The sequence below is a fragment of the Rutidosis leptorrhynchoides genome, chromosome 9, assembly GCF_046630445.1.
Source record: "Rutidosis leptorrhynchoides isolate AG116_Rl617_1_P2 chromosome 9, CSIRO_AGI_Rlap_v1, whole genome shotgun sequence".
Lineage (NCBI taxonomy): Eukaryota > Viridiplantae > Streptophyta > Magnoliopsida > Asterales > Asteraceae > Rutidosis > Rutidosis leptorrhynchoides.
Window position 1 is genome coordinate 40,290,835 of NC_092341.1, and position 72,089 is coordinate 40,362,923.

At 32.7% G+C, this 72,089-nt stretch overlaps 3 protein-coding genes and 2 long non-coding RNA genes across 5 annotated transcripts; 1 reads left to right on the forward strand and 4 right to left on the reverse strand.

The window, feature by feature from the left end:
• The first annotated feature begins 14,159 nt into the window (after window positions 1-14,159).
• LOC139866024 (UDP-arabinopyranose mutase 1-like) lies at window positions 14,160-16,774 on the forward strand. The gene is made up of 3 exons (XM_071854155.1): window positions 14,160-14,589; window positions 15,353-15,603; window positions 16,059-16,774. The coding sequence occupies exons 1-3, from the start codon at window positions 14,266-14,268 to the stop codon at window positions 16,588-16,590; spliced, it is 1,107 nt and encodes a 368-aa protein (XP_071710256.1). The 5' UTR covers window positions 14,160-14,265; the 3' UTR covers window positions 16,591-16,774.
• Window positions 16,775-17,148: 374 nt separating this feature from the next.
• On the reverse strand, window positions 17,149-18,311 carry LOC139867062 (uncharacterized). Its single transcript, XR_011765738.1, has 3 exons — window positions 18,206-18,311; window positions 18,009-18,113; window positions 17,149-17,534 (listed from the first exon to the last, which is right to left on the reverse strand). It is a non-coding gene; the product is annotated as an uncharacterized lncRNA (long non-coding RNA).
• Window positions 18,312-18,369: 58 nt separating this feature from the next.
• On the reverse strand, window positions 18,370-23,576 carry LOC139867967 (uncharacterized). The gene is made up of 5 exons (XM_071856309.1): window positions 22,426-23,576; window positions 21,984-22,349; window positions 21,239-21,587; window positions 18,820-18,870; window positions 18,370-18,468 (listed from the first exon to the last, which is right to left on the reverse strand). Exons 1-5 carry the CDS (start codon window positions 23,574-23,576, stop codon window positions 18,370-18,372), a joined length of 2,016 nt encoding a protein of 671 aa, XP_071712410.1.
• Window positions 23,577-24,944: 1,368 nt separating this feature from the next.
• Window positions 24,945-25,244, reverse strand: LOC139867063 (uncharacterized). The gene is made up of 2 exons (XR_011765739.1): window positions 25,156-25,244; window positions 24,945-25,061 (listed from the first exon to the last, which is right to left on the reverse strand). It is a non-coding gene; the product is annotated as an uncharacterized lncRNA (long non-coding RNA).
• A 2,233-nt stretch (window positions 25,245-27,477) lies between these two features.
• LOC139867968 (gamma carbonic anhydrase-like 2, mitochondrial) lies at window positions 27,478-32,073 on the reverse strand. Its single transcript, XM_071856310.1, has 2 exons — window positions 31,992-32,073; window positions 27,478-27,854 (listed from the first exon to the last, which is right to left on the reverse strand). Exons 1-2 carry the CDS (start codon window positions 32,071-32,073, stop codon window positions 27,478-27,480), a joined length of 459 nt encoding a protein of 152 aa, XP_071712411.1.
• Window positions 32,074-72,089: the final 40,016 nt, after the last annotated feature.

A 72,089-nucleotide genomic window follows, 5' to 3' on the forward strand; every position in this document is an offset into this window, starting at 1 on the left:
AATATATATAAATATATTTTTAACTTAGTCATAAAACGTCCTAATTTAAAATAATATATTTTGATAAACAACGAGTCACTGATTTATAGAAGCAAATGACCACAACGCTCATATTTTATAAGTTACATTTTTATAAGGTAATTTATTGATAAATAAGTCAAATTATTAATAAGGGTACATGTCGCGTAACGTAAAAGGCTAGTTTTCTAAACGTACGAAAGTGCGTTCGAAAAACCGAAAGTGGTACATGAGTCGAGTGACAACGTACGAGTCATTTAAACAAAAATTACATTTTTACTACGCACGTAAATATAATATAATATTTAATTAATTCTAAAAATTAAATATAATATATATTAAATAATATATAAATATAATATATATTAAATAATATATAATCTATGTATCATGTGTAATGTAAGAGTGTCGGCAGAGGAGTTTGTGCATATGAGCTGTCATGAGCTACCATGTGATCGCATGGAAACTAGCTCTCCAAACCATGCGATCGCATGGCTATGTGGGAAGTGTTCAAAGCTTTAAAAACTCGTTCGTTCTCTTTTCTGATTCATTTCATCCAACACACGCACACATACACTTACATATTATTATTATTTATATTATTATTATTATTATTATTAATATTAAGATTATGAATAATAATCTTATTATTATTAGTATTAGTATTATTAGGAGCAATATTATTAGTATTATACATAAAATACTACGACGAGGTTCTGCCAGCGTGTTTTCAAAAATGAGTTTCCAAGTAGGATAGAGCTAAGGAAATTATGGGTTATAGCTATGGAGATTATGGGTATGGTTCATGGGTATGCTCGTAAGGTCAATTTAGTGTTTATCGTCTTCGTTGCGTCTACGTACCTTTCCTGCAATATTGAATCTCAATATTGATACGTGAATACTCATAATTTAATTTTTTACATACTAATAGTGTATTCCTGACTAGTACTCGAGAATATAGGATTATGCATGCTTGTACTTTTGATATTGCCATTAGATAGGATATGTTGAATCCTGAATTAGTTACATATGCGGTTGAGATAATGTATAAGATATGCATGTCGTTGGAAAGATAGCGAAAAATTAAGAACTTTTCATTTAGATATCGAATGGTTTCGATGAACGGATTTGAAGTTATAGTCAATCGAATTTTTGTATTATTATTAAAAATGATTATTATTATTATCGTCGTTATTATCGTCATTCTAGTTTTATCTTATTATTATTATTATTATCTTTATCAATAAAAGGAATTATCATTAAAAATTGTTATTTTTATTACTAACGTTATTATCGTTAAAGTTATAATTAGTATTATTATTATTATTATTATTATTATTATTATTATTATTATTATTATTATTATTATTATTATTATCATTATTAATATATATATATATATATATATATATATATCATTATTTAAAAATGATTATTGTTATTGTTATTGTTATTGTTATTGTTATTATTATTATTATTATATTATCATTAAAATAATTATTAGTATTATCGTTAATAATGTCATAGTAATTATCATTATTAGTATTAATGTAATTAAAACTAATATTAGTAACACCTAATTATATTGATTACTATTATTATCATTATTATGAACACGATATAAAAGTTGATTAAAAGCTATTAAACGAAACGATTAGGAAATAATGAGTATGAGTATCATGATGAAATTAAAATATTATAAGATATTGATTTAGATAAAATTATCGTTCTTATTATTTTTATCATTTCTATTATTATTAAAAGTATAGTTAGTATTAAAACTATCATTTTAACAAAAATTATCATTTTAATAGAAATGTCATTGTTATTATAAAATATCACTATTATTATCATTTTAAATAGAATTATTATTTTAAAGATAATATTAAAAAGTGTCGTAAACATTAAAGTTATCATAATTAGAATTATCATTTTATCATAATGTCATCTTAGTAATTATAAATATTGATATTTTTATTAATAAAATAATAATAATTATTATTACAAAATAATACAACTTTTACTTACTATTATTATAGTTATTATTTTATCAAATAAATATGTGATACAAACATATTTTACTACGTGTAATGAAAATTTCTTTAATAATACCTATCATATTATCTTTATGATATTAAATGAACTCTATAAATTTTATTACTTAATATATATAAAAGTATATTTTATTATATAAATTTTAATATAAAATTTTATTTATTAATAAATGAATTATATTATTTACCCTAATAATTTTTTTTAAATATTTAAAAATATAAAATGACGATATTTAAACTATATATTAATCATGTATAGATTTTGGAAATCATTTTGAGTCAAATTGACTTTTGTTGACTTTTGCATATTAGTCTCGAGCATTAGGATTGTGATACACTATGACCTGACCAAAATTACTATACAAATATTGACCAACATATAATATATATATATATATATATATATATATATATATATATATATATATATATATATATATATATATATATATATATATATATATATATACTTAATTTAGGTTCGTTGAATCCGAGGCCAACCTTGCACTTGTTCAATGACGTTATATGTATTTTTACTACGAAATACAATAGGTGAGTTTCATTTGCCTTTTTACCCTTTATATTTTTGGGCTAAGAATACATGCGAAATTTTTATAAATGTTTTACGAAATAGACACAAGTAATTGAAACTACATTATATGGGTGAATGATCGAAGCCGAATATGCCCCTTTTGCTTGGTAACCTAAGAATTAGTTAACCGATCTACTAATTGACGCGAATCCTAAAGATAGATCTATTGGGCCTAACGAACCCCATCCAAAGTACCGGATGCTTTAGTACTTCGAATTCATTTTAATCATGTCCGAAGGATTTCCCGGAATGATAGGAGATATTCTTATATGCATCTTGTTAATGTCGGTTACCAGGTGTTCACCATATGAATGATTTTTGTCTCTATGCATGGGACGTATATTTATGAGAACTGGAAATGAAATTCTTGTGGTCTATTAAAATGATGAAAATGAATGATTATGATAAACTAATGAACTCACCAACCTTTTGGTTGACACTTTAAAGAATGTTTATTCTCAGGATTGAAAGAAATCGTCCGCTGTGCGTTTGCTCATTTTCAAGATATTACTTGGAGTCTTTCATGGCATATTTCGAAGAACGTTGCATTCGAGTCATTGAGTTCATCAAAGATTATTATTAAGTCAATTTATAGTTGGTTAATGGATATTATGAAATGGTATGCATGCCTGTCAATTTTCGATGTAAAGAAAGTTTGTCTTTTAAAAACGAATGCAATGTTTGTAAAATGTATCATATAGAGGTCAAATACCTCGAGATGTAATCAACTATTATGAATCGTTTATAATGTATATGAACGGGTCCTTTCAAATTATCTCGGAGTCGGTTACGCTGCATATTATTCCTACCCCATACATGATTAATAAAATGACTTTTGATCAAAGGAGAAGCTTTTTTTCTTTTAACACGAACACGAGCAACCGCGGTATGAGCTGGAATAGAAGTCACGACACATTTTTTTCGTATGAACTAGGATCACCCACGTCTCTTTCGTCTGAGCCCAAGCTCGGCCCATTTGAAGAGTAATTGTCCATATTAAAGTCAGAGGTACAATCTGGCCTAAATGTTTGATCCGGCCCAACATGTTTTTAAAAATTCCGTGGAGAATTCAACGAACCAGCATCACGCGTGTTGTTATTTTCATCGAGACCAGCGCCATTCATCTTGGAAAATGAAAAATCCCTCGGCCTTTGAACAGCATCTGACATCGGACCGTCGATTATTTCTGGTGTGGATACCGGTGCTGGAGAATCAACGGACGGAGCCCAACAATTCTTGTTTTCAGGTGGCACAAACTCACCATCTTCTACCTCATCGATTCCTTCTGCAGGTATACAATTACCATGTTCTTCAACAGGTTTCCCTTTGTTTTCTTCATCATAGGAACGATTGATCTCACCCATGTTTGGTGATTCCTTATTCTCACTAACTGATTTATTACTCTCACCTGACAATTCATTATCACCTTCTGATTTATCTTTGGCCGATTGAAAATCTTCATCTGCGACGTCGACCTTAAGCTTGATCACTTCAACCAGAGACCAGAATAATCGATCCTTGTTGAAACTAAAATCAAGATTGTGGTTGTTCACCGAATCAGGAAGATCGAATATTATCCATTTACCCCCGAATTTTATCTCGATGTGATTAGAGAAAGGAATCTGGGATACTTTTGGGTTATGTTTAATCGATTCTGCGAAGCTTTTGCCTTCCCATCTTGAAGGTTTTGACGATCCCTTATTCCAGGGAGCAGGAGGGAAGTCTTCATACCCCTCAACATTCAATTTGAAATCACGAACCTTACTCGATGACTGTTTATCTATGCTCCTCACCAAAGCCTTGTAAGCACGAACCCATTTCCCGTTAACTTGTATGGTGTTTAATATTCTGGCAAAAGAGTCAGTATCCGTGATGCCTTCAAAACGGACATACCCGAAACGTTGACCGCTCGACAATCTCTTACGTGCAAAGTACACGTCTTTGAGATTCCCGTATTCCTCAAAAACTCTTCGGCAATCATCACGAGACCATGTATCCTGAAAATTGAAGATCATGAACGAAGTTACTCGACTATCACTCGACTTTGTAAACGAAAAGCCGTTTGACTTCGACATTGAGATTACATCATCGTCCGCCAGAAGATTGACCTGAGGAGATGATAATTGGATCGTCGGAGAAGAACAACTGGTGGGTTTAGTGAGTTTGTTAATCACTGTATGTGTATAATTATTTATTTATGATTTATGTATGTATGAAAATCTTAAACAATGAATGGAAGTGATGTTATTATTTTTATTCACTGTAAGTTGAAACTTATTCGTTGTAAGTTTTAACTTCAAACTATGTTAAAGCAATTCGAGGTACTTTTACTTGATTATTGTAGCGAATTTGCTTGTTTTTTTTTGGTTATACGTTTATATATTCACTCTATATGTCACATAATTATAATTTAGTTGGATATTATAAGGATAATGGAGTATATTTGAAATTATCTTTGTAGGTGACAAAGAGTTGATTGATGTGTATATATGAATTTTTTTCGAGTTTGATTTTGTATTAATTCATAGCTTCACTTAAATATAATTATGTGTAGGTGGGATTTAATTTTATTAGTTAGCTTCACTGGTCTTCCAATCGGGGCAAATTTGAAAAAGCATAACAATTGGACACCCATTTTCGACAAATTCAAAAAACGCCTTTCCGATTGGAAGGCCAAAACTATCTCTTATGGCGGACGACTAACTCTCATCAAAGCAGTGCTAAGTAGCCTACCACAATATTATTTCTCCCTTTTCAAAGCCCCGGTAAGTGTTATAAAAGAATTGGAAAAAATGCGTCGAGTATTCTTTTGGGGCGGGTCATGTGAAGAGAATAAAATGGCTTGGGTCAAATGGGAAAAAATCCTTTTACCTTATGAATTTGGTGGTTTAAGTGTCAACTCTTTAAAGCTAAAAAATCTTTCCTTGTTAGCAAAATGGTGGTGGCACTTCTTATCAAATAAAAACTCTTTTTGGGTCCGTGTAATTAAAAGTATTTACGGGGAAAATGGAGGGTTGGGTTGTATATCTCCGCTACCCGCCAATAAATTGAAAAAATTCTCGGGTCGAACTTGGTTTGATATTATCAATATCGAGCAAACCCTAAACAAGTTAGGGTGTAATATTGCTAATGCGTTTGTTAAGGATGTAGGAAATGGAGCTGACACCTTTTTCTGGAAGGATAAATGGATTGGAGATAAGCCGCTCTGTGATATTTTCCCGAGACTCTATAGGTTGGAGGTAGATAAAGATACGTTTGTAGCTGACCGAGTGCTTATTACCGAACCTGGCAATGTTCTCAATTGGAATTGGGCCTCACAGCCCAAATGGCGAGCCGCTGATGAGCTTGTTACTCTCACCGATTTGCTTAATCGACACCATATCTCCCCTAGTTCGCCCTCCACATGGTCTTGGAAATTTAACCCAAATGGTATCTTTTCTACAGACTCCTTAATGCATCTCTTGAACAAATTGGCGGCGGCTACTCAACCTTCGCGAATCCCTACTGACCTCAACCCACTCATTCCCCAAAAAAACGGTATCTTCATTTGGAGGGCAAAACAAAACAAATTACCCGTCCGATCCGAATTAGATAAAAAGGGCATAGATCTTCACTCCGTTAGGTGCCCGGTTTGTGATGACGACATTGAAACACTTCTTCACTCACTTTTAAAATGTTCGAATTCCATGGACATTTGGAATAGAATTCAAAAATGGTGGAGTTTAGACCACTTATACCTTTCGTGCATCAATGATCTTGCCAAGGGTTCGAATCCGCAACTGATTTCAAATTTAGGGTCCTCTCTGCGGCAAGCGGTGGTATGACTACTACTTATTACATTTGGATCCACCGTAATGATCGTGTTTTTAGTGATAAAAATCGTAGCTCTTCAAAAATAGTGTCTGAAATACAATCAAAGTGCTTTGAATGGATTAATTGTCGTTGAAAAAAAGGTAATCTAGACTGGCTAAAATGGATCACCAATCCGAGATGGTTCGATGCTAACCAAGCAAAAGTAGGCATTGGTTAATGTGCAGGTTTTTATGCCGGATTCATCCAATTCTCTACCTTCGCCGAGACTAAGAGGGGAAGGGTCAATTTGCTTTGTCGCTGCATAATGCAGTACTGTAAGTTGGCTCCTTTCCCTGCCTGTAATTATAAGTTGTTCTTAGCCTAGTTGGAAATCGTGGAAGAAGGCTTTTTCCTGCTCGCGAAAAATTAACCTTCGTGTCTCTGCCTATAGATACTTGTATAGTCTTTGCTTCGTTTTCTCGTTTGTTTCTTGTCGTGTTTAGCTCTTTTAAATCTTGGTTAGGGTCGATTATCGAGTCTTTGTTTATGTAATTCTTTGTATTGGTTCTTTCTTAATAAAGTTGTTTGGCTTTCAAAAAAAAAAAAAAAAAAGCTTATTTCAGTAGATAATCATCCTTATAATAAGCTAATTTTTTTTTTAATGATTATTGCACTTTTGTCATCTATTATTAAATAGTTGTTGATAATTTAAATAAATTTGGGAGAATTCATGAGTTAGTTGAAGATTTTTGGAAACTCTTGGTGAGAATTAGGGGTAGGTTTGAGAACATGAGCAAGGTATATATATTTGAGATAAAAATTTTATGAAACTGAGAAGATATTCTGACTCCTTGGAGATATTATAAAAAATGTGCATATGGTCTAAATTTAATACAAGCAGCAATTTCTCCAATTTACTATATAAGAAAATGCCCTTTTGTTTTCTTCAAATTTTGAATTTCTTTTTGGTATTGATCCGTTTTGATTACTTTACTAAATGTTAATATGTTATGTTATTAGCTTAGCTTAAATTATTGTCAGAGACTGCTATTAGACTATTAGTTGATATAATAATAATACTCTGTACCTAATTGTTACCTTGCCAACGAGTTTAGTTTTGTATGATGTTTTACTGTTTTAGGAAGTCACAAACTTAGGGCCTAAGCTCTACTCACTACTCAACTACAATACCTAATTCTCTAATTGATATTCAAAAGGGGGTGATATATCCACCATCATTTTTACTTCATCCACCATAAATCATGCATTAACATGTTGTACTGTATAACCGATTAATGCACAGTTGTGGTGGATGAAGTAAAAAAAATGTTGGATTTATCAATGCCCTTCCATATTCAAAGGGTATACCTTTGTCCCATCTTCTTTGCCTTCTCGAGATAGTAAAAATGGGTGAGTTGAGTCAATTTAGGTAAAACTGTAATTTATATCTAATTATGCAATTATTATAATTAAATTATAATTGATTGATATGACTGAATACATAAATTTTTGTATGTATAGATATGGTTGACTATGAATGTGAATGAAAGTACAAAATGATTACATGAACGCAATAAATTTGATTCAAAATATGAATCTAAATTGGGTATGTTTGGTACACAAGTTTCTTGGAGCTTATGAGAGCTTAAGCTTATTATTTTCATAAGCTCCAGCTTTTAACCTTGTTTGGCAGACAAATATTTCAGAGCTTATGAAAAAAATAAGCTCTGTAAAAATAAGCTACTAGAAGTAGCTTTTGAAAATAAGTCAGGGAGTTTATGAAGGTAAAATTACATTACTAGCCCTTAAATCATTATTTAAAATTAATTTTTTGATACATTCATGTCATTTTACATACATAAGCTCCAGCTACTTTATCAAACACTTATAAAACATAAGCTCCAGCTTCTAGCTTAAAAAATAAGCTTCAGCTTCCAACTCTAGCTACTAAGAGTTGTCAATGGATAAGTTAGTGAGTGATCTAGTCTTACAAAGTATTTAGGAAAACTTTTACCTTTAATTTTTTATGTTGACTTTTTTTATTTGAGGATGATTAATAAATGTGATGTTTTATCTCAAGCAAAATGTACGGTATCAATTTAACCTTTCTCTTTTATGAAATACATGCCGAATTAATATATATAATTGTTTAAATTTTTCCTTGATAATACTATTTAACAAAACTACTTACTTTTAAATTTTAGTTCTAAATATAGATATTTATATAGATGTATTTACTTTAAGAACTTTATCACTAAAACGATTTGTAATATTGTTTAACATATATTTAGATCTTAGAGACAATCTAAACTCTATCTTAAGGCGGAAATCAAAGGAAAAAGTTTTAATCGAATAAATTTAACATTTGGAATCGATTGAGTCAAACCTAGATGAGAATACTAGATTAGATCGACACGTTGAAGCTTTTATTCAGTGGGTAAATGGTCCCCTGACGACAGCAATTCGACAATACGGACTTAGGATTGTATATGGTGTGTAACATGACAAAGTAATCCTAAGCCCGTATATATACTGTCTGCAGTGACAGTCGCTCGGCTGACTCTGTCAGTCAGTCGACTGTTTCATATAGTCGATCGATGATCAACTTACACCGACCTACACCAATCTACCGATGTTGTCCTCATTCGATCGACTGACTGTCCCAGTTAGTCTGTCGACTGTGAGGTCAGTTTAACTATTGATTTTAACATTTACGATTATCAACCAACATTCAATAGTCAACGTACATTATTAGAAGTTCGACATTACATGAGTGAAATAAGCATATAAATATAGAATAAAGGATTACAAATATGCACTAACATATATTATAATGTAAATTTTCTCGCTAAATATGTAAATATATGGGTCACTAAACTAAGTAAATATTAAAAGGAAGTTATAGATAGCTAGGAAGTTGAGTTAAGTCTAACTTAACATTGCAAATGAAAATACCATAAAACCACTTGTAGTGGTTGGGACGTGGGTTGGGGGCGTGAGTTGTTTTTTAATGACTAGGACGTGTGAGTTGTTTTTGTGGAGTAGTGGTTGTGTGGGTTTTTGGTGTTGTTTGGAAGTATTGTGATGATGTGTTAAAATATAATTGGGTTAAGTATTAAAAAGTGAAATAAAATAATATTTTAAATTAATAAAAAATTAATTTAAATTGAACCACGGTGTGGGTTGTTGCGTTGCAGGGCCACGTCCAAGCTCTTTTTTACCATCAGCCACGCATTGATACTTCAAAAGGGGTGGCGTTTCCCCTTGCCATGTCATCCCCACGCCGTCCCAACATGACCGATACAACAAGTCTAAAAGTTATAGTGAGCCTGAACCACCTTTATCATTCACATGCACCATGTTATTAATTTGCGCTAACCCCAGCAAAACTAGTAACTCCTTCCTTAATTGATTTCCTTCGTTTATATTTATTACGTACGTAACCCTTACGCCATTACTTCATCCATACCTCCTTGAAACTTGCATTCATCTAATTTTAAATACTACACTATTTTTATAGATTTACTTTCAATCGAATTCCTCAATTATATGTCACGTTGCTTAATAAAACTATAAAGACCACATTCAAATTAATGAGTAAATTTCGAGGTTTTAAAAGTTGCTGTCCAATCTAAAAATTATAAGGACGTAACTAGTTGGTCTAGACGGAAATTAATCGGCCGTTAACTAACATAGATCAATTCGGACTAATTTTGATTTAATAACACCGACTCTTGATCAATTTCGACCCTTTGACTGGCGTTAATTGATATGTTTGAATGATTTGAGCATATTCAAGCAATCGGGCCAAGTTATCTTCGAATCCGACTAGGCGGGATTGGTAAGCCAAATCCATCTAGTTTACAACACTTACTAAGGACATATTTACTTTTCACTTAATGATCTGTACAGCTCTTAATTTAATAAGTAAATTTTTTTTTTGAAAAGCAAGATTATTTATCATTAATAAAAATGGAGTTACAAGGCCCTATACATATCTATACATTGATGAAACGGAATTACAAAAAGGAGGCTAAAAAATCGCGGGTAACCAACGAAAACCACTAAAACTAAAGAGGGAATAAGAACTTGAAAGAAACAAGCCGGACTAGAGAGGATAACAGTGACGATCTAGCGCCTACAAAGTTACACAAACTAGCCCGATTAATCAAACCCTCAATAGAAGAAATGGAATCCGTGGGTTACACGTAAGTGTTATTAGAAGTTTAGCCAATCCCAACACGGTGGGGAGAATCTGCAACAAAGAAAGAAGGATTTATGAGCCACTGATGCCACTCGATTAGTTTCTTTTTACGTGATCTTTTAGAAATCCAACAATAACTTTGGGTTTGTATTTCGGATAGAATCGAACCAGGGGACCACGTTTTTTTGGAGAAAACTTTCTGGTTCCTATGTTTCCAAATTATGTAGCAAGATATCTATTTGGTTGCTTGCCATAGTGAAGAGCCGAAATTGTTGAGAGCGAACGGTTGATTATTGATAATGGCGTCGTTAAGGTTGGAGATTAAAGAGACATCTTGGGCCCACCAATCAAGAATAAGTTTCCATATGAGTGCTGTTTTGGGGCAAGAAATGAGGATATGTTCGGTGGTTTCAATATCCAATTCACATAAAGGGCATAAAGTGGAATCGAGATCAATGCCCCTTTTGTCAATTTCGAATCGAACCGGGATCTTTTTTTGAATGGCTCGCCAGATGAAGATATATACTTTTTGCGGAAGGAGTTTGTTACGGGGAATCGATAAACTTAAAGCGTTACTCCCTAACTTTAGAGAGTTGATCACAAGTGTCAAAGATTTGGTGGTGAAAATTCCCGTGGGGTCTAGATTATATTTCCAGGAGTCTTGCCTGTCGGATAAAGTTACAGAAGATATAATGTTGTTTAGTTCCATGAGGTCGTTTGTAGCTCGACCAGTAGGAGGCCTTGACCAACACCAATTACCAAATGGGGATCCATTGCAATGTGTAATTCTTTCAGCGATTGAAGCATCTTTATTTGTCTCAAGCATGTATAATCTGTGAAAAAGTGTGCTAAATCGTTCCGAACCGAACCATGCGTCATTCCAAAAATTGATGGAGGCGCCATTCCCGAGACATTTTGTGATGGATGAGGAGAATGAAGCGCCTGTGCTGTTCGCAATTTTTCCAGCTTTAATAATTTCTTTCCAAACCGTGCGACCTGAAATATTCCTGCAAGAAACGTTAGATTCCAACCCCCCCCCCCCCAATCCCCCCCGTAGATACTGGTAATAATTTTTACCCAAAGTGCGTGTTTCTCATTTTTGAAGCGCCACCACCATTTACATAGTAGTGAGATGTTTTTACTAAAAAGAGAGCCTACATTTAAACCACCTTTGTCGTAGGGTAATAGAATTTGATCCCATTTTATCCAATTAATTTTATTTTCAGTTGATGACCCACCCCAAAAAAATTTGCGCCTTTTAGATTCAAGGAGGCTAAGGATGGAGGGGGGGAGCGTGAAAGAGGGAGAAATAAAAAGGTGGTATGCTGCTTAGGATAGATTTAATGAGTGTTAGTCGACCTCCGAAAGAGATCGATTTAGCCACCCAGTCAGAAAGTCTTTTGTCGAATTTTTCGACAATAGGTTGCCAGGACGAAGGGTGAGATGAAGGCACACCAATGGAAAGACCAAGGTAAGTGAAGGGAAAGGTGCCAGAAGAACAACTAATATAATTGGCCATATCTTCGATCTCTTGGGGAGAGATACCGACACCGTATAGTTTGCTTTTTTGGAAGTTAACTTTGAGACCAGAGATTTTCTCGAAGCATTTGAGGACTTTGGTAACTTTGAGACCAGAGATTTTCTCGAAGCATTTGAGGAGTTTGGAAATGTGTTTAGCATTTCTTTTACTCCATTCCCCGAAAAAAAATTGTGTCATCAGCGTACTGAAGGTGAGTGACAGAGATATTGTCATTGCCAACATTGATACCACGAAGATGATCACTTGATAAGGCCCGTTTAGTGAGGATGTTAAGGCCTTCGGCGACGATGATGAAAAGAAAAGGCGAGATTGGGTCACCTTGGCGAATACCTCTTTCGGGGTAGAATTCGTCAGTGGGAGAGCCATTGATTAAAACGGAGATAGATGAGGAAGAGAGACAAGCACGAATGAAGCTAAATCCATTTATTGCCAAACCCCATGTAGTGCATAGTGTTAAATAGAAAGTCCCATTCGATACAGTCAAAAGCTTTTTCGAAGTCGACTTTGAAAATGAGACCTTTACGTTTTTTTCGTTTAAGTTCGTCTATGATTTCGTTTGCGATTAGCACGCTATCTAGGATGTTGCGACCTTTGAGGAAGGCTGATTGTTCAGCCCCAATGACCTTGTGGATGACTTTGGCAAGACGGTTAGAGAGAATTTTGGTAAGAATTTTATAATAGCTTCCAATTAGACATATAGGGCGATATTCGTTCAAGCCAATAGGGTTAGGTTTTTTGGGGATGAGGGTGAAGAAAGATGCGTTACAACCTTTGGAAATTTCAGAGTTGGACCAGAACCAATCTAGTGCTTTAATAAGTAAAATTGATGTATCTTTGTCACTTAATCTGAAAATTGGTATGTTAAAAGACATAGAATTAGACATTTTTTTCATTAAGAAGCAAATCGAAACACTACTTAATAGAAAAAAAGAAACAACTCCTAAATTGGTTAGCATTACAGTAGAAAGTAGATTCTGTTTCATCATATTTTTAAAGTAACTAAATGTTTAAGCAAGTGTACATAGATATACTACAAAGTCAAACAAATCAGAATATTGGAAGCTTTAAAAAATGAAAAGCTACTGATTTTTCTTCCTTAACCGACAATTCAATGGCTTGTGAGTTTGATTGAAAAAATTTAATAATTAACTTTTTTCTTTTCAAGTTATAAATTACTCAAAGCATGGATTTTACTTTCATTATTACACTCAAAATAACAATCTAAAGATTCAATTGATCTATCTTGTGAAGTGTAACACATGATTTGTACAATTTCTTTTATTGGTAATATGCGTATTTGTTGATTTTATCGTGTGTCACAAATACTTTTTTTTTTTTTTTCGATTTTTCTCTTTAAAACGTACTCTACTTATATTTTGGCGTGAATATTTTGACCAATTTAATCAAAATGTAATAAAAAAAATGCATTTTGCTATATCAAAAAATCAACTAACAAGTGTAACATCTGATTACATATATATTCTTTACAGTAATATCTTAGAATTTTACTAACACTAGTAATTAAAAATGTTGTTAACATGTTGTTTTAATGTATTGTACACACTAATTACTTGCTAATTTTAAAATGACACTGTCAAATTGTACAATCTAAAGCATTCTATAGACAATCCTTGTGACTTTCGATAGCAAAATTTATTAATTTTTTAGATTAATCGATCGAAATTAAACATAATTTGAAAGGATACACATTCACATAATTCACATCTCAACTGCTCTGTCTTTTCACTATATATTAAAAAAAATAAAAAATTCACTTTATTTTATTCGACAGCTGTTTAATTTCTATTTCTAATAATTCTAAAAATAGTAAAAATAAAAAAATAATAATAATAAAAAGTACTCGTAAAAGACCTTTCTTTCATAACGTGTTTTCACCATCTCACCCATGTGACTTCATTTCTACCTTACCTTCCTTATATATAACCCCCCCCTTCTTTTATCACTTAACAAACCTCAGTATTAATTAAAATAAAAATAATTTAATTATTTATTATTTTATTATTATCACAAAATCTTCACTACCACCACCACAAGCAGCACCACCATGTCTGTGCCGGCGACCGTCGTGAAACCACCGTTGACCGATGAGTTGGACATCGTGATCCCAACCATAAGAAACCTTGATTTTTTAGAGCAGTGGAGATCCTTTTTTCAACCATACCATTTGATCATTGTTCAAGATGGAGATCCGACTAAAACTATCCGGGTACCCGAAGGATTCGATTACGAACTGTATAACCGTAACGATATTAATCGGATCCTAGGTCCGAAAGCTAGCTGTATTTCTTTTAAGGATTCTGCTTGTCGTTGCTTTGGTTTCCTTGTTTCCAAAAAGAAGTATATCTTCACCATTGATGATGACTGCTTTGTAAGTTCTCTATTTTCTTTAAATCTTTATTTATTTATTTATTTAAATGTTTCCTGCAGTTAACTTAGGGATCATAATTGTACTGCATGTAATAATTTATATGAGCCTTATTTCATTAAATATTATAGTACTCGTTAATATTTTGAAATTAAAGTTATAACTTTTTATTACCTTAATCATTTATTTATTACTATCTTGAATTTATAGAAAAAACAGATAATTATCAGATATATTTTGAATTTTTTAATAAAATGTAAGTAATGATTTTATTGAGAATCGATGCTTTTAAACGTTTGACTACAAAATCTATGTCCCTAATTGTTAGGGATTCAACATATAATAGAAATTCTATCTAATTTGCAATAGACCATAGACCATAATAATACAAGAAAAAAATATTAAATGTCTTTTATGTATGTTATATACAAAAATGATAATGCGTGTATTTCAGGTATAGTATACACATTCGGTGGCTTTTAGTACTAGTAATAAGTTCAGTACGGATCTATATATTTTAGGTGGGACTCAACCTCTGTTTTTATGATATTTGGTGGAATTTACTAATTTTAGATAAAAGCTAAGCTATACGTATTGTAATATTGTTTAATTGTTTGATAAACTGCAACTTATTACTAGTACAAACACATAGTTCTAGATTTGGAAAAATATTAAAAAAATTTATACTTGTGGGGACAGAATGTTCATATTTTAAGAAGTTGTTAATTTGTTTAAAAATAATAATAATAATTGTTGGAATGTGAAGGTGGCTAAGGATCCATCTGGACAAGAGATCAATGCATTGGCACAGCATATTAACAACCTGTTGACACCATCAACACCTTTCTTTTTCAACACATTGTATGATCCGTACAGAGAAGGTGCCGATTTCGTTCGAGGTTACCCTTTTAGTTTAAGGGAAGGTGTTACGACTGCGATATCTCATGGTCTTTGGCTTAACATCCCTGACTACGATGCACCGACTCAGCTAGTTAAGCCCCTCGAGCGTAACACAAGGTTTTCATTATTCATTTATTTATTTAAATTAATTAACATACATGAAGTCACATTGTCGATCGATAGAATAGTACTGATAGCAAGGTTGAAGACTCCCTACTCGCTGAGTACTCGGTCTAGACTTTGGCGGGAGTAATCGTTTAATCAGATTGGACTTTTGATACATTTAAATGATAAATTTCAAAATTATATCTGTATTTACAGAAGAAAACCATAAACTTTAACATAATTGTCTAAAAACATAATAATGATCATTTATCTGTTCAGAAACTCTAAAATTCTAGTTTAAATTCATTTTACCAAAACTTGACTTTGACCAACAATTCTGATTTTGACCTATAACTAACATTTGCCGATTATTAAACGGATTTTGGAAAATAGAATTGGTTTGTTCTTAAAAAGGAATGATTGGGATTAATCGGGCAACAATAACGGATAGTTAATGATTGATGCAGGTATGTAGATGCTGTTTTGACCATCCCCAAAGGAACTTTGTTCCCAATGTGTGGGATGAACCTTGGTTTCCATAGGGAATTGATCGGGCCGGCTATGTACTTTGGGCTCATGGGTGATGGTCAGCCCATTGGTCGATACGACGATATGTGGGCTGGATGGTGTGCTAAGGTGATTTGTGACCATTTGGGACTTGGGGTGAAAACGGGTTTACCGTATCTTTGGCATAGCAAAGCGAGCAACCCGTTTGTGAACTTAAAAAAAGAGTACAAGGGTATCTACTGGCAAGAAGAGATCATCCCATTTTTTCAATCTGCTGTTTTATCGAAAGACTGCACAACCCCACAAAAATGCTACGTTGAACTCTCAAAGCTTGTGAAAGAGAAGCTTGGACCAATTGATCCGTATTTCGTTAAGCTTGCAGATGAGATGGTTACGTGGATCGATTGCTGGAACGAACTCAACCCATCGACTGATGGAACTGAAGTCGCTCCAGCCAAGAAGGCTGATGCTGCTGCACCTAAAAAGAAGTAAAGTTGGACAATTTTGGTTGCTATAAGTTGACCAATTTTGGTTGCTATAAGTTGACCAATTTTTAGTGTTTACTATAATTATGATTATGATTATGATTATGATTATTGTTGGAATAATGTTTCTGTAGAAACTGTTTCGTCGAGGCATTTTGTTTATCTTTTGAGGATGTTAAAGAGTTAACTTATTTTACTTTGTACTTCCCTTATAAAATTAATAAATATAGTGTTATACTTTCAACAAGATTAGTTGCTATAGATCCAACTAAATAACTAGAGTATATCAACGTGAGAGTAAAGAACCTTGAAAAGAACCTTGCTCTAGTTGCAAGTGAGCAACAACTAATGTATTGCGTATAATGATGTTGTATTGTGTAATACCTTTGAATTCTAGAGCTGTTTAATTTAAATTATTATATATCTGTAATTTCTTTGATGGTTTACAGGAGAATTTTGTTTTTCAAGGTGTGGTTAGGTTATGTTTAGAATTGATTATTAGTGTTATGAATGTTGATCGAGATGTTCATCGAAACAATAGTGATGTAGCACAAACTAGGTCTAGTACTATCAATTTATAACGTTGCGAATTCAAAATCTGCATACGACGCTTTGCTTAGTGTACAAGTCATGTGCAAGAGTTTAAGAAACAATTAAATTATCAAGAAGCATTACAAGTTAACAGCATAATGATACTCAAATTTAGTTCTCATCAAACCATGGGACCAATAAAAGTAAGATTCCCTAAGCACGGGTTACTTAGATCTAACAATTCACGTTACACATTTCAGCTAATTTCTAAAGTTAACACACACCTGACCTTTGGATGATCAACCCTCAAATTTAAGATGTAGTAGATATGTCTTCAATGACACCCTTCCCATCCACCGAGTCGAAAAAGAAGAAATTTTTTAGGGGGTCACCTTTGCCTGATATCGCTTTTATTACTTCCTGTAGGTTCATATCAAATCAATGTCAATAATAGAGAACATAAAGATAGAAACACAGCAGAAATTTGTTGTTGTTGTTGATAAAGATAGAAACAAAACAGATAAAAAAAAATCACTAACACGTAAAATGTATAATAATCACAGCTGTATAAGTCACCCGAGTCACCCAACACGTCGGTTTCGACTCGCCCTTTAACACCTTAAAAGTCAGGATAAAGTCAGGTTGAGTCGGCCAAGTCGGGTCTGATCAAAGTCGGTCAAAGTCAAAATTAGGTCAAAAATTTTATATGGAGTATTATTTAAGATGAGATTTTGTGTCATATATCTATGTTTGAAATATTTATGTGTAATATATATGTTTAATGTATTTATTAATACTAAAGTCAATGTTGATCAACGCCCAACGCGTCCCTCATCGCAACCAACACGTCCCCGACATGCGACTTTTACAAACTTAATAATAATATAACTTTACCTGACCGAGGATTCCCCCAAGTATAGCAGAAACGGGAGGGAACTCTTGGGTTGAAACAACCAATCTCTCTAGAAGACTGTCTGGAATCTGTGATTCATTAAGCGACTGCAACGCCAACAAATAATAACATGTATAAGAAAAGTGAAGTTAAATTGATTTAGTTTAACGAGGAATTAAGTCAGATTAATGTATTGTACATGTGCTAGGCAAAGTTCATTTCGCAGCTTCAAGACATTAGGCAGGTCTTCAATTGAAGTCTCCCCCGGTTTGCGCCTTTCCACCTCCTCAAACCTTTCTACGACTACAATTTTTTTTTTTTAAAAAAAATAATAATAATAATGAAATAATCATGCCAAAACAATTAAAAAAAGAAGTCTGAACAGTTTGGAGTACCTCTCATAGCAAAATATAGCTTTGCTACTCGCTTAGGAAGAGACCTCCAGGGTATTGCAATTGCTTCCTGTAAAATAAATAATCATATAAGACGTTCTTTCTATATACTTGACCACATGCAATTATTAACTAAACAAATCACACATAATTTAAATGTCACAAATTTTACCATTTCATATACTAAAACATGTATGTAGAAAATAGAAGAGCTTGTTTGGTCTAAAAACAGATGTATGAAGAAAAGTACATGTTTGTTGATGAGTGAATGATTGTTAAGGATTCAAACAACCAAACAATACTTAGTTAAACTAATGCATTGTATCTGTTTTTAAACAAGTATATTTCACGCAGAACAACATGAACCATCATTCTGATCCCAACAAAACCACGCCCTGACCCCTATTTGATCAAGGCATACCTCAAATGATGGATACTGCAACAAGCATTCAACCGTCTCGTCAACCTTTTTCTACATAAGATTAAAATCAACAAGATAATTAAATAACAAACGCATGAAAAATCGAACTAGTCTCCAGAAGCTAATTTACGGTAAGGACCATTACGTTACAGTGTTGCTAATAAAACAACTACAGTCTATAGTCTATAGGAATGCAATTTCTGATCTTCAAATGGAAACCTAACTGATTTTGCTAGTGTTTAAATTTACAAAAAATAGAATTAGCTATAAGAAGTATCAAGTTCTGGTACAGAAAATCAGTATAACATGAGCATTTAATTTTTCTTATCCATAAGTTTGGGTCCAGACACAATACGCATACAACAACAACAACAACAATACCCAATCCCGCGCCTGCGAGGTATGGGGGAGGTAAGGTGTAGACAATCCTTCCTCTACCCTAAACTAGAAGAGAAGTCGTTTCTGTTACCACGAGTCGAGAGAATTCTCCACCCACGGTAAAGGAAATTCATCCCCCTCTCTACTCCAGGGTAGAGAGATTGCTTCCGTGAGGACCTCCGGCTAAAAAAAAGACTCTTTTTTTTTTTTTTTAGAACTAGAAAATAGAAATTAAAAAATAAATTAAAACATACAAAGATAAATAAAAAATAATAATAAAAATAATAATAATAATAATAATAATAATAATAATAATAAAATATAGGGGGGACGCCATGAAAATGGTAGAATCAGATTTTCATGGGGTTTAAAGCATGCCTAAGAATCAATTTAGGCTCTGAGCGGCAGTCAAGACGCCACTAAAACGACGCTTGTCGTTGCGTCAATAAATAGAGCCAAAAGACCTTGTGGACAGCAACTCGAGGGCATGCCGGGTGGAAGTTGTTGCGCAAGCAAAGAGCCAACCACCCTTAGCAAACCAAAAACCACTCATGCACCTTTACGGTAGACACCCCCGAAACCACCCAACTAAGAGGAACCAACCAAGTTCTAGAGCAAGGGAAGTCGTCCTCAGCCATAATGGTCCCAAGATGCACCGAGCGATGCGAATCACTTGATCATACATACATGCATACATACGTACATACATACACACATACCTAAACCTACATACACACCAGACATACCTACGTAAATACATGAGACATACCTACGTACAAGTATGAAACATACCTACGTACATACATACATGCATAAAGCCACACATACAACCATACATACATAGCATAAACACCCAGTCCTACATAAACCTATTAGCAAAACATACATACATGAGTGAATATACCACACCTGCAGACAAGTAGAAAACAAGCATACATACATACCTACCTACAAATATACATACATAAAAAACAAACTCACATATAAAAACGTGTGTAACTGCATCACACCTTCATTACAAAACCTACATGCATGCATACGTACATACAAACATACAAGAACCTACGTGCATACGTACAAACAACCAAGCAAGCATGCATACATCCAAAACCAAAGATACCAAAAACATACTCATTTAATACTATTAGTAACAATACATAAAACTAATAAAAACGATAGTAATAGTAATACAAATAATAGTAATAATAATAGTTCATATAAATATTAATAGTAATAAATATTTGTAATACAAATACTAATACACTAATAATTAATAATAGTGATACAAAAAATAATAATAATAACAATAACAATACTAATAATTGTAATAGTAAGAATAATAACAGTAATAGCAGTAATAGCAGTAATAACAGTAATAACAGTAATAACAATAACAATAACAATAACAATAATAATAATAAAAGTAGCCCTACTCAACTATTCTTATTCTAGCTCTCCACGCATCCCTATCAGAAGTCATGTCCTCGGTCAACGAAAGCTCCCTCATGTCGAGTCTTAGTCTATCCATCCACCTACGAGTAGGTCTACCCCTTCTCCTTACACCATCTACCGTGAGTGCCTCAACTCTCCTAACCGGGGCAATACGTGGTCGTCTCATCACATGCCCAAACCAACGAAGTCGTTCTTCTCTTAGCTTGTCGATGATGCTACTGACTCCAAGTTTTTCCCTAAACACACCATTTGGTATCATATCTAGCATGGTTTTACCACACGTCCACCTAAGCATCCTCATTTCTACCACCTCCATCCTTCTCTCTTGGGCCTTCGTCATTGGCCAACATTCTGATCCGTACAACATGGCAGGTCTGATTGCCACCTTGAGGAATTTTCCTTTCAATTTGAGTGGTATCTTCTTGTCGCACAAAACCCCTTTCGCTGCTCTCCACTTCAACCAACCTACCTTAATACGATGAGTCACGTCCTCATCTATCCTCCCTGATTTGTGGAGGACCGAGCCTAGATATCTAAACGACTCTTGTGGGTGCAAGATCTGGTCCCCAATGCTGATGTTCCCTCCAACATTAAGTTCATCATCAGTCCTACCGAATTCGCAACTAAGATATTCCGTCTTTTGTCTACTGATCCGTAGCCCATTTTGTTCTAGGGCTTCCCTCCATTGTTCTAGCCTTCTATTAAGCTCATCCTTTGTTTCCGATACAAGCACGATATCATCGGCAAAAATCAGACACCAAGGGATGTTCTCTTGTATTCCTCGATACAGCTCGTCGAGGATCAAAGCAAAAAGGAAAGGACTAAGGGTCGATCCCTGGTGCAACCCTACTTCTATCGGGAAATACTCTGTGTTTCCCACAGGCGTCCGAACGCAGGCCTTCGCCCCATCGTACATATCCATAATAGCTCTAATATATCTACTTGGGATACCCCTAACGTTAAGGGTCTTCCAAATCAACTTTCGCGGTACGCAATCATAGGCCTTTTCCAAGTCTAAGAAGACCATCTCTAGACCCTTTTGTTTCTCCCTATACTTCTCCATAACGCTTCTTAAAATATGAATTGCCTCCATCGAAGAGCGCCCTGGCATGAAACCAAATTGGTTTTCGGAAACCGTAGTTTCGCGTCGGAGTCTAGTCTCAATCACTCTCTCCCAAAGCTTCATAGTATGACTAAGTAATTTTATGCCTCTATAATTACCACAGATTTGGGCATCCCCTTTATTTTTGTAAATGGGGATAATCTCGCTGAGTCTCCATTCCGTAGGCATTTTATAACTTCTAAGCGTCTTATTGTAAAGACACGTCAACCACCTGGCACCATCCTCGCCTAGGCACCGCCACGCCTCTATTGGGATCTGGTCTGGTCCAACAGCTTTGTTTCTACCCATCTTTCGTAGTGCCGATCTTACTTCTTCCTGACTGATTCTCCTACAGAAATTGTTGTTCTGGAAATGTCCTATTCCCAAGTCCTGCGGGTCCTCTTGGCGCCCGGGTCCTTCACCCACGAAAAGAGATTGGAAATACCCTTCCCATCTTTTCCTAATTTCGTCTTCCTTTACTATGGTTTGACCGGCTTCATCCTTGATGAACTTGATGTTATCTATATCCCTCCTCCTACGCTCCCTAGCTTTAGCAATCCTGTAAATATCATTTGCTCCTTCTTTGGAGTCTAGTTTCCTATACAAAACTTCATACGCTTTATCTTTTTGCACGGGCAACGGCCTTCTTAGCTTCTCTTTTAGCTTCTTTATACCTTTCTTCTGCCCTAGTTCTGTCATCACGTGTCCCGTCCCGACATGTAACGAGCTCCCTAAACCTCAGTTGCTTAAGTGCGACTTTGGTTTGAACCTCATCACTAATCCACCATGATTCTCTACAAGACTTGTGTCCTCTCGATGTCCCTACTGCCACACCTAAGGTTTCCTTGGCGACATCTCTAATAGTTGATGCGAAACTATTCCACATCTGATCTGCATCCCCATGAGTAACAGTATCCATTACTGCCTCTACTCTTTCCAAAACAGATGCTTTGAAAGTTTCGGCTTTCTCTTCATTCAGATTCTTCCAAAGGATCCTAGGTTGGGTGGGTCTCCCTCTCCTAGTAACCCGTCTCTGCGGAACCAAGTCCATGACCAAAAGTCTGTGTTGAGTGGAACAGGTCCAGGTAGTCAGGGCTTTACAGTCTCTGCAGGTCCTAAGGTCCCCTTTGCGAAGCAGCAAATAATCAATCTGAGTACTATGACCTCCACTGTGGAAGGTTGCTAGATGAGCTTCCGTCTTCCTAAAGAAAGAGTTTGCAACAACCAAATCGTGGGCAACAGCGAATTCGAGAATGGAGCGTCCTTCTTCATTTCGAACTCCGTACCCAAAGCCCCCATGGACACCCGCATATCCGTCTGAAATCGTTCCTATATGTCCATTAAGGTCTCCCCCAATAAGTAATCGATGATCAGCGGGGCAACTCCTCACAACTTCATCTAACGATTCCCAAAAGCGACTTTTTTCTTCTTCGCCTAAACCAGCATGAGGTGCGTAAGCGCAAATAACCATGTAAGACTCCTCCTGGATAACTAACCTAACCGACATAATCCTATCGCTACACCTACCCACACCCACAATATTATCCTTATGACGGGGCCCTATAAAGATCCCTACCCCGTTTCTAGCTACTCTGGAACCCGAAAACCACAACTTGTAGTCACCAATGTCAACCGCCTCTTCACCCTTCCATCTGGTCTCTTGAACACACAATATGTCCACTTTACTCTTAAGTAACGTCTCTACAAGTTCACGGGATTTGCTCGTCAAACTTCCTACATTCCAACTACCTACTCTAATCCTAACACGAAAATCTCTACCCCTTCTAGACCTAGCCGCCCCTAAGCTCGAAGGACATGACCTCATGTGACCATCACTACGACTAGAGTCTATCTTACCCTATATAATAAACAAAAGGGAAAAGGCAGAAGTGGCAATATAATATAAAAATAAAAATATAATATAATAATAACAATAATAATAATAATAATAATAATAATAATAATAATAATAATAATAATAATAATAGTCAAGGATATAATTAATAAACACAACTTTGAAAACCTCAAGGATATGAATACGCAAATACAGCGAAAAAGTAAAGCAGAAATATCACAGAGTATGGACTTAAGGAAAAGGGATCAGAGAGCCAAACACAGCCTTGTAAAGACAAGGAGTTTCCGGCAGGAGAGATTTCCGGCAGCAGTGATTTCCGGCAGCTCCAAGGCAGCAGACGGCGAAAATGGCGAGGTTTCTCGTTTACTACAAACCCTCGCTAGTAGATCCGTTATGTTACCTTCAGATCTGAGAATTTTGTGCCCTAATTGAAAAGGTATTGACAAGTAATTGATCGGATCCAAATTGATAAGTGGTGAAATTGTGGGTGCGTAGATCAGACGTTATGATAAATGAATAATGTGCTCCAAAAAAGGAAAGTGACAGAATATTTAAGTAACTGAGTAAAGCAAATTTGTTGTCAGCTTCCACCGGATTTGCAACAACAGTTGATTCGTCTTCCAGTTGTGGCTAATAAGGCAGATTTATACCAATTTCTTACTTGTATAAAGATAAACTTGAGAAGACAGCTTTTCAATGTAAGCTTGCTGTGGCTAATAATGAAATTGAGGTGAGTATATATTGATCGAATATCTAATTAATATAATATATTTGATTTAAAATTAATAATTAATTTTAGTATAACAGTTAGAGAATTTAATATCAGGGAAGCAAGTGCAGCACTAATATTGATAGCAAAGTGAGCATACCACAAAAATTAATGGCAATAAGTAATAATATGAACGTAGTGTAGATAATTAATCTGTGAATTAGAAAGAGGTAAAAAGGGAGTAGAAATAACCCAGTCGAGAAAACAAGTTTTCAGATGTTCTGAGAGCCAGACACAATACGCATGTATCACATATATTGATTATTATTTGACATCAGTCTGATTAATTAATTAATAATTAATTAATCATGCAAATTAACAGATGTAATCAAATCACACCAGTTAACAATAACTGCAACAACCTGTCATATGAGAAATCAGGTCTAACTGAGAAATAGTCCATAGGCCAAACTTTTTATGTCATTGATATAAGAATATGTTTTAGTTTTAACGCTAGGCTGAGGCTCAAAAGTATAAAGTTAGCGACATTATGTTCATCAATGAATGAGATCATGAGAATAACCAGAAATTTACTCAAGTAAATAAAATAATGAACCAATATGAATCACCTTGGCATAAGTATACTTCTGCAAATCCACAAATATTTCACCACACGAGTCTCTACAATCCACAGTGTAAAATGCAACTCGTTTCGACAGCTTGCGGCATTTCTCATTCACTGATTTCTGCATCATAAGAATGAGATTAGTTCGTATAGATCCAACTAAATAACTATATTAACTTGACAATTTTGAAAGCAACTGTAGAAAAGAACCATACTTTAGCTGCAAGTGAGCAAGAACTAATAACAACGATATCAAACTTCTCAAAGAATTCAACATCAAAGCTGGCCAAATCACCTGTACAACCAATTATCACAAGCTGATTATAGCATATAGACAATTAGGATTAAACACTTGTAATTAATGAGACAAAATGCCATACCTTTTTCAACAGATACATGAACCATAGGATTAAAGTCCTTCAACGAATCACAACAAAGCTCCCCGAGCGAACCTCCACCGCCCATGTTTTCGTCAAACGGAATCAAAAAGTTAGCAGCAAGTGCTTCATCTGTGACCGGATTATCATCGTTCAATGTCAAACTTCCTACTCCTGCTAGTACAATATTCTTGCAGAACTGCATACATATAAACCCTAAGCCAATTTAAAACCCTAGAATTTACTTTTCAATATCCCCAAAAATAAAAACATCACACAGCTCAAAATCATCCATTCAACACACTATGCAATTATCATGTTATTTATATTTCAAATTTTAAATACATAAACTGGAACAAATTGAACCTCTACAGCTGTGCCTTTGAGTCCACTAACAAACACGTGAGATTTGCTGAGCCTAAAACGAATTAAACAATTACATTTTAATATTTAACAATAAATAATTATAATCTAGAAATAAACTATATAAATTGTATTTAAGAAGTGATTATGTGAGTACCTTCTTTGGGCGTCAACGCCCCAAACCCTAATTTGACGATCATACAAAGCGGTTTCCTGTTCGGTCAACTCTTCGCCGTTCATCTCGGAGATAAGTCAAACAGGCACTAAACGAAGGAAGAAAATGTAATTTTATTGCGAATCAAAAGCAAAAAAAAAAAAAAAAAAAAAAAAAAAAAAAAAACTTAAAGTTTAGAATCTATGGCGGAAACCGTAGATATGGCGACTGGATTCGACAAAATGAAAAAGGGTGCACTTTCAAAAACTTGGAAATGTTTGGGCTTTTGGATCAGGCAATATTTTTAAGGCCCAACATATAAAAACTTTTGGATATGTTTTGGTATTGGATATTAACCAAAATGCAAATTTATTAATTAAACAAAATAAGACATTATGCCCTAAAAAATTATTGCAAAAACGCTCTTTCAAATCGTAAGTCTTGTGGGGTCTTGTGGCCTTGAAAAATTGCGAACGACTGGTCGCAAGGTGATCTTGCTACCTTGTGAATGGCCTAAACCGGAAATTACTGAAATTTTTCTAGATCATGAACTCAAAACTTAAAAACATCATGTGTTTGGATCCGTAGCTTCGATTTAGGCACCATTTTATCCAAAATATGACGTGGAACACTTTTATTTGCATGCTTCTTGTTGCCAAATACTTGTGTCTGATAGCATTTGTGTATGTCAACCAATTTTCGGACGCAAACGTTTTCACACATTATGATTTTATAAGCACTACATGTCCACTCGCGTGTCGCTTAGCTGTGTACCTTGTTTTGTCTATTTTGATTGGCATAATCGGGAGGTTTTCTATAAGCATCTAGTGTGTAATTGCTGAACAAATTCTGACATTTTCGAATGTCATACTTCAAATCATATCTTACATACGTACATGTCGTATGAGACGTGCTTTTAAGTTCAACATCACCTAACAAAAGTGGCATATTCCAAATTATGACATTATTTTCGGTCTTAGTTTCAAAGTCACTCTTCTCTTCATCTACTTTTTTCTCATCTGAATCCTTAAAATCAACAAAGACATGTATGAATTAATCATCTAATTATCCGGATTTAACTACATTTTATTTGCCATAATGGTCCAGATCAAACTCAATCGTGTTTGGCAAGGGTATGTTTGTTGATTTAGTGAAAGTTGACTCAATGGGTGTAATTGCTTAGCTTTGGTATGGGTTTTGGGTTTGTTGTAGTTAATGTATTGATGGCTGAATAAAATGGTATATTTTGGAAGGGTTATTACCATACAAAGTACTCAATGTGTTACTACCGATACCAGAATGTTGATGACGTGGTACAGTTAACAGTTTGGGAACCTCTTGGTTTTCAGGTGTAGATATATTTAGTTGAGTTATAGATAAAAAAAAATATATACATTAACTGTTATAAATATATTAATAAAATAATAACACCTGAGAACTAGTTCATAATTGCATCAACGGGGTTGTAAACAACAAATACAAACACACTGTGAAGTTTGATATCACAGGGAGCCGGAAATCAGTTCCCTCGCTGGCCTATATAATCAAGATACAAAACAAGCAAACTCATTTAAAAGAATCCCCTTAAATACTTTCTTATTTCTTCCTTTTTAAAACACACTTGATACAAACAAGAGTTGTTTTCAAATCGAAATCCCATGAGACTTCATCATCTTCTCGACCTCCAAATATATGGTTGAGTAAGGCAAGTACTCGTTAAAATATTCTTTACTCAGGTCATTAATGGCAACTGCAAGTTTAGGAATTTCTAGGGTTTCTTCATGAGTCAGTTTCCTAACAAACTTTGCTGGATTACCCGCCCATAATTCTCCAGATGGAATTCGCCTTCCAGGTGGCAAAACGGATCCAGCTTCGAGTATAGAGTGGGTCTCAACTAATGACCCTTCCATTAGTATTGAATGTTGCCCAATTATACACTCTGGCTCAATTGTGCATGACCTTAATAGGCAGTAGGCTCCAACTCTCACAAACCTTTCGATCATAGTCTCAGCTGGTAAACCTGTAAACCGAACCACATATTAACATTAGAAATAGTTCCATGTTTTAGTAACATGCAACACATTTGTGATAAATAGTTTGTTATCAGTCATCACTATCAGTGGCGTATTTAGGATTTAAAATGGTTGGTGTCACAATATTTAGCGAAATATATCGAGTTACAAAATTTTAATCAAAAGACTAGGATTAAGTGGAAACATACGCTGTATTCTCGAGTTTATTTTTAAGCGGAAAGGAGTTGAAAAGAAAGGGGATGGGAGTGTTTTACTATCCTTCCTAATCCGCCCAAATATGGGCGGAGAGTGTTGTTAACAAATTATAACTGTACTATCCCCTCTAATCCTCTACTCTCTTCTTGTAACGATCGCTCCAAATCCATATGGACGAACACGTCATTCATTGATTTCATTGCGAGGTATTTGACCTCTATATGATACGTTTTGTAAACATTGCATTCTTTTGAAAAGGCACACCATAAATGTATATTTAAAACAAAGGTTTTCGACATCTGATGATTTCTACACATAGACAATCACCGTATATAATAGTTTACAATAGTGCTTTCGTTGACAATGCAGTCAAAATAAGGTACATGGTGATGAATTGGTGAATGCAACGTTTTCTTGAAAAATATGCCATGTAAGACTCCATGCACATAGCTTGTCTATCATATAAGCAAACAGCGGAAGACTTCTAGGGAACCTGAGAAAAAACATGCTAACAAGTGTCAACACAAAGGTTGGTGAGTTCATAGTTTGTATGTTTCGCATAATTTGTATATAAAGATGGATCACAAGATTTCAATTGTTTCATCCATAAACGTTTATCAAAATGTTCTACAAGAATGAGCACCCTGGTAACCAAGCCTTAACGTCTATAATAAGTACCCCTCGTTTAACATGCAACCAACATGTACAATACACGCAATCCAACGTGTACTAACTTCAAATAGCATACGTCTGTTTTATAGTTCAGGCTAGAGTTTCTTTCTATACCTGGAACAGACGGGGATGTCAAACCCTATGGATCCATATATAACTACTCGCGCCCACCAGTTCTTATAACTGGCAGTTACTAGTTACCAAAGCTAAGGGATTTTCGGTTCAAACTCGGTGTAGAATTTAGTATGTACTTGTATCCATTGCGTTTAAAATAAATTGAATGTATTCTCAGCCCAAAAATATATATTGCAAAAGCAATTAAAAAGAGAGCAAATGAAACTCACCTTAGCAGCACATAAAGTTGTTCATCGTATTGTGACCGAAACTTGGTATATCAAATAATCGTAGGTCTCAACCTAGAGAACATATGTTGGTCAATAAATGTCTATCAAGCTAGGTCTGGTCATAGTGTATCACAATCCTAATGCTCGAGATCGACATACAAAAGTTATCCAATTTCGTTTCAAAAGGTCAATTTTGACAACAGTTTAACAAAACGAGACGTACCGTATATAAGGATTTATTTACACGGTTAGTAATATTTAAAAATCCATTTTACTAATCTCGTAAACCATTTGTTTAAATCTTAATTGCAGGTTCAAAAGCAATTTCAATTAACGTCAATCATAATTCAGTTGACCATATCTTTTAATCCGTTCATCGAAATTATTCGATATCTAAATGAAAAGTTATTGATTTTTCGCCAGCTTTCCGAAAACATGTATATCATATACCTTTTACCAGTAATATGTATTTAATTCGTGATTCAATATAACTGTTTAACGACGAAATTAAGCATACAAGCATGTCTAAATATATATACTCGAGCACTAGACATGGATACACAATTAATATATAAAAGATAAAATATAAGTGCTTACGTATCAATATTGAGATTCAATATTGTAGGAAAGTACGTAGACGTAACGGAGATGATAAACACTAGGTTTGACTCGCGAATATACCCCCGAACATTTCCCATAACCGCCTTGGAAATAACCCATAATTTCCTTAACTCTATCCCGCTTGAAAACCATTTTAAAAGTGACACGCTCATGACTTCGTCGTAGTATTTTATGTATAATACTAATTAATAATACTAATAATAATAAGATTAATAATAATAATAATCTTAATAATAATAATAATAATAATAATAATAATAATAATAACAATAATAATAATAATAATAATAATAATAATAATAATAATAATAATAATAATAAATATTTATGGAGTAAAATGAATATATAAGTGTGTAAAACTGAGCTGAAATCGATCGAATTTATAGAGAGTGCCTGACCCAGACTGCCATGCGATCGCATGGCCTTCATGACCATTTCCCATGCGATCGCATGGGAAGATTCTCCAGCTCACAACTTGTTTGTAATCTAGTTCGTCGACATAATAAAATATAAATATAATATATATAATTTAAATAATTAATTATATAATATATTATATTTACGTGTATAATTAACTTGTAATTTTATCTATATTACTCAATGATAATAAAACTCTATTTATCGACTCATATTCGTCATGAGAACATTTTTATTGTTAGCCATGACCACCTTACTCAAATTTCGGGACGAAATTTCTTTAACGGGTAGGTACTGTGACGACCCGGAAATTTCCGACTAAATTTAAACTTAATCTTTATATGATTTCGATACGATAAGCAAAGTATGTAATGGTTGAGTCTAAAAAAAAAAAAAAAAATTGAAACGATGTTCATATATTCAAATGACCTTCGACTGTTCTCGACGATTCACGAACAATTAATTGTAAATAGATATGTGTGTATGTATATATAAATAATAATTCAAAATATAATTTGAAGTATTATATGTTGTTGTTATTAAAAATTAATAAGATATAAATAGGATATTATAATAATTTATTTAAAATATATCTCTATATATAAATTAAGTATATTAAAAATAAATATTAAATGATTGTAATGCTCGTTTGATGTTCCGATTGATATTAAGTAAGTTAAATTCAAACTTATATGATTTTAAAATAAACGGTGATTCGAAAATGAGTTCTATAAATTTTAGACTTACTAAAAATGTATTTAGGATCTAGTTATTTAATTTTAAAACTTTTTATATTTTACTTGAGATTGGGAGTGGATAATTAATATAATTTTTATTTAATAGTTAATGACTGAATTTTATACCATAATGACCAAAATAAATAAATATAGTTAATTTAAAAATATGGAATTTTTAGGAACACTTTTATATACTAACTGTTTAGCAACGGACTACGAAATATCATTCCGTGAATTCATGTCGGTAGTGTAAGGACAATCAATATGGCTGCAAACTTTTATTACACGTTTTTATTTTTTATTTAGTATATATTATAATTATTATTGTTAGTTTATTTTATTATTATTATATACATACATGCACTTAGTGGGATGACAAACCACATCTCCCTTTCTGCATTATAACTTGTCATATTATGTGATTGGTCAATAATTTTCTTTCTCTTGTGAACCCATGCAAACACACTACATATCAAGATTCGTTTAATAATAAACCCATGTGGTAATAAGCCAATAAGTGATTTTTATATTCAAATTGTCCCATGTCTTCTTTTGACGAAAACGTCCAAGTAGAGCAAACAAACCCCACATACACATACAAGTTGTTGAATATTTTATGTCAACATGTTCACAATTAATTTCACATGCTCCATCCACCTAATCACTCGTCCATCATTCGCATCTCAGATCAACACGAAATTTTAATTTAATACTAATTATAATTTTAATTTATTTCAAATACGGCTGCTAAATTTATGATTGATTATTTGATTGATATCTTTTTTGCTTTTCATCATATAATTATAAAATAGGTACATTGCACGTTTATGATTAAATTAAAACTAACCCATTCTATATATATACATAATGCCTTACATATATATTACAACTACCCAAACATTTTGATTCTATTTTGGATCAAGACCCAACCACCATCATCTTCTTGCTCGAATTGTAGCTAACCACTACTACTGATGCCGGGTTTATGTTACCAAAACCAAACCCGCCACCCTACGACACACCATGTACGACCACTTGCAACACCATATCACGACCACCACCTTATACTCCTCCCCCAACTTTCACGACAACCACCACCTTTTACAAACCCACCATCACCAAACCTTTGAACAATCACCATGAACACCCGAAATCACCTCCATCACCTCGGTTAGTGCTGCAATATTCTGTCCAAATGACTGCAACCATCTCTTATTCATCTCAACTTCTCACCACCTAAACCACCACCGAAGGCCACCCCACTGCCACTCGTGATTATTTTTTTTTTCAAAGAAAACAACGAAGATGATGATCACGTGCAAACTGCTGTGTTTTATGTGACTGTTTGTAGTTCTGTGATGATTGTAATGCTATTATAATCTTGGTGAGAGGTTACAACGTTTATGATAAAGATGATGATCAAAGTGTTGATGATGAATGATGTTGATTGATTGCTACGATGATTGAAGCCTTTATGCATTTGTCTAACTGTACCAAAACCCAGCGACATGTTGTGACGATCGCTCCAAATCCATTTGGCCGAATACGTCATTCATTGATTTCATTGCGAGGTATTTGACCTCTATATGATACGTTTTATAAACATTGCATTCTTTTGAAAAGGCACACCATAAATGAATATTAATCAAAGGTTTTCGACATCTGATGATTTCTACATATAAACAATCACCTTATATAATAGTTTACAACAGTACTTCCGTTGACAATGCAGTCTAAATAAGGTACATGGTGATGAATTGGTGAATGCAACGTTTTCTTGAAAAATATGCCATGTAAGACTCCATGGACATAGCTTGTCTATCATATAAGCAAACAGCGGAAGACTTCTAGGGAACCTGAGAATAAACATGCTAACAAGTGTCAACACAAAGGTTGGTGAGTTCATAGTTTTAGTGTTTCGCATAATCTGCATATAAAAGTGGATAACAAGATTTCAGTTGTTTCATCCAGAAACGTTTATCAAAATATTCTACGAAATTGAGCACCCTGGTAACTAAACTTAACGTATTTATAATTTGTACCCTTTGTATAATCATCTTAATAATACACGCAAACCAACGTGTACGCTTATCAAATAGCATACGTCCGTTAAAAGGCTAGCGCTCTAGCTCGGACGGGGATATCAAGCCCTATGGATCTATATACTACTACTCGCGCCCACCAGTTCTTATAACTGGCAGTTAACAGTTACCAAAGCTAAGGGATTTTCGGTTCAAACTCAGCGTAGAATTTAGTATGTACTTGTATCCATTGCGTTTAAAATAAATTGCATGTATTCTCAGCCCAAAAATATATATTGCAAAAGCAATTAAAAAAAGGGATCAATGAAACTCACCTTAGCAGCATATAAAGTCGTTCACCAAAATGTGATCGAAACTCGGATTACCAAATAACCATAGATCTCAACCTAGAGAACATATGTTGGTCAATAAATGTCTATCAAGCTAGGTCAGGTCATAGTGTATAACAATCCTAATGCTCGAGATCGACATACAAAAGTTATCCAAAGTCGTTTCAAAAAGTCAATTTTGACAATAATTCAACAAAACGAGACGTGCCTTATATATGGACTCATTTACTTGCCTGGTAATATTCAAAAATCCAATTTATCATTCTTACAAACAAGTTTCAAAAGTAATTTCAATCAATGTCAATCATAATTCAGTTGATCATATCTTTTAATTCGTTCACCGAAATTACGCGATTTCTAAATGAAAAGTTATTGATTTTTCGCCAGCTTTCCAAAAACATGCATATCATATACCTTTTATCAGTAACATATGTATTTAATTGGTGATTCATCATAAACTGTTTAACGACGAAATTTAGAATACAAGTATGTATAAATATATATACTCGAGCACTAGACATGGATACACAATTAATATATAAAAGTTAAATATGAGTGCTTACGTATCAATATTGAGATTTAATATTGTAGGAAAGTACGTAGACGCAACGGAGATGATAAACACTAGGTTTGATTCACAAATATACCCCCGAACATTACCCATAACCTCCTTGGCAATAACCCATAATTTTCTTAGCTCTATCCCGCTTGAAAACCATTTTGAAAGTGACACGCTCATGACCTCGTCGTAGTATTTTAAGTGATATAATTAGTAATAATAATAATACTACTAATAATAATAAAATAAATAATAATAATAATCTTAATAATAATAATAATAATAATAATATTAATAATATTAATATAAATAATAAATAATAATAATAATATTACAGAGGGAGTAATATAGGTGTAAATATAACTCGAGCAGAAACTGGCATTTTATAGGCAACTTTTTGGAATCTGATGCCCATGCGATCGCATGAGTTTTATGCCTATTTGCCATGCGATCGCATGGCCGTCAGATCCAGCTCACATATTTTTTGTAATTTTGTTTGTCGACATAATTTAATATAATATATATAATATATTTAATTTAAATAATTAATTATATATTATATTAAATTCATGTGCATAGTTGACTTGTAATTTTCGTTCCGATGACTCGTACGTTGTCACTCGACTTATGTCCCGGTTCCGGTTTCTCGAACGCATTTTTGTACGCTTAGAAAACTCGCAATTTACGTTTTGTGACTCGTACCTTTGTCAAAATATAGTCTTAAATTATCAATAAACTATATCATTCAAAGTGTATCTTAAACTTTCGAGTGTTTTGGTCATTTACTTCTATAAATCATTGTCTTGCTATTTGTTAATATATATATATTAACAAATCATTTTATGACCAAGTTAGTATATATTTTCAACATTCATAAACACGTTTTAAATATACGTCGCAAGTTATTCATATAATTAATATTCCAACTTATCATATATATTCAAATAAATATTTAAACCAATAAGTTTAATGTACTTTATCAAACAATTAATACATTGCGACGTTTTCAAGTTATAGTAATAACCGAAAGGTATTTGAATATATGAAAGTAGTTCAAAAATTTTGAGATTCAGTTTTACAGACTTTGCTTATCGTGTCGGAAATGTTAATCATACAAAGATTAAGTTTAAATTTGGTCAGAAATTTCCGGGTCATCACAGTACCTACCCGTTAAAGAAATTTCGTCCCGAAATTTGAGTGAGGTCGTCATGACTAACAATAAAAATGTTTTCATGACGTATATGTGTTGATAAATAGAGTTTTATCACCGTTGAATAATATGGATAAAACAATCCGATTATTTGAAGCGTATGAGAGAAGTTATCATAAAAGAGTGAAATGAAGAATAGAGATTCGTCTTAACTCTTGACGTATTAACGATTGATTTATGTAATTTAAGGAATAGAAAATCTTCATAATCTAAATAAGATTTGATTCTTCGAAAATTAAGGAGATTAAGATCTTCTTTAATTAAATGCGTAATCTGCCTCGATTGCTATGTCTGATATTTTACTATAAATTGACCTCTTCCGTTTCATTTATTTTCACCACTCCTATAAGCTTCTTCCTTATTTCATACTTCCTAATAGATTTTGAAAATGCTTAATCCAGTTCTGGTTCTTGATATTTTCTTGGCTATCGTATCCTTCATTCTTCTTTTTCATCTGCCACCAGAGGAGGTTATTTTCTTCTACTATTACCTTGGGGTTATAGTGTTTTTCATTATCCTGTGTCTTTATATTGCTATACGCATTGATATACATGGTTTGTAAATTCGGGGTTGTTTTCGGGCTTTATATTTTCCATTATATTTCGGAGCTTCATGCTTTTATTTTCTCTTCCCGACTTTAAGTTAAGCGAATAATGGTCCAGAATTCGTAGGTATAAATTTTGGAATGAACATAATTAATGTTCTAAGAAAGAAATGGTAATGGCACAATCTGACTTTTCAAATTACCAGAATACCTCGAAAAAGACCGAATCATCAAGAAAAATATTTTCTGGATATGTTTAGAGGTTAAATAGAATGAAAGAGTTATGTAACATGGTTCATGATGAGGGTATGATATGTGAACCTTTATCACGTTCCATTAGAAACTCAGCATAACTTACTGTAATATAATCACGTTGATCAAGTGTCATTATATTATATTAACTCATGCTTCAATTCCCAACATTACTTCAAAACATTTATATTTTAACCTTGAAAGTTTCAGAATTTAGAAACTAAAATAGTTTCTTTTATGGTGTAACACAGATATCGTAAAGAGAAAATTGATTTTCGATAAGAATGATTATGAAATTATCTCCAAAAATATGGAGGATATTTATAATGAAAGATACGATGATATCTTAGAATTTCTAATATCAGAGGATGATGAATAATATTGTCCGCAAGGGTTTAGATTCGGAAGCAAGGTATTCGTTAATGGCTTCAACAGATACTGAATCATTTGGATTCTTTGAAGACAGGTTTCGTCCTTGTGATTTATCCACAGCCTCTTTCATACTTTGCTCAATCCGTTTTCCAGTTCCAAACTTTCTCTTTTTCTCAGCTTTACCACCATACTATTCTTTATCATCAAACTTTTGACTGTTAAGGTCGTTTACAGTTTTTGCTGCTTCATCAACATTTTTCCAAAATTCGGAGAACTAGTTTCGTAGTTTGGGGTGTTTTTCGGAAACTTCACATTCAAAGTATGTAAGTCCAAGAGGTAGACGTTATATGTACACATATAACTGTTGGCGTAGACGTGCTACAAGATTTCAAAATGCTGATTGCTAATTCCTGATAGTTGGTATGGCAATTGCCATTACAAGATGTGGATGAGTACATGATACGGTTTCAATGAGTATAAGGATTTTTCGGAAGGTCAAAGATCAATGAATTTGTTGGTAAATTTTACTGCTAATGTGGTGGAACATGAAAGGTTCCCCAGTAACAAAAACGTATATGCCAAAGTTACAAGTCTGAAAGGTCGTCGTTGACTGGTTGAACGGTTGATAATACTAGATACTTTTGGAAAGGAATTGCAAGGTTATTTTCAGTAATAACAATGCTAAAGGATCTTTCACATTTTTGAAGTCAAAGTATAGCTTTGAAAGATGTAGAGATCTAAGAATGATGTCACCCGTTAAATCTTGACTTGGATTCTGATCCGTCAATATCAGAATATGTAATTGAATTTGTATGGAAACGATTGTATATCGCTGTGAGCATAGTTAATAATTTTTGAATCAAAGTTGAAGAATGTACAGTGTAACATATTAATTGTGAACTTAAATATTTCCCGGGAATTACCTACCCATTAAAGATTTCACAAGTAATATTTTGAACAAAAGAATTTTTATTACCGTCTTTATGAAAATATATGTATGTATATTTTCTTCAGATGTAATACAGATTTGATGAGTTAATATCATATTAAGCTCATTTGATTTTTGACTTGAATTAGAAATGAATAAAACATTAAAGATTTAATAATCTTTACGGAGTATTTCACTAATGTAATCAATACTCAGTTTTATTGATATTTTCTCAGTGAATCATGTTGGTGCTCATGGAACTCTTGCTAACTTCGCAAGGTACGAATGATGTTTTCTAGAAAGTTTCGAATACATCGAAGATGAAAGTATAAAATCAACCATATAATTGAATAATATACTTAGTTTATTATGAAATGGAATTCATTGAGTTGGAAACAGAGATTGTAGTTAATGATGGTTAAGTCATTAACGAAGTATGTACATCATAGCATATTAGTAATATGAATTAACCGAGTAGTACCTACCAGTTAAGATTCACACGTAATAACTTGGTACGAAAAGATTTATTTTGATTTCAAAATTCATATATATTAAATATACATAAAATTTCTTCAGGGAAAATGAGTTAATACTTCATCGGTTATTGTTGCTGGTTTTTCTTGGTAACTACGGTGCGTATGACGTTGATGCTCGTGGAACAGATTGTGAAGTTGAGGTTTGCGATGCGGATGTTGTTGGTGGTGGTAATGGTACTGTTGGTGTTGTTGTCGGTGGTACTGTTGATGCCGGTGATGCTGCTGGTGCTTGTAACCTTTGCACCATATTCTCCAAAGCCACTACCCGAGCGCGAAGCTCGTTGACTTCTTCTACTACACCGGGATGATTGTTGATTCGGACGAGCGGACGAATAAGATTTAGAATGTGAGATAGTATATAATCATGACTAGATACTCTGGAAATGAGAGAGAAAATGGTATTACGAACAGGTTCGCCGGTAAGTGCTTCAGGTTCTTCGCCAAGAGGGCAATGTGGTGGATGGAAGGGATCGCCTTCTTCTTGTCTCCAATAATTAAGTAGGCTACGAACCCATCCCCAATTCATCCAGAATAGATGATGCCTAATTGGTTGATCCATTCCAGTTACACTTTCTTCAGAGTTCAGGAGAATATCCATATCGGAATAGCTGTCGGAATTTAAGGAATTTGAACTAGATACGGGATCCATCTTGTATAATTAGATAGATGATTTTTGATATGAAATAGATTATAGAATTTAGTTTGGTATTCTTCAATACATAATTTACATATGTATATATAATACCAAATTCCATAAATCACGGAGAAATTTTCGGAAGATGTCAGGAAAAGTTTACAGTAACAGATACGCTAAGATATGAATTTTTGTCTATACACTATTTATGCAATCAATGCAGTAAAACGTGTCTAGACTTAAGAATGATAAGCATGTAATTTTCGACAAAAAATGATAAGCAAAACTTTTAACATGCAGACACAGTCGAAGTCCAGACTTACTAATGCATCTTAACAACTATCAGTTAGACACATTCATGCAAGACCTGGTTCGCTAGGACCAACGCTCTGATACCAACTGTGACGATTGCTCCAAATCCATTTGGCCGAATACGTCATTCATTGATTTCATTGCGAGGTATTTGACCTCTATATGATACGTTTTATAAACATTGCATTCTTTTGAAAAGGCACACCATAAATGAATATTAATCAAAGGTTTTCGACATCTGATGATTTCTACATATAAACAATCACCTTATATAATAGTTTACAACAGTACTTCCGTTGACAATGCAGTCTAAATAAGGTACATGGTGATGAATTGGTGAATGCAACGTTTTCTTGAAAAATATGCCATGTAAGACTCCATGCACATAGCTTGTCTATCATATAAGCAAACAGCGGAAGACTTCTAGGGAACCTGAGAATAAACATGCTAACAAGTGTCAACACAAAGGTTGGTGAGTTCATAGTTTTAGTGTTTCGCATAATCTGCATATAAAAGTGAATAACAAGATTTCAGTTGTTTCATCCAGAAACGTTTATCAAAATATTCTACGAAATTGAGCACCCTGGTAACTAAACTTAACGTATTTATAATTTGTACCCTTTGTATAATCATCTTAATAATACACGCAAACCAACGTGTACGCTTATCAAATAGTATACGTCCGTTAAAATGCTAGCGCTCTAGCTCGAACGGGGATATCAAGCCCTATGGATCCATATACTACTACTCGCGCCCACCAGTTCTTATAACTGGCAGTTAACAGTTACCAAAGCTAAGGGATTTTCGGTTCAAACTCAGCGTAGAATTTAGTATGTACTTGTATCCATTGCGTTTAAAATAAATTGCATGTATTCTCAGCCCAAAAATATATATTGCAAAAGCAATTAAAAAAAGGGATCAATGAAACTCACCTTAGCAGCATATAAAGTCGTTCACCAAAATGTGATCGAAACTCGGATTACCAAATAACCATAGATCTCAACCTAGAGAACATATGTTGGTCAATAAATGTCTATCAAGCTAGGTCAGGTCATAGTGTATAACAATCCTAATGCTCGAGATCGACATACAAAAGTTATCCAAAGTCGTTTCAAAAAATCAATTTTGACAATAATTCAACAAAACGAGACGTGCCTTATATATGGACTCATTTACTTGCCTGGTAATATTCAAAAATCCAATTTATCATTCTTACAAACAAGTTTCAAAAGTAATTTCAATCAATGTCAATCATAATTCAGTTGATCATATCTTTTAATTCGTTCACCGAAATTACGCGATTTCTAAATGAAAAGTTATTGATTTTTCGCCAGCTTTCCAAAAACATGCATATCATATACCTTTTATCAGTAACATATGTATTTAATTGGTGATTCATCATAAACTGTTTAACGACGAAATTTAGAATACAAGTATGTATAAATATATATACTCGAGCACTAGACATGGATACACAATTAATATATAAAAGTTAAATATGAGTGCTTACGTATCAATATTGAGATTTAATATTGTAGGAAAGTACGTAGACGCAACGGAGATGATAAACACTAGGTTTGATTCACAAATATACCCCCGAACATTACCCATAACCTCCTTGGCAATAACCCATAATTTTCTTAGCTCTATCCCGCTTGAAACCCATTTTGAAAGTGACACGCTCATGACCTCGTCGTAGTATTTTAAGTGATATAATTAGTAATAATAATAATACTACTAATAATAATAAAATAAATAATAATAATAATCTTAATAATAATATTAATAATATTAATATAAATAATAAATAATAATAATATTACAGAGGGAGTAATATAGGTGTAAATATAACTCGAGCAGAAACTGGCATTTTATAGGCAACTTTTTGGAATCTGATGCCCATGCGATCGCATGAGTTTTATGCCTATTTGCCATGCGATCGCATGGCCGTCAGATCCAGCTCACATATTTTTTGTAATTTTGTTTGTCGACATAATTTAATATAATATATATAATATATTTAATTTAAATAATTAATTATATATTATATTAAATTCATGTGCATAGTTGACTTGTAATTTTCGTTCCGATGACTCGTACGTTGTCACTCGACTTATGTCCCGGTTCCGATTTCTCGAACGCATTTTTGTACGCTTAGAAAACTCGCAATTTACGTTTTGTGACTCGTACCTTTGTCAAAATATAGTCTTAAATTATCAATAAACTATATCATTCAAAGTGTATCTTAAACTTTCGAGTGTTTTGGTCATTTACTTCTATAAATCATTGTCTTGCTATTTGTTAATATATATATAATAACAAATCATTTTATGACCAAGTTAATATATATTTTCAACATTCATAAACACGTTTTAAATATACGTCGCAAGTTATTCATATAATTAATATTCCAACTTATCATATATATTCAAATAAATATTTAAACCAATAAGTTTAATGTACTTTATCAAACAATTAATACATTGCTACGTTTTCAAGTTATACTAATAACCGAAAGGTATTTGAATATATGAAAGTAGTTCAAAAATTTTGAGATTCAGTTTTACAGACTTTGCTTATCGTGTCGGAAATGTTAATCATACAAAGATTAAGTTTAAATTTGGTCAGAAATTTCCGGGTCATCACACATGTTATGGACTTAATTAAGTTTGGATTAATTAAATAATGTTGGGCTTTTGTACAGAATAGGCCGAATCCCTTATTCACTTAGTAAAAGAATTTGTTCTAAACTGGCCCAATTTTCACTAGGACTAGTTAATATTGTTGTCAACGTGCTACTACTGCTATAGCTATTCCTTTTCGACGATGATGATAATCTGACTTTGATGATTCAAGGAATTGATGGTGATCATGATGAAAAGCGATGTTCATTTTGATGATGATGATAATGATGAAGTGGATGACGAGGTGATGCTCGATGATATGATATGAAGACGAATACGATATATAATAAATAAGATAATGATTTGATGATGTTTAGCGATGGTAATGGTGTTGGTCGAATTAAGTTAATGAAAAAAAAACGATTAGAAATATACGTTTTATAATTTATTTCTGTGAATTAAAAAGGAAATGGAGAGACAGAGTAATGGTTAGGGGTGTTGGCGTGGAACTAGAGGTCTTGGGTTCGATTCCGGTCTGGGGCAATTTCGTTTTAGAAAAGCTTTTACAAGGGTATACACTCCAATTTTAATTTCTATTATTATTATTATCATTATATCATTATTATTAATTATTATGATTATTATTATGGTTATGATTATAATTATTATTGTTATAATTATCATTATTATTATCATGGTATTATTATAAGTATTATTTATATAATTATTATTAATTTTACCATTTTAGTATTATTATCATTTTTATGATTATGATTATTACTATTATTATAACTACTATCAAAATAATACAATTTATTATTATTATAAATATTAGCATTAGTATCATTTTTTTATTATTATTATTAACAAAAGTATTATTATCATTATTAGTATTGTAATATTAAGAATTTTTATCATTTATACAAAACTTATTATTTTGTTATCACCACAATTATATAATTATTATTATCATTTTACTACTAGTATCAATAATATTATTTTTACGATTCTTATTATAATTATTATTATTATAAGTAATGTTATTATTATCATTATAATCAAATACAACTTTTACTTACTATTATTAATATTATATGTTATAATGTATATAAAAATAAACTTATAAGTAATATTACATATAAGTATGAATTAATTATATTAACAATCTTTATATAAATATTCATATATAACAAATTAGGTACTTTTATAATATATATATAACTATAACTATATAAATCATAATCATTTTCAAACATACATATACAAATTAAATATATAATATATAAAGTCATAATATACGAAATTGTTCGATTACGAATGTATGTTTTAATATATAAATGAATGATATAGGTTCGTGAATCCGAGGCCAACCCTGTATTGTTCAGTTTCGTCATATGTATTTTTACTACTAAATACAATATCGTGAGTTTCATTTGCCTTTTTACCCTTTATATTTTTGGGCTGAGAATACATGCGCAACTTTTATAAATATTTTACGAAATAGACACAAGTAATTAAAACTACATTATATGGTTGAATGATCGAAGCCGAATATGCCCCTTTTTGCTTGGTAACCTAAGAATTTGAAAACCGATCTCCAAATTGACGCGAATCCTAAAGATAGATCTATGGGCCCGACGAACCCCATCCAAAGTACCGGATGCTTTAGTACTTCGATGTTGTTTTATTTCATGTCCGAAGGATTTCCCAGAATGATAGGGGATATTCTTATATGCATCTAGTTAATGTCGGTTACCAGGGTTCAATCCATATGAATGATTATTTTTGTCTCTATGCATGGGACGTATATTTATGAGAAATGGAAATGAAAATCTTGTGGTCTATTAAAATGATGAAAATGATTGTTATGATAAACTAATGAACTCACCAACCTTTTGATTGACACTTTAAAGCATGTTTATTCTCAGGTATGAAAGAAATCTTTCGCTGTGCATTTGCTCATATTAGAGACATTACTTGGAGTCATTCATGACATATTTCAAAAGACGTTGCATTCGAGTCATTGAGTTCATCAAGATTATTATTAAGTCAATTATAGTTGGATATATTATGAAATGATATGTATGCCGTCAACTTTCGATGTAATGGAAGATTGTCTTTTCAAAAACGAATGTAATGTTTGTAAAATGTATCATATAGAGGTCAAGTACCTCGCGATGTAACCAACTATTGTGAATCGTTTATAATCGATGTGAACTTCATCCGGATGGATTAGGACGGGTCCCTTCACTTCACCTACTTTGTAGATGTATATCTTTTTAACTTTAAATCTTGTTATTTTATTATAAAGATTCAAACTTGTGTTTGTAATCTTCATGTAACTTAAAGATCTAAGTTTTATGCTTCAAGATCTTCAAGAACAACCAAGATGCAAGCTTTCTAGCTTGAATCTTCATATCTTTTGATGGATCTAAGTTTTCTAACTTATGATCTCATTATTTTGTTATAAAGATCAAAACTTGTGTTTATGGTCTTCATGTAACTTAAAGATCCAAGCTTTATGCTTCAAGATCTTCAAGAACACTAAAGGTTCAAGCTTTCTAGCTTTGTGACCTTAAAACTTGTGTGAAAGGGATCCATGCTCTCTAGCTTAGGGTTCCATCACTTCATTTGACTTAGATTATGTTCATACTTGCTTGATTGAAGTAAAGTTTGTAGGTTTAGTTGTAAATGTAACTTGTAATTGTGTTAAGACCAAGGATATGATGTTACCTTGGTTCATCATCCATCTAAGACTCTTAAATGAGTTGTGTTCTTACTTGGTCTTAACATATTATGTGTTGATGGTAGAATCTTGGTCAAAGTTATGCTAAATCATCAACGAGTTGTACACTTGAAGCTACATGCATCAAGGATGAGAACCGTGATGAGCATCAAGCACTAAGAACCCCACCGGAGCACCTTATTTACTGTTTTTGGGATCTTATCAGACCACCTGGGCTACTGGAAATCTGATTTTCAGTTAGTTCGGTTTGAGTAGATGATTTTCCGTTTATACCTCGTCTTAATCCGAGTTACGGTTTAGGATTTATGGCCTTCCGAAAGTCGTTACACCCTATTAACGTTGTGCTGAAATTTCTGACCTACTCGTACTTAAACCATCGCCACGGTCAAACGAAGACGAGTTTGGTTTTGAAAATTGGTCAGCAACTAGGGGACTCATATACGGAGCCATAGCCACTGATTACGCGTCTTTTCGATTTACGTAGAGGTCGTAACAGCTGACCGAATCAGCCTATTGTTTCGATCTCTATTCTTGTCAAACTTACTTAGCTTTTATGATGATGAACGATGATGATGATGATGACACTTAAACTTATTTTATGCACTATTAGAACTTATGAGGATAACCTACTGACCTAGTAACCTTTGACTTAGGTTGACGACCTTTCGGACCGACTTACTACTTGCGTACTTTCATTATTGACTTTACCGCTCTTATCACTGTGAGTTATAGCATCCCTTTTTACTTTAACTATTTTGGGACTGAGAATACATGCGCTTTTTTTTACGTTTTACATACTAGGCACGAGTACTTAAACTTTATATATGTGTGGGTTATACAACGGCATAAACTTTCCCCTTAGCTCGGTAATGTTTAGTCATTAGTTTTTGAACCGGTGAACGCGAATCTTAGATATGGATCCATAGGGTTTGACATCCCCACTCGGGCTAGTCACGCTAGCATTTAACGGGTGTTTAATACTTCGTAAACATACGCACTCGCCAAGTGTACTTTTAGGGGGTTATAAATGTTAAGTTAGTTACCAAGTGCCCAAGGTTAACATATACTTTTCATACTGTTTTGAATACTGATTTAAACTGCTGGTTGAAGCACTAAAATCTCGTGATCTACATTACTTTACTGTTTACAAACTATAGCTCACCAACATTTGTGTTGACTTTTTAAGCATGTATTTCTCAGGTGCTTAGACGTTGTTGCTTCCGCTATTTAGACTTGGGGTCTTCGTGTTAAACTTGCTGTTAAGGACCTGCTGTGTGTCATACCCCGTCCAAAATCTTCCTGAACGAATACAATAACATCTGGTACCATTGCGATGAACGGACCTCTATATGCCATGAACTACTCCATGTAAATTGATCAAATGCACAGCGGAAGATTTCTTTCATACCTGAGAATAAACATGCTTTAAAGTGTCAACCAAAAGGTTGGTGAGTTCATAGGTTTATCATAAAACAATAAAATTCATCATTTTGATAGACCACAAGATTTAAATCATGCATGGTACAAATGAGCCCGAATCTTATACCCACCTTTAATGTACATGCGATATATTTTAAATACAGTACACCTTTCTCGTGTACGAAATCATCTTTCATAAATCTTAGTAACCGTACACATATCTTGTACACAAAAATAACATACACATAACCTGTGTATAAAATCATTCTCTCGATACATAACATTCACTTTTCATTGCTTTCATAGCTTGGCTTGGTAACCGACCTTAACATATAATGCGCATAATAATATTCCCAAAACAGAACATCTCGTCTGAATAATAATCATATAAACTCCGAAGTACTAAACACCACGCCCACTAGCCCTTCCGTCTAGTGAACATTCTGGGTGGGGGTGTTAAACCCGGTAGCTACCTTTAGGATTCGCGTCAATTAGGCGTGCACTAATTCTCAAAATTAGTGATGTTCCCTAATTCTTAGGTTACCAAGCAATAATAATCAGGGGAAAAATATTTATATCAATTGTGACAATTATCACGTCCACATAATTCAATGGTGGCAATTATCACATCCACATAATTTATTCAAGGAATGTTTTGCTTGTGTCTATCTCGTCAAACATTTATAAAAGCATTTCGTATATTCGCAGTTCAAAATGTATTTCAAAAGCATTTAATAAAGCAGTTGTAAAAACAGCGCATGTATTCTCAGTCCCAAAAATATAAAGAGTAAAAGGGAGCAAATAAACTCACCATACTGTATTTTGTTGTAAAAATACATATGACGACATTAAACAGGTGTAGGGTTGGCCTCGGATTCATGAACCTATATCATTTATATATTAACACATGTAATTGTAATCGAATAACTTATATATTATTAATGATATACTTGTTATTTTAATAAATAATATGTTATATGTATTAAATATAGTTTTATGTAACTAATTGTTAATTGGTAAAATAATATTAGTAATAATAAATAAAAAGTTGTATTATTTTATGATAATAATAATAATGATAATCTAATAAAAATAACAATAAAACTACCTTTAAGGAAACAAGCTAAAAATAAACGCCACTGCCCGGGCTCGAACTCGCGACCTCCCGCAAACCCACAAACACTCTAAACCATGTCTCTGCTTAATCATTTCTGTTTTAATATGACCCTTTATTTCTTTTAATCTTAAATGCCTACAGCCTTTTTAATGCAAACCCATTTACATCATCATCTAATCCATCATCTAATCTCATCAATATCGTCATTCATTATCATCATAACACCTAATCATGGTCATAACATAACTCATAATTATAATAACATCACCAATAATTCTCGTGCCTTATCTCGTGTTTAAACCGTGAGCATCATCACCTTAATAAGATATCATCTTTATTATTGATATCATCATCGTCAAGCATCACATAAAATCATAGTTTTCTTCATTATCTCCTAACATCATAATCATCAATATGATCATAACATCATCACCTTAATCATCTAATCTTTTTTTTTATAACATCGCAACATATAGTATTAATATAATCATCATCATGACCTTCATTTCATTATCATCTTAAAACATCATCATATATACATCATCTAACATCATTCGATCTCCATCATCATTCTCACTATCTCTTCGGCCCAAAAGAAAAACAAAGTCTCGGCCCACATAAAAATTGAATCGCAGCCCACCAAAAGTTTCACTAGCCCAACAACACTAAACTTACGGCCCAACTTAGAACAATTATAGGGTCACGGCCCCAACTGCACAACTAATACCGGCTTGTTAAAAAAAATATATGGAGTCCCAATTGGCATTCTTTTATTCAATTGCTTCCTTTTTCATCGATAGGCATGTGGGGTTTTATGTATTGAAAATGTCGGCCATGAAGTTGCCCACATGCCATATTTTAATATCTCATAATCAAGTTGTCCAACACTTTATACTAATATAATCTATTTTGATACAGTTGGTAGTAAATAGAAAAAGAAATAGAAGCCTACAACTGTAGTATTAGCAATACGAGAAGGGAGGAAAAAGTAAAATAAAGGGGGCGATTGATGTGGTGTTTTGTAGCTGCTCGAAGGAGGTGATGGTTCAAGAAAAATGATGACTGTTTTTGGTATTTCATAATTACAACAAAAAGAATAACTCGAAACACTAGCATCAATGGTAGTCGATGAGGGTGGTGAATCCAGGTTGATGGTTGTGGCTATGATGGTTCGATTATGATCAAACCGTAACCGTCACAGCAATGAATAGTACTACCTCCGTCTCATTCCAATAGTCCACAGACAAAAAACACGCAGTTTTTTTGGAAATCCCACTAACTTCATTTCTCCACCAATGAAATATCTTCTCTCTCCAGATCCACCAATGAAATATCTTCTTTCCTTTCTATTTATAGAAGTGGACTATTAATTTGGGACAGCCCAAAATGGAATACTGGACTATTGGAATGAGACGGAGGTAGTATTAGTGTACCAAAATGATAACGAAACAGGAGGTTGCAGCAGTGTGATTTTGTGATGTTTGAAACAGAAAGATGGTTGTAGCTGAAACGGTTGTGATCATTTCTAAATGGAATATAAAGGAAGATATTAACAATACTTCAAATGTAACGGAAACAGAGAAAAATAGTTTATTAGGGTGGCTTTTGGGTTTGGTTTAAAACAAAGAAAAAAAATTGTAGTAGCGTGGTTAATCATGTATCAAAGCAGTAGCAGTACGCAGTTTGATAGAGTGATCAAATGGTTATTGTTTTGGATGGGTTTCGATGGGTTCTTGGTGATTTGATGGCAAGGATGGTGATCAAAGTGGTTTCGAATGGCGATGAGGTTCAAGGTTTGCAAACAGAAATAGATAGCATGGGTGGTGAGGTTGAAAGGGTGGTTGATGGTGGGTCTTGAAGGTTTACGAATGGGAGGTGGTGTTAAGTAGCAAGCACAAATTTACGATAGTTTTAAATAATGGTGATCGGTTTTGTTGCTAATGGTTGTATGGTGTTTGGTAATGGAAGGTGATGGATGTTTAAGTGTTTGGTTGTACAGAGAACTAAGGAAAAGAAAAGGAGAGAAATGCTTATCTTTAGTTGAATTGAAGATGCAATATAAAAAGAAATTAGAAAGATGGTTAGTGGAGATGGATGGATATATATTAATATTACTCCGTATGTTTAGTTGTGAGAAAAAGAAGAAAATAACACAGTGACTCAAGTTAATCATATCGTGCATCATTAGTTCACGGGTATGATTGATAACAAAAATAATAATATTATAATCAAATCAACAACAGTATGTTCAATCAATAATTTTGGTTCTTCATCCAATTTCCATTATATGTTCAATCAACAGAATCCTTAACTTTAATAAAGTGTACATTACTCGTAATAGTAATATATATATCTTTCACTAATTCAGATTCAATCATATTGTGTCTTGGTTCAGATTATGGAACAAATTGAGAACATAATCATAATTTAATAATAATTTAATAATTATAATAATTCAAGTGACTAATTAAACGTGTAACAGAAAATTTAGCAGCCACATTTCTTGTCTATTTCTACCGACAGTTTTCACAGAGTGCTATATTGCTTACTAAATAAAGTCAAAACCATATATGTATATTTTACATATATATATATCTATATAGGTTTAATAATAATATTATATCATATATTATTTATTTTACATAATTAATTAACTTATATAATATTTTAAATTATTTTTCAAGTTATTATATATAATTAAATATTTTTATATATACATGTTTATTTGTGAGTAATTGTTCGTGAATCGTCGAGAACAGTCGAAGGATAATTGCATATATGAAACAGTTCAAATTTTTGAAACTCAACTTAATAGACTTTGCTTATCGTGTTGAAATCATATAAAGATTAAGTTTAAATTTGGTCGGAAATTTCTGGGTCGTCACAGTACCTACCCGTTAAAGAAATTTCATCCCGAAATTTGATCGAGGTCGTCATGGCTAAAACTAAAAATGTTTTCATGACGAATATGAGTTGATAAATAGAGTTTTATCACCGTTGAGTAATATGAATAAGACAATTCGATTACTCGAAGCGTATGAGTGAAGCTATCACAAAAGAGTGAAATGAATGAAATAGAGATTCGCCTTAACTTTTGACGTAGTCAAGGTTGAATTCCGGAATTCAAGGAGCTTAAAGAAAATCTTTGTAATCTATATAAGATATAATTCTTCGGGATTTAAGAAAATTAGGATCCTATTTGATTAAATGCGATCATCTGGCTCGATTGCTGTGTCTGATATTTTCACTATAAATTTACATTTTCCGTTCCATTAATTTCCATCACTTTAATAATTTCTTTCTTAATTCCCATTTTCAAAAAGTTTGAAAATGCTTAATCCAGTTCTGATCCTTGTACTTATCCTGACTATCGTATCTGTCATTCTTCTTTTTCCATTTATCACCGGAAGAATCTATTCACTTCTACTATGACCTTGGGGTTATAGTGTTTTTAATTCTCTCATGTCTTTATATTGTTATACGCATTGATATACACGATTTGTAATTCCGGTGTTGTTGTTGGGCTTTATATTTTCCCTTATATATCGGATCTTCATGCCTTTGTTTTCTCTTCTCGAATTCAAGTGAAGAAAGTAATGGTCTAGAATTCTTAGGTATAGAGTTTCGAATGATCGTAATGTTCTAAATAGGAAGGATCGTAATAGCACGATTTGATTTGGTAAATTACCAGAATCACCGAGGATAGAACTATCAAGAATATACGTTCTTAATATGTTTGAAGATTAGGTAGAATGTAAGAGTCGTGTAACATGGCACTTGATGACGTTATGGTCTGTGAATCATCAAGTTCCATTAGAAACTCAGTATGACTTACAGTAATATATACTCACGTTGGCCAAGCTTCATTATATTATACTAACTCATGCTTTAATTCTTAACACTTCTCCAGAAACCATTCATAAATTAAACTCAAATTTTACAGAAAGATAGAAACTAAAATAGTTTCTTTTATGATGTAACATAGATAGTACGAGGAGATAGATAATTTCGGAAAAAGATATTTATGAAAATATCTTCAAAAATATTGAAGATATTTATGATGATATTTTTGGAATTTCTAAGTTCGAAAGTTGATGAAGAAAAATTTTTTCGCAAAATTTTAACATGACTTCGGAGCAAGATATTCTCTAAAGATTTCATCGGATCCAGAATTACCTGGATTCTTTGAGTATGGTTTGGTCCTTGTATTTGTCCTTGGTCTCCTTCATGGTTTGCTCAATCCGTTTTCCAGTTCCAACTTTTCGGAGCTTTGCCAACATACTATTCTCTATTAACAAACTTCCGACTGTTAAAGTCATTTACAGTTTTTGCTGCTTCATCAGCATTTTCAAAATTTGGGGTATTGATTCGTAGACTGGGTGCTTTTCAGAATTTCAGAATTGAAGATCATAATTCTAAGAAATAAATGTTATATATGTACATATAACTATTGATGTAGTAATGCTGCGAGATTTCAAAATACTGATTGCTAGTTCTCGGTAATTGGTTTAGTAATTCTCGTTATAAGATGCGGATAGGGTTTCGATAAATATAATGATTTTTTGGAAAATCAAAGATCAACGAAGACGTTGATAAGTTTACTGCTAATGTGGTGAGATATAAACAGTTCCCCGATAAGGATGACGAAAGGGCAATCGTATGCATCAAGGTTATAATAAGACTAGTTCGACTGAAAAGTCAAAGTTGACTTGTTGGAGCTGTGATAAAATTAGCTACTTTGGAGAGGTGTTGTAAAGTTATTTTCGATAATAACACGCCAATGGATCACGGTTTTGTGTTAAACTTCTACTTAGGATTCGGGAGTTTTCCAGGTGCATGTCTGTATGCATCAATCTTTGCTCCCGTAGATGAAGTGCGGTTGGTTCATACTCTCGATTGAGGTGTTTTCAAGAATCATGAAAAGTGTGAACGTAGATTGTAATCGCCAAGATACAAATGAGGTTTAAGATGAGATCAAATGGCAAGCTTGAAGAATTGTTTAGTTTCATATGTTATAATCAATATTTTAATTCATTTTAATTGTCCAGTGATATTAATCCACAGTCGATAGTCCACAATTAACAGTTCAATAATTCATATATAGTTTAATATATAATATTCGAATTAATTAATACGTATTGTGACCCGTACACATGTCTCAGACTCGATCACAACTCAAAGTATATATATTATTGTAGAATCAACCTCAACCCTGTATAGCGAACTCGATCATTACAGCATATAGAGTGTCTATGGTTATTCCAAATAATATATATAGATGCGTCGATATGATATGTCAAAACCTTGTATACGTGTCCCGATATTTAAAGTGCTTAATATAAATAACAGAAATTTAAGTGATGATAAATAAAATTGCGAGAATTAAAATTACGATAAATAAATTGCGATAATTAAATTGCGATAATTAAAATGTAACAAGGTATTAACAGTTAGCTAGGAACAGTTAGCTTGGATTCTGTTAGCGTGGATTCTTAACAAAATTTCTCATAGTTAATTTGTTTGTTTCTAACAAATTTTATTTTGTCCAATGTTTTCTTCATTATGCCACTTGTTGGATTCTGATAAGTCAAAATTCAAATATGAAATTGAATAAAAATGGTTATTCTGTGGTGAACGGATTCGTATCTTTGTAGATGTAAGTAGGATAGAAAATGAATGTTGAATCAGATTTGAAAAATGTACAGTGTAACTTATTAATGTGAAATCTAAATATTCCTCTGGTATTACCTACCCGTTAAAATATTTTCACCATTAACAGTTTGTACAATAAAAATTTTAATTACAATCTTTATGAAAACATATATACATATATATTTTCTTCAGACGTAATCATGGATTTAATGAGTCAATGTGATATTAAACTCATCAGATTTACGGTTAGAACTAGAGTACATAATCTCTAAAATATTAGAGATTACATAATCGTCATGAAGGACGAAGATAGTTTATGTAGAACGATGATTATGCTTGAGGTATAGATTGCGAGGTTGAGATGTGTGATGATGTTGTTGTCGTTGTTGGTATTGGTTATACTGCTGGTGCTGCTGATGGTGGTACTATTACTGTCGGTGCTACAAGTGTTGTTGGTGCTGAGGTTGGTGATGATGTTGGTGTAGTAAGTATAGCTTGTAAATCATGCACCATTCTTGTCAGGGTTTCTATCCTACCCTCTATCATTTCTATCCATCCACTCATCTGATTCGATAGATCTTGATTATCAATTTGAAGTTCCCTAACTTCTTCTAATATTCCTGATGATGTAGCGTGAGGGTACGAAATAGTATTATTTTTAATACAAAATACTACAAAATATGACACAAGTTTTATTAATTTACGGATGGGATATACCTAAACCTTGCTACAACACTATAGGCAGTGTACCTAATCGTAGAGTAGTGTAGTTTTTAGTAAGTCCGGTTCGTTCCACAGGGAGCTGGTGATACTTACTATATTTTTAACTATATTTATACAAAATATATATAATTATATAAGTAGTAATATTATTATAAAAGGGGGGTTTTACCGTTTAATGACCGGTTTGTCGATTCTATATTTTAAGCGTAAAGATAAATGACGATAATTAAAGTGCGTAAAATAATGACAATAAATAAAATGACAGTAAATAAAATTGCGAGTAATAAAATGACAGTAAATAAAGATACGATGAGAAATATAATAAAAGAATTATGCTTATTTAAACTTCCGTAATCATGATGTTTGACGTGTTGATTTTAATTTATTACCACGGGTTAATTGTCCTTTGTCCTGGTTTATTTGATACGTCTATCTGGTTTTTGTCCATAATAGTCCATCGGTCATAAAAATAAAGTGCGAGTATCCTCGTCAAATTACCCTTATACCCGAAGTCAAATATTCCAACTGATTAAGGATTTAAACTGTGACGCAGTTATCACTTCTGTCAACAATTACACCAGTTATCACTGTATGTAATCCACCCCTGTTTTAATTAGTTTATGAATATTAATTCATCCACTTGATCAGAATGAATAATCAATTACCCAACCCAATTGATTAATTAAATGATTATAACAGATTCCATATGAACATCACTAAATAGGACAACCATAATCATTATTAATTATTAGGTTAATTAATTTGAAGATAGGTTCGACAGACTCCAATGAGTTGTCACTCAATTAGACAATACCCCCCATCTATTAATAGTCAATAGTTCAATTTCCACAAGTGTCGGTCTTTTGCCCAAACCTTAATTATGGTCCAAAGTTCAATAACCCCTTCTTAATATTTTAGCGCAACATCACGATTACTTCGGCTCAAATAAGCATAATAATAACTTAGTTACGATACATTAATGTAAAAAGGTTGAACATAACTTACAATGATTAAAAATAGCGTAGCGTTACACGGACAGAATTTCGACTTACACACTCAAACGATCTCTATCATAAATCTTATTATTATCATAATTTAAAATTAAAATTAAGATTATTGTTATATCTTATTAAGTTAACATTATGATAGAGATATAGAATATAGATATTGATAATTGATATTGATAAATAAGAAAAATATAGAAAAAGGTGTGTTTTTACATTACGATTACAAAGCCTTTTATAGGCGAATTTAGAAATTGAATTTTCACTTATGACCCCTGAACTATGCTCAATTAACAACTTTTTATTATTTAATATTATTCTTATTATGAATTATTTAAATATTATATTTTATTCTTGTGCATAGTTGACTCGTAATTTTTACACCGTTGCGTCGAGCGTTGAGAGTTGACTCTGGTCCCGGTTCCGGATTTTCGAACGTCCTTGCGTACAATTTTATATTTTGTACTTTGCGTTTTGTAACTTGTACTCTTGTCATTTTTAGACGTTCCTCATCAATAATTTGAACCTTTTTGATTGTATCTTGTACTTTTGAGCTTTTTGGACCTTTGTGTCTTCAATTCGTCGTTTTCGCCTTTTGTCTTCGCACTTATTTAAAATAAACGAATATTACTTGAAAATGGAACAATTGCAACTAAAATCTTGTCTTTCTTGGGGGATTTTGCTATGAAATATATGTTCCTTTTTAGCCTTATCAATATCCCCACACTTGAGCGTTGCTTGTCCTCAAGCAATACAGTCTTGAAATAATATAATACATCACACGAATCACTTCTTTATTCTTCACACTTTGTACATCAGTGATTTTGATAGAGCGGTATAAACAATGATAGTAACGATATGGTTAAAGGTGGGTGTGTCATCCACAGTTGCCTTGGGTTTAGGACAACGACACTTGCAATCAAATAGCCGATTTACTTTCGGTTTCCAAAGCAAAGTGCACATTTGAAAGGCGGTTTACAGTCCCACATGACTATAAAAATTTAGATCCTTTAAGGAAATTGGATCTTTATGAAAACATTTGATCTTTTGAAAATTCAAGCTAGATTTTACCCTAGACAAGTTTTCTGATTTGATCCATCATCGGTGTTGCAAAATATATTTGTGGATCAATATTTTGGCTAAAACTTTTAGGTTCGTGTAATCCACTGCTATCCCGGTATCGGAAAGTACACATCCAGTTTACTTGTTCCGTATATTATCTTTCGGTAAACTACCGTCCGGTTGTAAAGGAAAGCGATGAACAAGAAACTGTTAAGGCAATGTCCCGTGACATGCAGATGATTATGGTCTTTTAACGTGTCGGATGCTAGAACTATCCTTGGTAGGAGCGATAGTAAAGATCATCCTATGATTTTTCGGTCTGGCACAAGGTCCTGTCTCCGACCATGCTATGCAACCACCGTTCTTACGGTTGACACCCGTTTTGGTTCAGGTGACCTAATGAATTCCAGGTGAATTTCTTAGGATTTTACGTTCAATGGTAATGAACGCATTGAAAATGGTTTTTCAGAAAACAAATCGGTTTGTATTTTTGATCAAAATATTTTCTCGTTCATGCTCGAGTTTAGATATCATCGAATTCCATGAGTTTGAATTCTCAATCTTTAAGGTCAATCTCTAGGATTGAGTATTATCAGTCTTAAAAGCTGATTTTTAATCTTTAAGGAGATTATCCTTTTCTGGGGATCTGATTCATTAGTCTTATCAAGCTAATTTGCACGGTGCCTCCCCATTGTACGAGATAAATCCTTCTCATGGTTAGGATAAATCTGACCACTTGGCGACCCTGTTTGATGCTGAGGTCCGTGGATTTCCTGCTGATTTTAGTGATGACTTTTCTAGATTTTTCGTCAACCTACAGCTGGTCTGGACGATAACTTCATGACCTAAATCAAGAAGCGTGTGTCTTTTTCGGAAGACTTTACTTCCTTTTAATGATGGAATTGATTCATCGTGTAGATCCATCTCTTTTTTCAAAAGTATTACAATAAATAGGGTAAAACAGTTAATTTAGTCCAAAACAAAAGTACCTGCAATAATCTTGTACAAAAATATGTGATATATGTTTTAAATTGAATAACTTGGTACATTCTTCCCACACTTAGTTTCTTTCTTTGCCTTTTTATTTTCTTCTATTTCATTTTAAATGAATTCAAGCGTTTTAGGGTGTTTCTCAATTTATGTCTTTTTCGAGGTAACGATAATTTCGGTATTATCACCTAGTTTTCATCGTTCATAAATATGTATAAACATGATTTTGAGTTCATTTAGTTAAAAAATTTTAAAATTTTCATAATATTTAGAAAATAAGCCAAGTATAAACCCGAGAGAATTTATAACCCTTCCCCACACTTGAGATCATGCAATGCCCTCATTTGCATGAAATCAGACTATAATTATTAATTCATGAGGGTGATTAGTGTAGAAAAGTGATTAAAAATACCCAGTTTGTAATTACAAAGCTCGTCGAATGATAGATGGCGCGCCTCATCGTTCATTCCTTCATTTATTATATCACATTTGTTGTTTTGCATCTTGTCGTCAAAATCAGTACCTTTTGCTGAACTTAATGTTAGTCTTTGAAAGTGCGTTGTTTTACCCTGTTGTTTACATGATAAAATACGAACAGATATACATATTTTTAAAGTTGGGTATATTACCCCACGTTCAAAAATTTATAAAATCAAATATATTTTTTTTTGGCATACTTTAAATCAATAAAATTAAAAATAATGATGAAAAAATTTTTCGCCCCGCCCTCGGTTAAAGTAATTTCGGCTCAACGGCCTAGTCTTCAACTCACGACGAATTTTAGAAATCATTTTTTTTCAACTTAATGAAATAAAGTAAATTTTTGTTTTTAAATTCACACAAAACTTAAAAAGAAAACATATTAATTTCATATAAAACCTAAAAAAACAAAAAAAAAATCAGAATGGGGGGAGAAAACTAGTTCTTTAGTGTCTGCTAGCGGAAAAGACCAATCGAATTCCATTCTCGGAACTACACGAGAACAGAACAACTAACTCCAAACAGCATTTTCTTTTTAGAATATTTGAATCTCCTCACACTTAGGTAGATGTGGTGTCGAAATTGTGATTAACTTCATCGTCAATTTCTCTTGGACCATAATCAACTTGCATATCTGTGACTTTTGCTTTAAGCCAGTGACCAGCTTTTTCCGTAATATCCACAAATTCAACTAGCTTCGCCTTTTCTTTAGGCGACAGATTGGATACTAACCGGTTATATAACCTAAAGTTTCCCTTACTTTTAGCATCAATAACCCGTTTAAAAAGTTTCTTCATTGAACTGTTAATAACGGGGTTATTTAATTTCGTATCAACTATGGGGTTCTTTATTATCAAGTCATCATTAGGTGTTACTTCATTTTCCCCACACTTAGGCGTTCTATTATTGTTAAGCATTACCGTTGGAGTTGGTAAAACAACATGGTTCTTACCAATCGTTTTTGTCGGTTCAACGGTTTTGGTTTGTGGATATTTAGACTTTCGAATCATAAAGGTGATCGATTTCTCATCATTACTAAGTGTCATTCTACCCTTTCTTACATCAAATAACGCCCCGGTGGACGCTAAGAATGGTCGACCTAAAATTAGAGGAACGTTTGAGTCCTCTTCTATGTCAATGACAATGAATTCGACTAGAAAGGTTAAATTACCTACTTGAACGGGTAGGTTGTCAGCAATTCCAACTGGGTGCTTAATGGTTTGATCAAGGAGTCGAACACTCATATCCGTTGGAGTTAACTCACCTACACCTAATCTCTTATATAATGAAAGAGGCATAACACTCACACTTGAACCTAAATCTTCTAGTGCATCATACATGACACAGTCACTAAGTAGACAAGGAACAATAAATTCACCCGGATCACCTACCCTAGGTGGAGGATTTGGTAGAACTGTCTTCATCGGGTTTACTTCTACTGTTTTTGTTTCTTGCACTTTTTTATTCTTCTTCTTCTTCTTTCCAGAGGTATCACAAACTTTATTACCTATTACTTGCTCATACTCAACTCCTTTTCTTGGAAACGGGATGGGTGGTCTGTATGGTGCCACCACTGGCTTTACATACTCGGGTGGTGGTGGTGGTGTAACTTCTTCATTGTTACTTACATCTAAAACTTTCCCATCTTCTGGTATTGGTTTTTCAGAATTTGTTGATATCATGTTAACATTTTCATTCAGAGGATTTACTTCATTATTACTCGGTAGCTTTCCTTGTTCCCTTTCACTCATCAATCTAACAAGAGTACCTACTTGTTTTTCTAGATTCAAAATGGAAGCTTGTTGAGTTCTAAATGACTGCTCAAACTTCTCATTCGTTTGGGTTTGAGTTTCAATAAATTGTGTTTGAGATTCAACTAGCTTAAATACCACTTCTTCCAGATTTGACTTCTTCTCGTCGGTTTGTTGTGGTGGTTTATACAAGCCAGGTCTTTGTTGATTGAAAGTGTTGTTTTGAGTTGGTTGGTTATTCGGACCTTGTTGGTTATACGAGTTATTGTCGGGTCCTTTTGGATTGTAAAGAATGTTTTGATTTCGATTGAAGTTTGGCCTTGGCGGTTGATAATTATTCTGATAACTATTTTCCAGCCTTTGGTTCATGTAGACAACATTCTCAAGTTGTTCCATCGTTTGTTCAATGTGACAGTCTTTCATTAAGTGTGGTCCACCGCATTGCTCACAACTGATTCGTATTGCGTGAATATCTTTATTCATCTTTTCCATTCGTCTTTCGAAAGCATCTATTTTTGCGGAAACGGAATCAAAGTCATGGCTAGAATCGTCTCTAGCCGCTTTAGATGAACGAAAAATATCTTTTTCTTGATGCCACTCATGAGAGTGGGAGGCTGTGTTATCAATAATTTTGTAAGCTTCAGTTGCGGTTTTCTTCATAATGGAACCACCAGCTGTTATGTCGATGTCTTTTCGTGTAGCAACGTTGACACCTTGGTAGAATATTTATACTATTTGATAAGTGTCTAAACCGTGTTGAGGACATCCTCTCAACAACTTTCCAAATCTTGTCCACGCCTCATATAGAGTTTCATTTGGCTTTTGCGCGAACGTAACAATTTCTCCTTGAAGTCTCACGGCTTTGGATGCCGGAAAGAATTGTTTAAGAAATTTTTCAACTAAAACATCCCATGTGTCAATCGCCCCTTCAGGTAACGATTCTAACCAATCTTTGGCTTCTCCCTTTAAAGTCCAGGGAAACAACATGAGATAGATCTGCTCATCTTCCACTTCTCGGATTTTGAATAGTGTACAAATTCTTTTAAACGTACGAAGGTGTTCGTTAGGATCTTCATTCGGTGCACCACTGAATTGGCATTGGTTAGTTACCATGTGTAGAATTTGTCCTTTGATTTCATAATCTGGCGCATTAACTTCTGGCTTAATAATGGCGTGACCTTGGCCCGTGCGTGTGGCTCTCATTCGATCTTCCATACTTAGAGGTTCCGTTACTTCCATAATTGAATTTGTTGAATACGAATCACTAGAGGATTCTGATTTAATGGTTTGTGGCTCAGGAGGAATAATTAGTGGTTCAGGATCTTGGAATTGTCCTTGAATATGCTCCGGGTTCTTAATTGTGAAGTCGGGTTCAAAAGATGGATTATCGGAAATTTGAGTTGGAGTTCTTGTTCGACTAGATGACGATTCTAAAGAAAAATCAACGGCGACAATATTTGCTAGATGTCTTGATCGAGTTACAGGTGGTGAACGTTTTGCTCGGTGCATTCACAGAATATCCTATTAGTTATAAAAATAAGAAAAACTTATATAAGTTGTCCAATCAATAGACTTTTCTGATTTTGCCCACGTTTCGAATAGCCAAAAGATGCAGCAGAGGGGCAGGATTCGTTTGGTCTCAATATAATTGAGTACTGTTCGGCTCCAATAACCCGGTCCACGTACAAATCCAACTATTACTACGAACCAGAAAATTTTGATGTCTATAAATTTAACCACTTAAAATAAATTTTCGTAATTTTAAGAAATTTAGAGAAGAAGTAGAAAAAAATCTAAGTCCTAAAAACTAGAATGGCGAGAAATAAGAAAGAAAAAGATTGCGCGTCGAAAAAGGTCGAAAAATAGGCGTCGAAAAATAAAAATAAGAAAGTAGTGCGAAATACGGCATCGTAAAATTCTAAAGCACCTAAAACTTAATCTAAGGAATAAGCACTTAAGGGATTTTACGGCAAAGCCTAAAAATTCTAGAAGTAAAAATAACTATGGCAAAACTAAACTTAATACTAAAAGTTGCGAATATAGTCTAAAAATCTAAAGGTAATAAAACTAAAAAAAAAAAATTTTTTATAGACAAAATCTTAAAAATATATTTTTTTTATAATTTTTTTTTTTACGTTTTTTTTTTACGTTTTTTTTTTACGTTTTTGTTTTTTTTTTTTTTTTACGTTTTTGTTTTTTTTTTTTTTTTTACGTTTTGTTTTGTTTTTTTTTTTTTTTTACGTTTTTTTTTTTTTTTTTTTTTTTTTTTTTGCAAATATAAATTAAAAATATAGCGTTTTAGTGCTCCCCGGCAGCGGCGCCAAAAACTTGATGATGTAGCGTGAGGGTACGAAATAGTATTATTTTTAATACAAAATACTACAAAATATGACACAAGTTTTATTAATTTACGGATGGGATATACCTAAACCTTGCTACAACACTATAGGCAGTGTACCTAATCGTAGAGTAGTGTAGTTTTTAGTAAGTCCGGTTCGTTCCACAGGGAGCTGGTGATACTTACTATATTTTTAACTATATTTATACAAAATATATATAATTATATAAGTAGTAATATTATTATAAAAGGGGGGTTTTACCGTTTAATGACCGGTTTGTCGATTCTATATTTTAAGCGTAAAGATAAATGACGATAATTAAAGTGCGTAAAATAATGACAATAAATAAAATGACAGTAAATAAAATTGCGAGTAATAAAATGACAGTAAATAAAGATACGATGAGAAATATAATAAAAGAATTATGCTTATTTAAACTTCCGTAATCATGATGTTTGACGTGTTGATTTTAATTTATTACCACGGGTTAATTGTCCTTTGTCCTGATTTATTTGATACGTCTATCTGGTTTTTGTCCATAATAGTCCATCGGTCATAAAAATAAAGTGCGAGTATCCTCGTCAAATTACCCTTATACCCGAAGTCAAATATTCCAACTGATTAAGGATTTAAACTGTGACGCAGTTATCACTTCTGTCAACAATTACACCAGTTATCACTGTATGTAATCCACCCCTGTTTTAATTAGTTTATGAATATTAATTCATCCACTTGATCAGAATGAATAATCAATTACCCAACCCAATTGATTAATTAAATGATTATAACAGATTCCATATGAACATCACTAAATAGGACAACCATAATCATTATTAATTATTAGGTTAATTAATTTGAAGATAGGTTCGACAGACTCCAATGAGTTGTCACTCAATTAGACAATACCCCCCATCTATTAATAGTCAATAGTTCAATTTCCACAAGTGTCGGTCTTTTGCCCAAACCTTAATTATGGTCCAAAGTTCAATAACCCCTTCTTAATATTTTAGCCCAACATCACGATTACTTCGGCTCAAATAAGCATAATAATAACTTAGTTACGATACATTAATGTAAAAAGGTTGAACATAACTTACAATGATTAAAAATAGCGTAGCGTTACACGGACAGAATTTCGACTTACACACTCAAACGATCTCTATCATAAACCTTATTATTATCATAATTTAAAATTAAAATTAAGATTATTGTTATATCTTATTAAGTTAACATTATGATAGAGATATAGAATATAGATATTGATAATTGATATTGATAAATAAGAAAAAGATAGAAAAAGGTGTGTTTTTACATTACGATTACAAAGCCTTTTATAGGCGAATTTAGAAATTGAATTTTCACTTATGACCCCTGAACTATGCTCAATTAACAACTTTTTATTATTTAATATTATTCTTATTATGAATTATTTAAATATTATATTTTATTCTTGTGCATAGTTGACTCGTAATTTTTACACCGTTGCGTCGAGCGTTGAGAGTTGACTCTGGTCCCGGTTCCGGATTTTCGAACGTCCTTGCGTACAATTTTATATTTTGTACTTTGCGTTTTGTAACTTGTACTCTTGTCATTTTTAGACGTTCCTCATCAATAATTTGAACCTTTTTGATTGTATCTTGTACTTTTGAGCTTTTTGGACCTTTGTGTCTTCAATTCGTCGTTTTCGCCTTTTGTCTTCGCACTTATTTAAAATAAACGAATATTACTTGAAAATGGAACAATTGCAACTAAAATCTTGTCTTTCTTGGGGGATTTTGCTATGAAATATATGTTCCTTTTTAGCCTTATCAATTCCCCTTCGATTGGTATTCGGAAGTAGAGGTTGAATATTTTCTGAGATTGCAGTAATGCGACCTTTGAGGTGGAAAACTTTAGCAAGAAGGGTGAATAGAGTGTTGCGCATAGGTTCACCGGTGAGTACATCGTTTTCTCCGATGTTAGGAGGTAAGTTTGGTTCGCGGTAGGGCTCGCCTTCTTCATTTCTCCATCGAGTGAGTAAGTCCCGGACCCACCCCCATCTCCTCCAGAAAGAAAAATAGCTAAACGGTGGAGACACTTCGGGTTCATTGACTTCGGAGTCTACTTCAATACGCATTTCGAAATTGCTTCCGGAACTAATGGAATCCAAGCTAGGTGTAGGATCCATCTCTTATGATCAGTTAGAGGATTTTCGATATGAAATGATTTTCGGTTATCGGATAATATTCTAATTATATAGAATATCTAATATAGTACAGAAGATCCCGTAGATTACGGAGGAAATTAAGGAAACGTGTCAGATAAAGTCTACAGTAACAGATACGCTATGATATGGATTTGTCTATACACTATTCATGCAATCAATGCAGTAAGATGTGTCTAGACTAGGAATGATAAGCAGGTAATTTTTTAAGGATGATAAGCAAATGATTTCCGACTAGAAATGATAAGCAAAACTTTTGACATGCAGACACGGTCGAAGTCCAGACTCACTAATGCATCCTAACGACTTATCAGTTAGACACACTAATGCAGACCTGGTTCGCTAAGACCACCGCTCTGATACCACATGTCATACCCCGTCCAAAATCTTCCTGAACGAATACAATAACATCTGGTACCATTGCGATGAACGAACTTCTATATGCCATGAACGACTCCATGTAAATTGATCAAATGCATAGCGGAAGATTTCTTTCATACCTGAGAATAAACATGCTTTAAAGTGTCAACCAAAAGGTTGGTGAGTTCATAGGTTTATCATAAAACAATAAAATTTATCATTTTGATAGACCACAAGATTTAAATCATGCATGGTACAAATGGGCCCGAATCCTATACCCACCTGTAATGTACATGCGATATATTTTAAATACAGTACACCTTTCTCGTGTACGAAATCATCTTTCATAAATCTTAGTAACCGTACACATATCTTGTGCACAAAAATAACATACACATAACCTGTGTATAAAATCATTCTCTCGATACATAACATTCACTTTTCATTGCTTTCATAGCTTGGCTTGGTAACCGACCTTAACATATAATGCGCATAATAATATCCCCAAAACAGAACATCTCGTCTGTATAATAATCATATAAACTTCGAAGTACTAAACACCACGCCCACTAGCCCTTCCGTCTAGTGAACATTCTGGGCGGGGTGTTAAACCCGGTAGCTACCTTTAGGATTCGCGTCAATTAGGCGTGCACTAATTCTCAAAATTAGTGATGTTCCCTAATTCTTAGGTTACCAAGCAATAATAATCAGGGAAAAAATATTTATATCAATTGTGGCAATTATCACGTCCACATAATTCAATGGTGGCAATTATCACGTCCACATAATTCATTCGAGGAATGTTTTACTTGTGTCTATCTCGTCAAACATTTATAAAAGCATTTCGTATATTCGCAGTTCAAAATGTATTTCAAAAGCATTTAATAAAGCAGTTGTAAAAACAGCGCATGTATTCTCAGTCCCAAAAATATAAAGAGTAAAAGGGAGCAAATAAACTCACCATACTGTATTTTGTTGTAAAAATACATATGACGACATTAAACAGGTGTAGGGTTGGCCTCGGATTCATGAACCTATATCATTTATATATTAACACATGTAATTGTAATCGAATAACTTATATATTATTAATGATATACTTGTTATTTTAATAAATAATATGTTATATGTATTAAATATAGTTTTATGTAACTAATTGTTAATTGGTAAAATAATATTAGTAATAATAAATAAAAAGTTGTATTATTTTATGATAATAATAATAATGATAATCTAATAAAAATAACAATAAAACTACCTTTAAGGAAACAAGCTAAAAATAAACGCCACTGCCCGGGCTCGAACTCGCGACCTCCCGCAAACCCACAAACACTCCAAACCATGTCTCTGCTTAATCATTTCTGTTTTAATATGACCCTTTATTTCTTTTAACCTTAAATGCCTACAGCCTTTTTAATGCAAACCCATTTACATCATCATCTAATCCATCATCTAATCTCATCAATATCGTCATTCATTATCATCATAACACCTAATCATGGTCATAACATAACTCATAATCATAATAACATCACCAATAATTCTCGTGCCTTATCTCGTGTTTAAACCGTGAGCATCATCACCTTAATAAGATATCATCTTTATTATTGATATCATCATCGTCAAGCATCACATAAAATCATAGTTTTCTTCATTATCTCCTAACATCATAATCATCAATATGATCATAACATCATCACCTTAATCATCTAATCTTTTTTTTTATAACATCGCAACATATAGTATTAATATAATCATCATCATGACCTTCATTTCATTATCATCTTAAAACATCATCATATATACATCATCTAACATCATTCGATCTCCATCATCATTCTCACTATCTCTTCGGCCCAAAAGAAAAACAAAGTCTCGGCCCACATAAAAATTGAATCGCAGCCCACCAAAAGTTTCACTAGCCCAACAACACTAAACTTACGGCCCAACTTAGAACAATTATAGGGTTACGGCCCCAACTGCACAACTAATACCGGCTTGTTAAAAAAAATATATGGAGTCCCAATTGGCATTCTTTTATTCAATTGCTTCCTTTTTCATCGATAGGCATGTGGGGTTTTATGTATTGAAAATGTCGGCCATGAAGTTGCCCACATGCCATATTTTAATATCTCATAATCAAGTTGTCCAACACTTTATACTAATATAATCTATTTTGATACAGTTGGTAGTAAATAGAAAAAGAAATAGAAGCCTACAACTGTAGTATTAGCAATACGAGAAGGGAGGAAAAAGTAAAATAAAGGGGGCGATTGATGTGGTGTTTTGTAGCTGCTCGAAGGAGGTGATGGTTCAAGAAAAATGATGACTGTTTTTGGTATTTCATAATTACAACAAAAAGAATAACTCGAAACACTAGCATTAATGGTAGTCGATGAGGGTGGTGAATCCAGGTTGATGGTTGTGGCTATGATGGTTCGATTATGATCAAACCGTAACCGTCACAGCAACGAATAGTAGTAGTGTACCAAAATGATAACGAAATAGGAGGTTGCAGCAGTGTGATTTTGTGATGTTTGAAACAGAAAGATGGTTGTAGCTGAAACGGTTGTGATCATTTCTAAATGGAATAGAAATGAAGATATTAACAATACTTCAAATGTAACGAAAACAGAGAAAAATAGTTTATTAGGGTGGCTTTTGGGTTTGGTTTAAAACAAAGAAAAAAATTGTAGTAGCGTGGTTAATCATGTATCAAAGCAGTAGCAGTACGCAGTTTGATAGAGTGATCAAATGGTTATTGTTTTGGATGGGTTTCGATGGGTTCTTGGTGGTTTGATGGCAAGGATGGTGATCAAAGTGGTTTTGAATGGCGATGAGGTTCAAGGTTTGCAAACAGAAATAGATAGCATGGGTGGTGAGGTTGAAAGGGTGGTTGATGGTGGGTCTTGAAGGTTTACGAATGAGAGGTGGTGTTAAGTAGCAAGCACAAATTTACGATAGTTTTAAATAATGGTGATCGGTTTTGTTGCTAATGGTTGTATGATGTTTGGTAATGGAAGGTGATGGATGTTTAAGTGTTTGGTTGTACAAAGAACTAAGGAAAAGAAAAGGAGAGAAATGCTTATCTTTAGTTGAATTGAAGATGCAATATAAAAAGAAATTAGATAGATGGTTAGTGGAGATGGATGGATATATATTAATATTACTCCGTATGTTTAGTTGTGAGAAAAATAAGAAAATAACACAGTGACTCAAGTTAATCATATCGTGCATCATTAGTTCACAGGTATGATTGATAACAAAAATAATAATATTATAATCAAATCAACAACAGTATGTTCAATCAATAATTTTGGTTCTTCATCCAATTTCCGTTATATGTTCAATCAACATAATCCTTAACTTTAATAAAGTGTACATTACTCGTAATAGTAATATGTATATCTTTCACTAATTCAGATTCAATCATATTGTGTCTTGGTTCAGATTATGGAACAAATTGAGAACAGAATCATAATATAATAATAATTTAATAATTATAATAATTCAAGTGACTAATTAAACGTGTAACAGAAAATTTAGCAGCCACATTTCTTGTCTATTTCTACCGACAGTTTTCACAGAGTGCTATATCGCTTACTAAATAAAGTCGAAACCATATATGTATATTTTACATATATATATCTATATAGGTTTAATAATAATATTATATCATATATTATTTATTTTACATAATTAATTAACTTATATAATATTTTAAATTATTTTTCAAGTTATTTTATATAATTAAATATTTTTATATATACATGTTTATTTGTGAGTAATTGTTCGTGAATCGTCGAGAACAATCGAAGGATAATTGCATATATGAAACAGTTCAAATTTTTGAGACTCAACCTAATAGACTTTGCTTATCGTGTTGAAATCATATAAAGATTAAGTTTAAATTTGGTCGGAAATTTCCGGGTTGTCACACTGTGCTAGAATTTCCGCTGCATTACTTAGAGATGTCTCAATCATGAAACTTTTCCTTTGCATTCGTAGTTTATGTTATTATCAAATAATGACTTTATAACGACCTTTGTATCACGTTATCTTTTGTAAACGCTATCTTTTATGAATGCAAAACTGGTTTTCAAACAGCATGTAGTACTTGACTGTGTAAAGATCCTGTTGTTGACGAATCGTACACGATGGTTTTGTACGGGGCGTCACATTAAGTATCGTGGTAGCCATGTATATTATATTTTTAATATAAATTCGTGGAGGGTGTGTGAGTTTGTCTTAAAAATTAAATAAATTATATGCGGTCCAAATACATAAAGCTCTGCAAAGTTGTCAGCGCAACCTTACATGCACTGATTAGCGTGGCATAGTGGAACTTTTTAAGCAATTGTCCGCGAAACTGTTTGGCTACGGCGCAATTATAAGTTCAATACGATACTTAACAAAACCATCATACGCATATGGGCACTTGAGAATTAGGGATTTGTTTTGAGCTTATGACAAGACTCCTGCAATTTTCTATTTGCCTACGCTTCACCCAACTTCTTCACCAGCATTCGAATTTTTCGTTCTTCTCGTGGGTTGTCGCGCGATGATTGTCACACCCCCAAATAGGACATGGGGTATTTGTGACTAATTATATCAAATCACAGTTGTATAAACGAGAATGACTCTATATGAGATGTTATAGTGAGTTTTGCAGCGGAAGATAAATATATTACACTGTATTTAATAAACAATGCATTAAATGTCTTTAATTGATATGATATGAAATGAAGACTCCAAGCATAGCAAGCAATCATCATCAAATTATCAAATGCAAGTCCTTCAAATTATCCATGAATGACTCGTTAAAATGTTGCTTTCAATTAGCAAATACAAAGCGGAAGCATTATGTAGGACCTGAGAATAAACATGCCAAATAGTGTCAACCAAAAGGTTGGTGAGTTCATAGGTTTATCATAAATAATGATTTCAATAATAGTGTTAGACTACAAGATTTAATAAAGTTGATATAGAAATATCAATATAAAGTGTTGATTGATATAGAAATACCAATCTAAAAGTAATGCTGAGTTTGTAATATCGCGACTAAACAAAGTTACCCCGTGACACTTGTTATTCGTGTCATTGAATCATTATTATGTAGTCAAAGACCAACGGTCAACTGACTAGAGACGTCACTCTCAGTAGCGCTACTCACAATAACTAATTTTGCATCTTATACCTCAGCAATTAACGATATTACGGCAGGGATTTAGCTTGAAAAAGCATGTATATAGCATAAAAGTTTGAGTACTTGTGTCTAAACGTAAAACAGTTATAAAAGTTGCGTATGTATTCTCAGCCCAAAAATATATAAAAAAAGGGAGCTATGAAAACTCACGATACTGTATTTCGTATTTTACGAGTATGATGGCACTGAACAAGTGCAGAGTTATCCTCGGATTCACGAACCTATATCAAGTATATATATATATTAACACATATACTCGTAATCGAATAAGTTTGTATATTATTTCAATTGTTATATTTTTCTATATATATACTTTTATATATACATTCTATATATAAGTATTTATTTGATAAAATGATATTAATAATGATATTGAATAAAGAGTTGTATTATTTTGTAATAACAATAATAATACTAGTAGTAAAAATGATAGTAAACATAATAATGTAAAATAATAATAATAATAATATAGTTCTTATAATATTAATAATACTGGTTATAGTAAAAATGATAGTAATGATAATAATATTAAAAATAATAATAACAATAGTAAAAATGAAAGTTATTATAATACTAATAATTAAAATAATTAAAATGTTATATGTTTACAATAGTAATGGTATTAATAATTTTTGTAATATCTACAATAGTAATAGTAATAATAATAATGATATTACTAGTAAAAATGATAATAATAATAATAATAATAATAATAATAATAATAATAATAATAATAATAATAATAATAATAATAATGATATTTTTGTAAAAATGATGATAGTAATTTTTAATAATAATAATACTACGGATGATAATTATACCTATTTTAATTTTGATAATAATACTAGTAATGATAATATTAGTAATAACAATAATAATAATAATAATAATAATAATAATAATAATAATAATAATAATAATAATAATAATAATAATAATAATAATAATTGTAATTATAATGGTGATAATAATAATAAATGGTAACTAATTCTTTTATTAGTAATAATAATAATAATAACTATAATACTAGTAATAATAATGATAATATCATAAATTATGTTAATGATAATAATAATTAATAATGATAATTAAAAATTACAATAACAATAATAATAATAAGAATAATAATAATAATAATAATAATAATAATAATAATAATAATAATAATAATAATAATAATAATAACAATAAAAATAAAATAGAAACGCTACCTCAAAAGATTAGGCTTTTTAAAAAAAAAAAAACGCCCACGCTCAAGCTCGAACCCGTGACCTCCCACATAATGCAAACACCCTAAACCACTCGTCTGTTACTTTCATTTCTGTTTTAAAACCCAATCAAATTATATATAACCTGTTATTCAGTTTCATCTTCTTCTTCCTTAGGTTTTTCAATCGACCAGAGAACAATAACCATAATAATGAATTTATGATTCCGTTTAAAACTTGTAAACAAACAGAAAGGAACTAGAAATTAATATTCTTGGTTAACAGGAAAAGAAGAGTAGGAATTTAGCAGCAGCAGTAACAGTTTCGAAGGACATGAAGAACACCAAATTGGTTTTCGAATTTTAGATCGTTTTAGGCGGAAGTTACAACACGAATTATACTCTAAATCCTCCTTAGAAACTTTCTGAATCATTAATTGATCCAAAAACATCAACATGACTTCGAATTTCATAATGAACATTGAGTTGACTTTTAAATTTTAAAACTTTGACTTCGAAATTAGAAATCGTTAAGAGGAATTGGAAAGTGAAACTTTACAGATAGTTTCGTTATGTGATTCTCAACACTACTGCATTTTCAGTTTTTGATGATTGTTTTAAATTCGATTTTTGGAAAAAAATCCTCAAGAACAGAGGTATATCGATGGGTTAAAAAAATATGTATAACTGTGATTCAATTGATTGCAGAAGATGATTGTTATAGCATTATTGTGGTCACTAGATACAAAATCATAACCAGTAGTAGGAATTAAATATATTATGATCAAAATAAAAAATGAAAAGCAAAGATCACGATGGAATTTAAAATAAAAAAAACTTGATCATGATAAAAAAAAATATATACAGCTCGTTCTTGAACTGAAAAGGAAAGAAAGAAGATCACAGATCGTGATTGTGATCCAGAAAGTAGAAATAAAAAATTAAAAGCTGAATACCTAATTAGGTAAATGTATGATTCATTTAATTTAATTAATATTAATAATTAATAATTATATTAATAATAATAATATAAATAATAATAATAATAAATATATTATTAATAATAATAATAATAATAATAATGTGAATAACAAGAATAATGTTAATTTATAATAATATTATTAATAATATCCTTAACAATAATAATAATAATAGATAAAGATCATAATAATAATGATAATGATAATTATAAAAATGATAATATTAGTATTAATGATAATAATAATAATTAAATTCTTAATCATAATAGTAATAATACTAATATTATTAATATTGATATTAATATATTACAATTAATTATGTGTATCACATTTCATATCAATATATTATTATTGAAAATAATAATATTGATATAAATGTTAAGATTTATGATAATAATGAAGGTGATAACAATTGTAAATGATAATGATGAGTGATAATAATAATATTAATATAACAATTTAATATTAATACATAATTATTTACAAATAATAGTTCGTGAATCGTTGAAAATTAGTCGAAGTTAAATGAAATTGTGTTTAAACTTTATCGGAAATTTTCCGGGTTATCACAGTACCTACCCGTTAAAAGAAATTTCGTCCCGAAATTTAGTTATTGCCATCAATCGGCGTTGTTCGTACATAGATAAGGATATTTACATTTTATTTGGTCTCCACGTTCTCAGGTATACTCGGGGCCATGCGTGAATTCCAACGGATAGAATATTGTTCTGTTTCAAGCGTTTAAATCATACGAACCATAAATTCTACAGGTTCTTCGATGAAGTGCATTTTATTATTAATGCGGAGATCATTCTAAATGATGATGTTATACAACTCATTTCAATAAATTGGATACATGAAATGTGTTATGAATAATATTGAGCTCATTTAAAACTTTGAGCGTTTATGCCACAATATTAGGCAGACAAAACAGAGAGTAGTTCATGAAAATTATAGTCATGAAATTTGATAGAGATCATCTTTGTTTACAACAAGAATATTGTAATGATGAATATAAGTTGAAAAATAAAGTTTTATCACTATTAAATAATATGGATAAAACGATTCAATTTTAGGAAGAGTATAAACGAAGCTATCATAAAAGAGTGAATGAGAAAATTAAATGTTCGCCTTAACTTTTGACATAGTCACGATTGATTTCTGAAATTCAAGAAATTAAAGGAAATCTTCGTAATCTATAAGATTTGATTCTCCGGTATTTACGGAATTTTGAGATTTCTTTGATTAAATGCGGTGAATTGCCTCGATTGATGTGTTTGGAAATTTTGCTATAAATTAGCTTCTTCCGTTTCATTATCTTCACCACTTCTATACTTTCTTCCTAAATTCATACTTCCAAAAGATTTGTTAATATGCTCAATCCTGTATTGATACTTGTTATTATATTGACCATATATGCAGTCATTCTTCTTTTTTTTACCACCAGAGGAATCTGTTTACTTCTACTATGCTCTTGGGGTTATAGTGTTTTTAATTCTCCCGTGTCTTTATGTTGCTATACGCATTGATATACACGGTTTGTAATTTCCGTGTTGTTATCGGGCTTTATATTTTCCCTTATATGTCGGAGCTCTTTACCTTTTTATTCTTCTCTCGACTCTAAGTAAAGCGAGTAATGGTCCAGAATTTGTAGG

Excerpts from the sequence above, each read along its gene's own strand:
- LOC139866024 (XM_071854155.1), top strand. The coding sequence starts at position 14,266 with ATGTCTGTGCCGGCGACCGTCGTGAAACCACCGTTGACCGATGAGTTG. Across the intron at positions 14,590-15,352 it reads CCATTGATGATGACTGCTTT|GTGGCTAAGGATCCATCTGG; the intron begins GTAAGTTCTCTA and ends TGGAATGTGAAG. Across the intron at positions 15,604-16,058 it reads CCCCTCGAGCGTAACACAAG|GTATGTAGATGCTGTTTTGA; the intron begins GTTTTCATTATT and ends TGATTGATGCAG.
- LOC139867968 (XM_071856310.1), bottom strand. The coding sequence starts at position 32,073 with ATGAATAAGAGATGGTTGCAGTCATTTGGACAGAATATTGCAGCACTA. Across the intron at positions 27,855-31,991 it reads GGTGATTTCGGGTGTTCATG|GTTTACCAGCTGAGACTATG; the intron begins GTGATTGTTCAA and ends TTCGGTTTACAG.
- LOC139867967 (XM_071856309.1), bottom strand. The coding sequence starts at position 23,576 with ATGAGGTCATGTCCTTCGAGCTTAGGGGCGGCTAGGTCTAGAAGGGGT. Across the intron at positions 21,588-21,983 it reads CTAGGCGAGGATGGTGCCAG|ATATATTAGAGCTATTATGG; the intron begins GTGGTTGACGTG and ends TATCCCAAGTAG. Across the intron at positions 18,871-21,238 it reads GGACTGATGATGAACTTAAT|AAAAAGGTTGACGAGACGGT; the intron begins GTTGGAGGGAAC and ends AATCTTATGTAG.